Raw genomic sequence first — 60,948 nt, 5'->3', positions numbered from 1 at the left:
GCTGGGGAGCTGTCTGACCTCAGGGATGATGGAGCCCCCCTGGCCTGCCAGGCGCTCAGATTGATGTCCTTGAGCTCAGCAGGTAGGCCTCGCACACCTACCGCACCATCAAGGCGGAGCTCTGACCTTGCAAGTCATTCTGGCTCCGCGACTTAACCTTGGGTCGATTTGCAGGTTGTCAGCTAGTTTCCTGCCATGCGTCAGGACAAAGGATATTGGCTGCACTGGAATTTTAGAGCTAAAGCCCCAAAGCTCTTACCTGGCTTCTCTGTTTATGGAAACAGCTGCCCTGATTGGGTGATATTTGAAACTCCCACTCCCTGCCTAACTAGATCTTATTTCTTCACCTGCAGGGTTTTCAACCCAGGCGTGCCACGCCACGTTAAATACTTGGGGGACACTTTCAAGCTTTTGAAACTCTAATTCTGAGATTCAGTTTAATAACATCTTTTTTTTTTCCACATCCAAGAAAACCAGTACCATATATTGAGCCAGGTTTACTCACTTTTACTTAAGCTCAATTAGTTGTAAAACCCATACGCACATATGAAATTTTTAATAATCAGTTTAATTATTGTCCCCATTGTTTTGCATGGCTCCTTGCATCCCCTTAATGTCTGCCATATTGGCATTTTATATCCCTACTCCCCTTCCCCAAACTGGAATGTTTCACCTTTTTTTTTTCTTTGTAGGACCGCAGAATTCTTGCTGGCTATCCCTGAGCCTGGTACACGGTAGGTAGAAAAATGATTGAATTGCTCAATTCATTCAATAAATTTTTTTTCCTTTTTTTTTTTGTAGGGCCACATCACCTGCAGCATATGGCTGTCCCTGCTAGGGGTGCAATCAGAACTTTAGCTGCTGGCCTACGCCACAACTTATTGCAAAGCGTGATACTTAACCCACTGAGCTAGGATAGGGATTGAACCCTTGTCCTCATGGATACTAATCGGGTTCTTAACCTGATGAACTACAAGGGAATTCCTCCTGTTTTCCTTCGAATTCAGTCTTTTACATACACTTATCCATATACACGCGTGATTATTTTCTTTTTCTGTTAGAGTTTTATATTATTTAGAAAATGGTGATATATGCACTTCTCTTCATGTTGCTTTTCTCTTAACAAAACCTTCCGGGACTTCCCATTGTGGCTCAGCAGTAGCGAACCTCAGTTCAATCCCTGGCCTTGCTCAGTGGGTTAAGGATCCTGCGTTGCCCCAAGCTGAGGCATAGGTCACAGATTCAGCTTGGATCCCGAGTTGTTGTGTTTGTGGCATAGGCCAGCAATCGCAGCTCAGATTCCACCCCTAGCCCGGGAACTTCCATATGCCGCAGGTGTGCCCTTGAAAAAAAAAAAAAAATTATGGAAACCCTTTCAAGTCAAATCGTCTTTTTTTAATGTTCTTCATGTGAAGTAGAGAAATTTATTCATCCATTTCCTATCGATAAGAATTGAGTCTCTACCACTGGTGACCATGGTGCAATAAACAATCAAATTCTAAAGCTGAAATTGCTAGATTAGAGTGTATTTTAAATTTCAGTTGGTGCTGACACATCCTGAATAGCTCTTCATTCCAGCCACTGAGGTGTGATCTCATTAATTTCTGCCAGAGTCAAGGGTGTTAAAATCATTTAACGTTGTTATACTTGTGATCTGCATTATCGTGGCCACCAGTGCATCATTTCTTTAGGTTTATTGGCCATGTGAATAAGCTTTTCAGAGAAATTTCCACTTATACCTCTATTAATTTTTTCACTGGGCAGTTTTTTTTTTCCTTTGCCCAATTGTGTTTTTTCTGTAGAAGGAAATGAACCTTATGTTATCACCTCTGTTTCAGATAGTTTTCTACTCTTGGCTTTTTTTCTCTACGTTCCATTTATATGTGTTTCTTTTACATATGTTTATATAAAATTTATTATGTAATTTAGAATACTGTCAACTTAAAAAAAAAAACAAAAAACGCACAACCTAAAAGTTGAGAGTTCAGTTTTATTCGGAGCAAAATGAGGACTATAGCCTGGGGGCAGCATTTCAGACAAGCTCTGAAATGCTGCTCCACAGAATAGGGAAGACCAGTCAATATACATATGATTTTGGTGAAAGGAGGTACACGTAACCAAAGCACACATTTTTACAGGGGGTCGCTGCTAGTCTCCCGAAGGTAACTGCTAGTTACAAGGAGCAGATGTCACCATGAAGGATTTTAGTGCTTCTCTAGATATGAGGAGATGCAAGAATTGGTTCATAAAATCTGAAAATATCTCTCTGAAGACCTGTTCTGCCAGTTTTCCCAGGGCACAGAGTGCTCACTCCTGAGCTCCTTTCAGGGGGAATTGAGGGTTGGCACCTGCAGCAGTTCATGGTTCAATCCATGTAGAGGCAGATGGCAAGTGCCAATCTCAAGTTCACAATATTAAGCATTGTTTTGTTTTGGGGTTAAGCTTTTTTTTGGAGGTGGGGGCTGAACCCTGGCATATGGAAGTTCCCAGGCTAGGGGTCAAATTGGTGTTGCAGCTGCTGGCCTATACCACGGCCACAGCAACACTGGATCTGAGCCAATCTGCAACCTAAACCACAGCTCACGGCAATACCAAATCCTTAACTCACTGAGTGGGGCCAGGGATGGAACCTGCACCCTCATGGATACTGTTGGGGTTTGTAATCCACTGAGCCACAGCAGGAACTCCCACAATAGTAAACGCTTTAATCACAGGTGCATCTTTTACAGCTTCTAGATTTCCACTCTTGGTTAAGAAACTGAAACACATTCCTCTTTTTATTCACCTTCTAGATTCTCTTCTAAAAATTTGTGCTTCTTGAAAAATGCTTGGTCTCTAATCCATCTAAAATATATTTTACGTAGTTTATGATGGAACCTGGGTTTACATCCTTCCACGTGGATGGCCAGTTGCTTTAATACTGTTTGTTAAATATTCCATTCATTGCTCCCACTGACCTGAAATATATCATCTTTGTTATTTATTAAATTCTTATATAATGGGATCTATTTCTGTATTATTCTTTTCTACAGTTCTCTCCATATGAGACATGTACCTTTCTTAATTCTACTCCTAATTAATTTATGTCCTTGTTTCTATCATGAACAGAATACTTTCCTTATTTCCTTTTTTTTTCTTTTTTCTTTTTTGGCTGTCCCTTGGCACATGGAGTTCCTGGGCCAGGGATCAACTCTGAGCCGAGCAGCATTTGAGACCTACCTGCAGCAATGCCAGCTCCTCAACCCACTGTGCCAAGCTAGGGATTGAACCTGAGTCCCAGTGCTCCAGAGATGCCACTGATCTTGTGCCACAGCGTGAACTCCTCATACCCTTTTTAAAAGTCTTACTGCTAGGAAAATCTAAAATGTATTGTTATGTTATAACCAGCAAATTTACCAGTCTTTAATTAATTTTACACCCATTACTCCTTAAACTAAGAGCCATTTGAGCTTTTCCTCATCAGCAAAATAATGTTATCATGTTTTCCCCTTAATGTGAATACCAAACATTTCATTTTCTTTTTGTACTACATTTGCTAAGAATTTCCAAAGTAAAGGGTTTTTGTTTTTGTTTTGCTTGTGTTTTTGGCTGCTCCTGTGGCATGTGGAAATTCCCAGGCCAGGTGTTGAACCTGTGCCGTAGTAGCGACCTGAGCTGCTGCAGTGACAACACCAGATCCTTAAGTTGCTGTGCCACAAGGGAACTCTCAACGTTAAATGCTTTTAGCAAGCATCCCTTTTTAGTTCTAAGTTTTAATTAACATGGTATTAAGTGTTATCCTTTATCATGATATGTTATTAACTTTTGGTATCTCCATTATATTTAAATTGTTACCTTCAATTCCTATTTTACTTACAAAAATTAAAAGGCTGCTAAACTTTCTTCATGTGTTGATATAATCATTTGTTTTTTCTCTTTTAATTTGTTCAGTGCTTTCTTAGATGTTAAGCTTCAAACTTAATGTGGCTGAAGGAATGAAATAGAAGAATGAGATGAGTTTCCCTAAGATGGCCATCTGTAAGAGAAGCAGGTGTGCTGTGATGGAATTGGGGGAGGGTGAATCAGAAATTCTGTTGCGAAATTTCCAGAGTCCAAGAGATTACCAAGTAGACCAGGGAGTAGTTGACAGGGTTCAAATGTTGCTGATAGACTGAAGTGATTAGAAGCCTGAGAGACAGAGTTCCCTTCATGGCTCAGCAGTTAACCAACCCGACTAGGATCCATGACACTCAGTGGGTTAAGGATCCAGTGGGTTAAGGATCCAGTGTGAGCTGTGGTGTAGGTTGCAGACACGGCTCTGATCCCGTGTTGCTGTGGCTGTAGCATAGGCCGGCAGCTGTAGTTCCAATTCAGCCCCTAGCCTGGAAACTTCCATATGCCATGAGTGTGGCCCTAAAAAAAGGAAACGAAAAACCTGAGAGTAGTTCCTTTGGTGATCAGTATGGAGGTCACTGGCAGCTCTGACAAGAGTAGTTTTACAGAGAATGGAATTAAGATGGTGCCATACATTTGGGAGTCATTGGTATGTGGATGGCATTATTTAAAGTCGTGAGACTTGACAAGGTCACCAAGGACGTGACTGAGGTGGACAGGAATACAAAGAAAAAGAAAAGGTTAGAGGAGACCTGGCCCTGACCATTTATCATTGATAAATCTGAATCATTATTCTACTGCTTTGTCTTTCCATTTGCTTATTTAAAAGCAAACATTGGATTAGAACAGTGTTTTTCATGGCCTCTTAGAACATATTAGAGTGTCTACATTGTAGAGGTAAATACGGCTGCCTGGAATCTGGGCTTCAGGCACTTACCTTGTTAGGCTCTGCTTTCTTCTATGGCAGTGGTTCTCAACCAGGAAACATTTGGCAATGTCTAGAGACATTTTTGGTTATCACAGTTGGGGTGGGGTGGGGGGTTGCCACTGGCATCTAGTAGGTAGAGGCCAAGGATGTTGCTAAACCTCCTATAATGCACAGGACATTTGCTACGACAAAGCTCCAAATGTCAATAGTGCTGAGGCTGAGAACCATACTTTAGAAATAACCATTTTAACTAGTTTTTTTAATTACTCTATTATTTCCTTTTGCAAATATTTTTAAATCTTTATATTTCAATGTATCTCCTCCCTTAAAATGTAGCTTGCTCAACCATTCTTCTAGTTTAAAACAAAACAAAACAGGAAGTTGCCTCTGCCTCCCTCTCACTCCAACGACAGCTGTTCCCACTTGTGTCTTGCTGCTGTTGGTGGTTTGGTCCTCATTTACTCAAATTCTGGAATTCAGAGGGATACTTGTCACATAGCTTTGCTGAAGGTGTCCTTAGGTTTCTCCTTTGCTCTCCTAATTGTTCTGTTTTTGAGATGCTACAACTGACTCTTCCCTTGTCTCCCCTGCCTCTGTGCCTCTCGAATCTCCACATTTCTTCTTGGACCTTCCTACTCTATGTCACAGGAATTTCTCCAGACAAGGCTATCAATGGTCTCCACATTGCAAAATACAGGGTCAGTTCACAGGCCTCATCTTCCTCATCCTTTCTGCAGGATTTGACACAATTGATCGCTGCTTCTTCCTTGAACCAGTTTTCTCACCTGGTTTCCACTTGAACTGTTTTCTCTCCCTTCACATTTGTTCCTCCTCAGACTCCTTTGCTCCTTAGGTACCTTCTCTGCTCTGTGACCTCTAAACTTTGGAGTAATTTACTTCAGGGCTTGGTCCTTGATTTTTTTTTTTTTTTTGCCTTTTCTAGGGCTGCTCCCGAGGCATATGGAGGTTCCCAGGCTAGGGGTCTAATCAGAGCTGTAGCCACTGGCCTACGCCAGAGCCACAGCAACGCGGGATCTGAGCCATGTCTGCAACCTACATCACAGCTCACGGCAACGCTGGATCTCTAACCCTCTAAGCAAGGCCAGGGATCGAACCTGCAACCTCATGGTTCCCAGTTGGATTCGCTAACCACTGCATCATGATGGGAACTCCTGATCTTCTTCTCTTACCAACTCACTGCAGTGCTCAGCTCATCCAGTTCCACAGCTTTAAATACCACGTGATGATTCCCAAATGTGTATCTCTGGTCTGGGCCTTTCCCCGGGGCTCATAGCTATGTTCAAATGACAAATTGACATCAAACTTGGATGTCTAGGAGGCATCCCAAACCTGGCATATCCAATACCAAATGCTTGATCCTCCTCCAAACTGCTCTATGCACAGGCTTTCCCATTTCATCAAATGGTCTGACTGCCAGGGGCTTCCAAGCTGTTTTTCTTTTCATTTATTTATTTATTTATTTTCTTTTTATGGCCGGAATTGTGGCATATGAAAGTTTCTGGGCTAGGGGTCAAATTGGAACTGCACAGCCACATTTCAATTTCCGCTGCAGCTCACGGCAATGCAGGATCCTTAACCCACTGAGTGAGGTCAGGGATTGAACCTGCATCCTCATGGACACTATGTCAGGTTTTTAACCCACTGAACCATAAAAGGAACTCCTGCTTTTCTTTTCTTTTTTTTTTTTTCTTTTTTTCTTTTTAGGGCTGCAAGGCAGCATATGGAAGTTCCCAGGCTAGTGGCCTACATGGAGTTTCAGCTGAAGGCCTACACCACAGGTACAGCAATGCCAGATCTGAGCCACATCTCTGATCTACAATGCAGCTTGGGACAACACTGGATCCTTAGCCCACCGAGTGAGGCAAGGGATTGAACCGCATCCTTATGGATACTAATCAGGTTCTTAACCTGCTGTTTTTATTTTTTTTAACCAACTCAGAGTAAGAAGTATTTATCACAGCAAAGCACACACAAAGTTAAATACCTCATGAGACAATGCTATTTTTATGTGCTATTTTCTATGTTCTAATCTATTATAAAGAAAAAAGTTGGTAGTAGCCCATTAAATTGATTTTATGAATACCTAACAGCTATTGTTTCCTTTAGCCCTCTCCACACCTTCATAAACAGTCCCTTCAACTTCTTCTTTTCGGTTCAATATTTTGGTTTAACTTTTTCCTGTTGGACTCCTACCTTGGCTCTCTCCCATTTTATAGGAATCAAAGAATAAAAGGGTAAATGGGATTCAGTGTGGAAAGTCTTCATCCTGCTACCATTGCTTCTATTGTCTCCATGAAAGTGGGTGTGAGCAGCCAATAATGGGTGCGGGTGGGGACTAGGAGAGGCTCAAAGCTTTGAGAGGCCAATGTCTGAAACAACTACCACACAGAGTGCAAGTTTCCTGAAGGCAAAATCTCTGCTTGTTCCCTGCTGAAGCCTCAATGCCCACATAACCCAAAAGAAGTATTTGTTGAGCATGCGGAGATGCAATGAATCTGAGCAACTCAGTTGGACTGGGGAACAGCATAGAAGTCCCAGGGGAGGTCCATGGGCCATGGATTTATACCCGCCAAAATATTCAGCGTTAGGTGTTGTTCACCAGCCATACTCAACCATGTGGGTATAGGTGCAGAAAAAGCAAGTTTATTCATGGTTCAGAAAAACCATGAGGCAAAGGAGCTGAAGATGCTGAAACAGGGTTGTTGAAGGGAGGGGCAGTGGGAGCTTGTTGTAAGGAAGAGAAAGTGAAGACGGGAGGGGGCAGAAGTAAGTGTTTTTACCCGTCCTGCTGATGTCCCCTGGCATATTCCCACATCACAGCAAATTTACCTTTCAGCCATCACTAAATGTTTTCCTCCTTTGACCATTTTTTCCATACCCACGCTAAACTTTTATTAGGTCTCATAGATGATGATACAAGTAAGCAAGAGTGAAGAATAGAATCCATGTCCATCACTTTGACCTACAAATGTCGGGAGGTCACCCAGACACAGGCAAAGGTTACTTTAATGAACCTTTAATGAACCTGTATCTTGGTGTATATTGACTCCAATCCAGGCCTTGACAACAGCATAAAATAGAATTGTCTAGAACTTCCAAAGTGAAGGAGGAAATTGAGGGGTTAACAGTCTGGAAGCTGGAATCCCCGCTGCCTCACTAGAGATGGCTCCCGGCTTTGAAGCTGACAGTGAGTGTTGGTCTCATTGGGACTCCAGGGCTCTTTCCTCCACGCCTGACAGTCTGGGAACTGCAATCCAGAGAAGCGGAAGGAGATGCATCCATCCCTCCTGAAATGTTCGTAATTTTTAAAAAAATACTGTTTGTCATTAATTAACCTTTGTGGCCTTGCCTCATGATGTCCACAGCTGAGCACAAAGCCTGCTTGGCATAGAGGGCCCTTCCTCCAGGCTCCTCTACATTCAGTATTTCATTTAGAATTACTGCTAAACTTGCAATTTAAAAAGGCGGAACCTGGCTTGGGGGAAAGAACTTATCACTGCTTACAGGAGTTCATCTTTACATGGTACAGGATAGATGAAAACATCTCTGCATGTATTTGGTACAAGCTACTTCTTTGTGTCTCTAGCCTGACTTTGCAGTGAGTTTCCTCCTCTGGCGGCCCCTTTCACCCGTCCGTGATTTTCTCTTACACTATCTCCACCAATGAGCCACAGGCCTACCCAATGCATCCAGCACACCTAGAACCTACTCCCTGATGGACAGAGAGAAGGTTTTCAAAAAAATAAAACCAGACTGAGATTTAAAGCTCAAGGGAGGCTTCCCAGAGACAAGCTGATACTTCTAGACTTCAAGTGAAACAATGGTGATAGTAAAATGTCAGGATCAGAGTTCCCATCATGGCTCAGTGGAAAGGAATCTGATCAGTATCCATGAGGACACAGGTTTGGTCCCTGGCCTCGCTCAGTGGGTTAAAGATCCAGCAGCAGTGAGCTGCGTGGGTCTCGGACGCAGCTCAGATCCCACATTGCTGTGACTGTGGTGTAAGCTAGAGGCTACTGCTCCGATTTGACCCCTAGCCTGGGAAACTCCATATGCCATGGGTGAGGCCCTAAAAAGACAAATAAATAAATACATAAAGTCAGGATGCAGGGCTTCAAGAGGGTGAAGCATGGGAACCCAAAGGGAAGCATTCACCTAGAACAAGAAGGGAAGGGATTTTGGAGGATTTTTCAGTGTGTTCCTAGAGTTGCCCAGCAGAGGGAGGCTTCTGGCTGATAGCAGGCTGACCACAGACAGAGAAGGCAGAAGCTGGAGGCCTTTAATATTAATCATGGTCCCTACTCATCAGCACTCAGAAAAAAGGTTACCCATTCAAAAGAATCCTTTAAAAATTCAAAAAAAGTGAGGAACTAGATTTACTATTCTACATCAAATTCTAATCTTCATGCATTTGTGAGTGTATCTTCCATAATTTGTCATAATATTCTGTTTTTCCTTTTTTCACTTAACCAAACATTTTCACTAGATTAATACATGTTCAAAATAATCACTTACTATGCTGCATAATTCCTCAAACTTGAGTAATTTACAGTTATCTATTTTGTTGGAAGGAATTCTAGAATATTTGGGCTGCCCTAATTAATTTTATAATTAAATAGATATCCGATATGGGGTACTGGCTCCTTCAGAATGGGTTTCTTAAAATATCTTCCAAGGTCATGGGCCTATGAAGTTTTCATTAGATTACTAAATTTCCTAATATGGAGTTCCCCCCATGGTTCAGCAGTAACAAACCCGACTAGTATCCATGAGGACGTGGGTTCCATCCCTGGCCTCACTCAGTGAGTTAAGGATCTGGAGTTGCCGTGAGCTGTGGTGTAGGTTGCAGATGTGGGTAAGATCCAGTGTTGCTGTGGCTGAGGTGTAGGCCAGCAGCTGCAGCTCTGACTCAACCACTATCCTGGGAACTTCCATATACCACAGGTAAGGCCCTAAAAAGACCTAAAAAAAAAAAAAATTAGACAATACACAAAAAAGGAATTTTCTAATTTATAAAGCCACAAGTTATACAGGATTTAGGAGACTGGTCCATAACTTTAAAGTAGTTATGAGTATAAATAAAATGCTTCCTTTAAGCTTGTTTAAATTTTTATTATATATGAGTGCAAAAAACAAAATAGCTGAGACAACCTCCCTTCCTTTTTTTCCCAAAATGCATATTTCTACTTTGATAGAACCAATATCTATCTAATCAGCAGGCTTCTGTGACAACGAGACTTGTTAGGCTAAATATTAAAAAGTCCCAAGCAAATGCATTTTTCTCTTATTCTTTATTGTTATCCAAAGAAAATATATGGGGCTCCTATGTTATAAGAGTGTCTTTGCTGGCAGCAGCTGCATGCAGTTCCCATTTGTCCCCTAGCCTGGGAACTTCCATATGCTGTGGGTGCAGCAATAAAAATAAAAAAAATTTAAAAAAAAATTTTAAAAGGACAACAAAAATGCATTTTTGTTATTGTTATCAAATATGACACATTTCAGTTTAAAATGATTTGAAGCTTTGTAACACATTGTTTGGATTATGGCATAAATCACAAAGGCAATGGCTAGTCTGAAATCCTGACAGCTCACACATAATCAGCTGAACAGAAAACTTAATAGTTTCCTTTGGTTCTCTGTCTCCTAAAACAAAATCCTCCCAGTTGTTGAGACCAAATTTTCACACTCATGTCTCCCATATTTTGGCAGGACATAACAATAAATAAATTTGATTGCATGTTGACGGAGTTCCTAACCATGGCTTTGGCTTTCTCTATAAATAAGACAATAGTCCTGGGTAAAAGCAACATCTGATATGGTGGCGAAACAGAAACAAGGAGGGAGAGGAGGTCTGTGGGGAGTGGGCAGGGGATTGACCACAGCAGGAATTCCAGGAGAGACCACCTCAAAAAGCATCACTCCCTGAGTTCCCACTGTGGCTCAGTGGGTTACGAACACAACTAGTATCCAAGAGAACGTGGGTTTGATCCCTGACCTCCTTGGGTTAAGGATCTGGTGTTGCTGCAGATTTTGTTTGGATCCAGCAGAGGCTGTGGCTGTGATGTAGGTCAGCAGCTGTAGCTCCCTAGCCTGGGAACTTCCATATGCCACAGGCAGGGCCATAAAAACGAAAACAAAACAAAACAGAAAAGCCACTCCCCAGAGGAGGCCTGAATGGGACACACAGCAAAAGATTCGGGCAGGGTGAGTTTCCCTCCCACACCACATGGACCCACAGGCACTGTGGATGTGTGCATGATAAGCAGGTGACCCTCAGCACCTGGGGGTCCCAGAGAAGGGGACACCAAGCAGACTGTGGAGAGGATCATGACCAGGTGACACTTTGGACAGTGACCAGAAAGGAATGGGATGGAGATATAAAGCTTTATCTGATTATCTGGTTTCAGGATTTCTGGAGAAACAGGTCCCAGTGGTACCAGATGTTTCCGGGAGAACTTTGTCAGTTACATGAGGCAACGTTCACTGTGCACTCTAGCACTCTTCTCTTCCCTTAGATTTTATTTATACTTTTATATATGATTATTTTCTCCATTATAGTTGATTTACAGTGTTCTTCCAATTTCTACTGTACAGCAGTGACCTAGTCATACATACATACACATATATTATTCTCACACTATCCTCCATCATGTCCCATCACAAGTGACTAGATGTAGTTCCCTGTGCTACACAGCAGGATCTCATTGCTTACCCACTCCAAATGCAACAGTGCGCATCTATTAACCCCAGGCTCCCAGTCCATCTCAGCCCCTCCCTCTCCCCCTTGGCAACCACAAGTCTGTTCTCCAAGTCCATGAGTTTTTTTTTCTGTGGAAACATTCATTTGTGTTGTATATTAGATTCCAGATGTGAGTGATATCATATGGTATTTGTCTTTCTCTTTCTGACTTACTTCACTTGGTATGAGAGTCTCTAGTTCCATCCATGTTGCTGCAAATGGCATTACTTTGTTCTTTTTCACCGCTGAGTATTCCCTGAGATTTTAATAGTAATCAAACACTCAGAGAGCCTTGGATATATGCCTTCTAACCCCTCCTTCAGCAGATAGGAAAACAATACAATAAGGCAGCTCATGCAAGATGCCCAGGTAGTTAATAGCAGCTGGTAAAAACAGTAACTATAAAACATGACATGTTTTTAAGGGTTACATTAAGTATAATCTATAAGCACTGCTCATAGCATGTGTCTAATAACTACAAGGTACAAAAATATTTATATATGTTTAAATATGTGTAGCTTGTATAAGTTACACCTGGCACAACTCTGTTCTTTGCTTAGGTTTCCTAGTTCATCATATTATGCATAATGGATTTATGCTTAAAACATTAAAAACACTCCAGAAAATATAGAAGATATATGTGGATAGATATGGGAGGGAGAGGGTGGGAAGGCAAGGGCAGGAAGAAGAAGGGAGAGGGCAAACCAGTAGGGTTAACAATAAGTTCTAGGAAGTATAGGAAGAGATTCTACACAACTGAAGCCCACAGCAGGAGTTTCTGCTGTGGCTCAGCAGGTTAAAAATGCGACTAGTACCCATGAGGATGGAGGTTTGATCCCTGGCCTCGCTCAGTGGTTTAAAGATCTGGCATTGCCATAAGCTTCAGTGTAGGTCACAGATGTGGCTTGCACCCAATGTTGCTCTGGCAGTGGCGTAGGCCAGAAACTGCAGCCTGATTCACCCCTAGCCCAGGAACCTCTTTAAAAATAAAGAGGTGTGGCCCTTAAAAATAAATTTAAAAAGCCCACAAGAGCTGGATGACATAAGCATGTAAACTGGTTGAGTCCTAAGGCAACTGGGAGTGGTAGGGCCTAGGGCACACTAACATTCTGTATCAGCCAAAAGGTGTTTGTCTTTGGTACCAGCACCCTACCCCTTCGTACACTACCAGACAGGCAAGTTCTCAATCCCTGGTAAAAGGCTTCAGCATTAAAGATCTTAGACTGAAGAATCATTCATTCATTCAACAAATATTTATTGTGCATCTACTGTGAACTAAGTACTCAACTAGGTACAAAAACAAACATTCTACTTGCTATAGAACTTAATTTCTTCATCAATAAAATGGAGATTTTAATCCCTGACTTAACCCACCATTTGAGCCCAATCCTTTGTGACTGCCGTGGGTAGAGCTTTTTATCGGTTTCTCTCAGTGGCTCTGCTGGTCTCTGGAGGACGCTGGCAGCCATCCTGACAGCACTGCCCACCTCTGAGCCACCACTCTGCCATTCTGCAAGGGCCTGCCTTACCCTGTGGAGGCTTACTGCTTTAGCTGCTCTGCTGGTCCTGATCCGCTTTGCCTCAATATATGTAAAGGCCTTTTCCTTATTATCCATCACCAAGATATTGTGGGGGTCTAGAATTGCCCCCCAACCATGCCAAGTACCAGGAGAATAAAAGAAGTGGATTACAACTGGGTCTTAAAAGTGGGTATTAGATAGAGTTCCCTGTGCTATACAGCAGGATCTCATTGCTTATGATGGAGCATGATATTGTGAGAAAAAAGAATGTATACATGTATGTGCGACTGGGTCACCTTGCTGTATGGTACAAAATTGACAGAACACTGTAAACCAGCTATAATGGAAAAAAATAAAAATCATTAAATAAATAAATAAATAAAAGTGGGTATTAGAGAAGACTTTTCTTTAAATCCATTGAGGGTAATTATTCTCCAGTGGTGACTCAGATGCAGCTCCTTCCACCCTGTGGCTTGTCCATCTTCAGGTCAGGGCTCCTGAGGATACCCTATGGATGGTCTTTAACCCAGAGACTCTGAAGAGAAAAAAGACAAGGAGCACTGTGAGTGGCAGATGCTTGACTGTGGGCCAAGTCTGGAGGGTACAGGTAACTTTTGCCCAATTTCCACAACCAGAACTCAGTCACTCAGCTATATACACTAACAAGAAGGGCTTAGCAGGAATCTAACTTCAAGTCCAGGAAGAAGAAAGGGACTAGAGTGAACCAAAGTTTAAAAGTTTAAGAGCTGACAATCACTATGTCTGGCCCTGTCCTTTCTCCCCTTCCTGCTATGTCCCTGTGGCCATCATCTATCCCTGGATGGGGTTGGTGTTGAGATATTAAGAAAATAATGGGAGTTCCTGTTGTGGCCCAGTGGAAACAAACCCGGCTAGTATCCATGAGGATGCAGGTTCGATCCCTGGCCTCACTCAGTGGGCTAAGGATCTACACTGCCGTGAGCTGTAGTGTAGGTCGAAGCTATAGCTGCTGTGGCTGTGCGTTGGCCGGCAGCTATAGCTCCCACGTGACCCTTAGCCTGGAGACTTCCATATGTCATGGTTGAGGTGCTAAAAAAGCCAAAAAAAAAAAAAAGGAGAAAAGAATGAACCAATGCAGCTCTAAAATGATGCACAAGTCAAATGATTCTGATGATTATGAATCATGTCAGTAAAAGGAATGCCATAACAGGTAATTTTTATTTTTGACTTTTAGTTCAACTTCACTGAAGTCCCTTTTACACAGGAAACACACTGCTTGACGTGTTTGGACAAATGTATTTTCATGTTACTATTACACTAACCAAGACACAGAATATTTCTCACCCCAGAAAGTTCCCTTGTGCTCCTTCGAAGTCAATTCAGTAAGACCTAAAAAATGGAGAAAGAGTCTATATTCATGGATTGGAAGGCTTAAAATTGTCAAGAGGTCAAATCTCTCCAAGTTGTTATATAGTTTTAATATGATCCTAATTAAAAATATATCTGGCACTTTTTTAAAAAAGAAATTCGCAATCTGATTGCAAATTTACATTAAAATGCCAGTGGCCAAGGATAGCCAAGCAAATTTTACAAAAAGAAAAAATCCAAGGACTTACACCATCCAATTTCAAGAAGTCATTAAAAAGTTCTAATAATGGAGTTCCTGTCGTGGCTCAGCAGTAACAAACCCAAGTAGTATCCATGAGGATGCAGGTTTGATCCCTGGCCTCACTCAGTGGGTTAAGGATCTGGCATTGCCATGAGCCGTGATGTAGGCTACAGACGAGGCTTAGATCCCACGTTACGGTGGCTGTGGTGTAGGCTGGCAGTTGCAGCTCGATTCAACCCCTAGCATGGAACTTCCATATGCCGAAGATGTGGCCCTAAAAAGACAAAAAAAAAAAAAAAAAAGTTGTAGTAATCAAGACAGTATGTCCATACATATTGGCCTAATGATGGACAGAAAAATCAATGGAAAGAATAGAATACTTAGAAACAGACCCACTCATCTATAGTCAATTGATTTTGACCAAAGTTCCAAGGCTATTCAATAAAGAATAGTCTTTTCAACGAATGGTTCAACTACATATTCTTATAGGGGAAAAAAAAAAGGACTTTAATCCTTACATACAAATTAACTCTTCATGGTTCATAGAACTTAAAACACAGAAGAAGAGCTTCAATACCTTAAGACAGGTAAAGATTTCTTAAAAAGACACAAAACCCCAAACCATAAATAATAAAATGACAAACTGTACTTCATCAAAAGAAGAATTTCTGTCCTTCAAAAAAAGTTAAGACAATAGAGAGAGAAACCACAGACTGACAGAAAACATTTATAATGTATGTATCTAACAAAGGACTCTACCCAGAAAATACAATGAACCTTACAACTCAATAAGACAAACAAGCAAAAAAAAAAAAAAAAAAGAATAAAGTTTTCAACAGACATTTCACAAAATATATACAAATGGCCAGTAAGTACACGAAAAGATGCTAAACATTATTAATTATTAGGGAAATGAAAACCGAAACCACAAGGAAATACCATTTCACACACCACAGAATATCTAAAATTAAAAACAGGGATCCAGTGTTAGCAAGAGTGTAGAGGAACCAGTCCTGTCACACATTTTGGATGGAGGTAGACAGTGACAACTACTTAGGCAAAAGCTCGCTGTTTCTTATAAAAAATTAAACAAATACTTACACATCCCAGCAATTCCACCCAAGAGAAATGAAAACATGTCCACACCACTGATTTGTATGTACGTGTGGATACCAGCATTTTTCACCATGCCATTAAATAGAAACAATCCAAATATTCATCAACAGGGGGATAGATAAATGCATTATAATGTGGCCATATAATGAAATACAGCAATAAAAGAGAATAAGCTATTGACACATACAAAGACATGCAGAAATTTCAAAAACACTTTGAGGAAAATACACCAGATGCAAGACTCCATATGATATAAATTTCACTCATGAAATTCTAGGATGGGAAAACTATAAGCTGTAATAACAGAAAGCAGGTTGGTCATTGCCTGGAGCCAAGGGTATGAATTTATTTATTTATGAATTATGATTTCATAATTATTTATGAATGTATTTCCCTTGTGCCTACCAAGAGGCACAAGGGAAATAAATGGATAGAAATGTTCTGTATCTTGATTACAGTGGTAACTACATTGGTATATAAAATTCATTGAATTGTATAATTAATACAGGTACATTTTATTATGTATAAGTTATTCCTCAATATAATTGATTTTTTAATTATATTATTGGCTGGAATAGGGGTAACAATTATTTTCAGGATAATTAAGCACAGTATAAAATTAAGAATCTTATAATCGACTCTATTTATACATGAAAATCAAGGAGAGAAATAATGGCATGATTAATTAAAATTAAAAGCAAACTTTAAATTTTATTTTAGCCTAACTAAGGCTACCCTTCAATTTTCCATCTTCCATTATTCTGGTTGTTTTATATTATCCTAGTTTATCAACTTATCTATCAAGGAAAAGCTATCGGATAAATTCATTCATATGGGGATATAAACATATGCTAAGCCTTAGTGAACACCTTAATTTCTAAAAAAGATACTGCTTAAACAAACAAAACTAAAAAAATCAACTTTCAAAAGGAATTTTTATTAAAGTATAGTTGACTTACAATGTTCCTTCAGTTTCTGCTGTACAACAAAGTAACCCAATCATACATATATATACATTCTTTTTTTTTTCATACTACCTTCCATCATGTTCTAACCCAAGAGATTGGACATAGTTCCCTGTACTGTACAGTAGGACCCCATTGCTTATCCATTCTAAATGTAAGAGTTTGCATCTACCAACCCCAAATTCCCCATCCATCCCACTCCCTCCCCCAGCAAACACAAGTCTGCTCTCCATGTCTGTGATCTGTTTCTGTTTTGTAGATAGGGTCAAAAACTCAGTACTTAATGGTAAGATTCTACATACTGAAACAAGTAAATGAGAAGATCTGGAGAACAAGCCCTTTCTAGACCCTTCCTTCTCTCCCTCTCCACATGAACACATACCCTGGGCCCTCATCCAAATGGGACTACCAACACCAGCCACCTGGTCTAATTAGGGTTCCTATTAAGTAGCTCAACAACTGGGGTTAAGGACTATGCTCCCAGAATGGGTTATGTCATATTGGTATGTCCTATCTCTCACTATGCCACATCAGAGTACCTGGCAGCACTTTGTAACTGTTGGAATTTGAGAGTCTTTCACTGGGAGGGTGAAAAGGTAAAATGAATGAGAGGGGGAGAAGAGGGAAAGATGCACACCTCAGAGGAGCACTTTGCAGTCATCAGGATTCAGATAACTAAAACAATAGGAAAAGGTTAAAAACACTTTGAAAGCTCTTAAGAAAAATCTTAGAAACAGCATGAGATCACAGTAGCAGAGCCTGCCTGCTCTCCACATTATGGAGTATACAACCTAAATGTTCTTCAACAGAGAAACAGGAACACTTTATGATTTATTCTTTCAAGAGGATGGACTCAACCACATGTATATACATCAACAAAATCAATACCACATGGGAAAAAAAGCAAGCGACCAAAGTGTAGATACAAAAAAAAGGTCAGTGCAGCAGGACAGCACTTGATATTGCTTTGCCTGTCCTTGAAAATTCATTGAAATGATGTCACATGCATCTAATCTTTGGGAAATTACTTTAAAAAATTTTTTAATTAAAAACAGGTACTGGGAGAGTACAACCCCTCTTCAGAAGCATGGCTACCCCTAAAGGGGATAGATGGTAAGGTCTTCAGCTTGTTACTTTTTTATTTCTCTACACACAATCTGAAGCAGTAAGTCAAATGTTGACTTTTAAAAATCTGGTGGTTGGACCTGCACGTTTCCATTACATTATTTTTTGTGCTTTTCCATTCTTGCAGGAAAGCCCAGTAACTACAGAGCTCGGCTTAGAAGGAACTGGTGGTTCAACGGTTCTGCAACAGTCTCACCCCCGCCCTCCTGCCCCCACCCCCCGCCCCCGGGATCTCTTTACTCAATTCACCTCTTTTTTTCTGGCAGACCTGGGATCTCCATTTTCATCACCTGACGATTCCACCAGGATCAGTCCTTTCTCCAAAGCTCTCGCCCTTAGAGAAATGAGAGAGGGATTCAGAGACTAATCAGAATATCCCCAGGCATTTCAGCCTCAGACCCTAGCTTAGGGGAGGGACGCGGAGATAGATACCTATCAGGTGAAAGGACCCTGGGGCTGCGCGAAAGAAACTGGCCAATCAGAAACGCCAAAAACAAGCGCCGCGTGGGGCGTGCGCCAGGCATTTAAAAGCACGCGTTGCTCGCAGCGGCCGGGGGCGGAGCCAACTCTGTGGGCGGGGCTCCTTCGCGGTTGACTGTCGCCACTAAACGCGGCGCCGCAACCAGGGCTCAGAATCGCATTGGTCCTGTTTCTGGCGCCGGAATTCGGCCTCATGAAGTCTCCTCCGCTTCGGAGTCTACCCTGCGGCCGCTGTATGGCCAGTCCCGGTCCTCTTCGCAAACCCTGCTGCCTTGCTGCTCTCCGCGAGCGTCTCCTGAGCAACCGAATCTCGGGTTAAGAATCACAGATGAGGAGAGCTATGGAAACTGAGGAGGTAAGTGAGGGGAAGGGAAGTAGGGAGATAAAGTAGTACTTTAAATTGTGTTCAAATGCTGTGACTTGGAACTTTTCTTTCAAAAATCAGCTCTAAGGAAAACAGGAGAAGTGAAAACCTAGTTATATACAATGATGTTCATTTAACCGCTATTATCGCAAGAAACCACTTGAATGCATGTGTGATTATGAAATTGCTGCAGTCATTTAAAAAACCACAAATTAACATTTTTTAGTGCCGTGGAGGAAAGCTCACATAGGAAGAAAAAAAAGCGAGGTCAAATATATATATGAGGAAAGTGATCTACCACCACTGTAGGAGTGTTCATTCCTTAGAACTGGGAGTATTTCATAGTATTCCACAATAAATGTGAATTTTAAAAATTTCATTATTATTATTTTGGCCTGCACTCTCAGCTTATGGAAGTTCCTGGGCCAGGGACTGAACCCGCGCCTCAGCAGCAACCTGAACCACTGTGGAGACAGTGCCACAGTGGGAACTCTGCAAATATCTGTTAACTGAAGCAGTAGATATCTATAGCTATTTCCATATTTATATACAGGAAGCCGGGGAGAGGCAGAGGTAGCAGTGAATGCTGTCTGAGAAGTTGAGCTCAGACCTGGATGTGGTAAAGTTGGTAACTAGGACGTGACCCCAGAATATGGGGTTCTGGAACAGAAAGACTATGAAAAAGGTATGAAAGACTATGAAAAAGACTATGGAAAAGGTAATGACAGGTGCATTCCTGACCTGGTTCCCAGTGAGCACATGCTGCCATTTTGACGCATATCCTCTGAGGCACTGTGTAGACGGGGTCTCAGAATTATTCCCATGAAATTCATTTGATCCATCCACGCCATCCCTCTTTGGTTGAAGTTCCCCTCCTGGGATGTTAATTCCCCCCACACTTCCTGTCTGCCCAGCTGGTGATCAGAAAGAATGAGCTCACCTAGCTTCAAAAAAAAGCAGATAAGCAAAAGACTACCCTGAAGCTAGAGTAGAACACATTATAGTCAAAGGCTTTGGGGCCAAAATGACCTTGGCATTGTCTAGAGCCAAAGAGAAGGCAAAGTATCTGGAAGTGAAAAGTACGAAGAACAGATTATTAATCCAGAAAGGCAAAGTCTGGGGCCCAGTTTGTCTTCTAGGCCATGGTGAGACGTTTGGACTTGACCTAAGAGCAGACTCTTTCTGTGTGGGTTGGTCTGTATTCCTCTGCCTCCCTCAAGTGCTATCCTATCTGTCCCTCCTGCTGTGGCCTAACTGTGTCTCTGGTTCTCTGCCACAGCATCACATATACTCCACTATACCTAATCCTTCATGTAGTTACCAGGGGAGGAGGTGTCAAAAAAGTATGAGGAAGGGGCATCTATATATAAATATATAAATACATAAATATATATATTGGCTTCTGCCCTTGGTTCCTAGCACAGAGCTTCTAAATCCCTTGGAACTTCCTTGATTATAGGAATGTCTCTTGTTCTGATGAGACACCTCTTGGTGGGCTCCTGGATTCAGGATGGGGGCTGATCACCAGAAGGACCAAGTCATGGTTAGTAGCTTGGAGCTTTCAGTCTCACTTCCCATCCTTCGGGAGTGAAAGTGGGGCTGGAGGTTAAATTAAGGTTAATTATGCCCAGGGGATGAAAGCTGTTATAAAAATCCTCAAAGTACAGGCTTTGAAGAATTTTAGAGCTGGTGAACACCTCCATGTACTGGCAGGGTGGTGTACCCCAGCTCCATGGGGACAGAAGCTCCTGTGCTAGGGACCTTTCTGAACCTTATTCTATCTTTTCATGTGTTATTTGTATCCTTTATTGTATCTTTTATAACATAATGGACCAGTAAACAAAGTGTTTCTCAGAGTTCTGTGAGCTATTCTAACAAATAATCAAACCCAAAGAGGAATCATAGAAACCTCCACTTTATAGCCAGTCAGTCAGGAGCGTAGGTGACAGCTTGGACTTGCAACTGGCTTCTGAATGGGGTGAGGGGGCATGGAGACAGTCTTGTGGGGCTCAGTCCTTAACCAATAGGTCTGCTCTAACTCCAGTTAACGTCAGAATTGAATTGAATTGTGCGACACCCAGCTTGGTGTGGGGAAAAAAAAAACATATCTGTTGTCAGACGTAAAGTGAAATATTGTGAGTATGGGAATCGTGGGAGAGTAAAGGAGAAGCAGGAGGTTTTTCCTAGACACATGTATACTCGGATGAATAACCCAAAGATGTAGTTAGAAGCTGGTATGATATTGCTTCTTAACAAAAGAGCAGTAGATTTTTAGACAAGTGACAAAACAAAGGAAAATAACTTTCTAGGTGGCACATTGAGAGGAGACAAATACATGGGAGAAAGTAACCCTAAAAAAGGACTAATTTTAGAAAGATTTGTTTTGTAGCTGCTTCTAGTACCTCTCTGGGTTGATAAGGATCTGAGTTGTGCCCACAATTAACTTCTGTCTTTCCTGGCAGAAAGGGGGTGGGGGACACTTTTACAAGTCTCTGTCCTGCTTTTAGGCCAATAGGAGGACAGAGAACTTTTCTTAGATCTGTTTTGTTTTGTTTTGTTTTTGTTTTTCTCAATTGCTTTCAGCTCAAAATAATTCTTATGCTGAAGTGATATATTTTGAGGGTGGTACATTCTGCTACCCTTCACTTTTTAGTTACAAACCAGCCTCTGTCAGGAGCATGACTAGGAGAATGCTGACAGGGAGTGTGGGTGATGGTCTGACTTTTTCTGTCTTCCTCATGATGGAGGCCTAACCATGCCTCTGACACCCCAAAACACCTCTTTTGCTTCATTCCCCCTACTCCTAGAGAATCGGTGTCACAGGACCTCAATATCAAAAAACATCATTTCTTGTATCAACTATTAATCATTATAGCATTTCGCAGTTGTGTGACATTTTTTGGTCATCCTTAATGTTTGTGTTTTGGCCAACTTCACCATGGTCCTGTCATTAGTCACCTCAGGTTTGATAAATTAGGTTTGATATATATATATATATATATATATATATATATATATATATTTTTTTTTTAGGGCTGCACCCATGGTATATGGAGGTTCCCAGGCTATGGGTCTAATCGGAGCTGTAGCTGCTGGCCTACGCCACAACCATAGCAACGTGGAATCCGAGCCTGTGACCTACACCACAGCTCACAGCAATGCTGGATCCTTAACCCACTGAGTGAGGCCAAGGATTGAACCTGCTTCCTCATGGATGCTAGTCAGATTCATTTTCGCTGAGCCATGACGGGAACTCTGGAATATATTTTTCTAAGTAAACCTGGGTGTAGTTAAGGTTCACTTGGTCATATGTGCAATACAATAAAGACTGCCAACAATCATGCCAGCCATAACTATTGACTGAGATTTTAAAATATTTCAAGAGAGCTGGATCTAGCACAGTCTGGAAAATATCACCTTCTTTTCCAGAACTGAATCCCCCATGAAAATTCATTTTTACTCTTAATCTCCTTCCCATTTGAAACATCTTGTTGTAAGCCAGGTTTAACTCTTCTCTTATGCTTTACTTGGTTACTGCTCAGGCAGAATTCACGCTGAGCCATCTAGACTTACCAGCCTATGTTCAAACCCAAGCATTGTTTCTTGCTAGCTGTTGTGAGTTTAGAGCATAATCCAAGGCTACGGCTCAGATTTTTATTCTAGATGTCAGTGGCTAGAAGAGTCCCTGTCATCTTGATTTTCCTCTTCTTTTCTACAGTTGACAGGGACAGTTACAGCTTCCCCCGGTCCCCCATCCATGGGTGGAAATGGCATCAAACAAACTGGGAGATATCACCATCCTGGTCACCCAAAGACTCTTGGAAATCAAAGATCTGAGCCCACTGGAGAGGGAAGGAGAGGACCAAGCATGGCCTTTGCTCTGAGGTTGCTTTCCCCTAGCTCAGGCTGACCATATGTGGTATTTTTACAGTCATTATAGCCATTTATTCAATTCTGATTTATTAAGCATCCACTAAAAGTTCAGCACTCTTATCGGTACAGGGAAATAACAGTGAAGAAAACAGACCAAGTTTCTACCCCCATAGAATTTAGATTATCTTCTCTATCAGTTAAGCCCAAAAGGAGACTTTGCTCCTTTCCTTACTCATCTGGAGGAGGCAGGAACAAAGGAGAATATTGATAGACCCGGAAATAGGGCCGGAGAGTATCTGAGAAGGAGGCCTTCGGGAAGGTGAAGATATGGGAGCCAGTAGTCATGTTGTAAAAGGATACAACTCCAGCCTCACAGTCCAGAAAAATCCCTACGACCAGGGGCTGCTCCCTCAGTTGAAGGGAAGTTAGAGGAGAGGTAAGCGCTACATAGCCTTTCTTTTTGCACAGTCTGATGGCCCAGAATCCAGACTGAGGCGTCTGCACCAGGCTAGTGTCCCTCTGCACATTTTCCATACAGACTCCTAAATCCCACCCAGTTCCCTCTCCCACATCCACTTCAAAGTAATGTTTTCCTGAAGTGAAGCCTTCACAGCCCAGGATACAGGGTAAGGCACTAAATCTCCTAGAAGAACTATCAAGATTCTCCTGGGGGGATCCTCGAGTCACTTGTCTCCGATCCTCAGATAGAACTAGTTCATAATGAGCTGTATCTGGATCCAGTGTCACACTGACTGGAAAAAAAAAAAAAAAAAAAAAAGACATGATATTTGTTACTAAGAGTACAATTTATTTGAAATAAAACCAGCCTATGTTCAAACCCAAGCATTATTTCTTGCTAGCTGTTCTGAGCTTGGACAAGTCATTTACTGAGCCTCAGTTTTATTAAATACAAAGTAGAGATCATCGTATCTGTTACCAAGACGGTGGGGAGGATTGAATGAGCTAGTGTATGTTTAGTGTTTGGTAGAATTCCTAGCATATGGTAAGTGCCCAGTGAGTGGAAGTAATAATAATGACATTATTATCATCACCATCGTCTTCAACATCATCACCCAGAGAAGCCAAGTAGCAGAACTAACCAGAGTTAATACGGTTACTCTTTTCTCCATAGCCCTTCCTCTCCCTTGTAGGACTTCTAGGAATCAAGGAATGTTTTTTGTTTTTTGTTTTTTTTTTAAGTGGAACTTTATTTATTTATTTATTTTTTGGTCTTTTTGCTATTTCTTGGGCCGCTCCTGAGGCATATGGAGGTTCCCAGGCTAGGGGTCTAATCGGAGCTGTGGCTGCCAGCCTACGCCAGAGCCACAGCAACGCAGGATCCGAGCCGCGTCTGCAACCTACACCACAGCTCACGGCAACGCCGGATCGTTAACCCACTGAGCAAGGGCAGGGACCGAACCCGCAATCTCATGGTTCCTAGTCGGATTCGTTAACCACTGCGCCACGACGGGAACTCCCAAGGAATGTTGAAATAGAAATGATCCCTTCCCCATCTTGACTTAATAACCTCCAACACTGAATGACACAGCTAATGTCATAGCCTGTTACTAGAAATCCCAGAATTTTACCAAGACCTCAGAAAACACACCTAGTCCCATACTTTTAAATGTAAGCCCTTCTTTCTTGCTTCAGATAATATTCCATAGGGATTAGAATAAGATATTACACTGATGATAAATATATATGAAAAATATCTGACTAGAGTTGAGTAAGACAGGAAAAGAAAATGATGAAGTTTGATATTGGCCAGCAATGCAGTTTTTAAAAATGAAAAGTAGGAGTTCCCATCGTGGCTCAGCGGAAACGAATCTGACTAGCATCCATGAGGACGCAGGTTGGATACCTAGCCTTGCTCAATGGGTTAAGGATCTGGCGTTGCCGTGAGCTGTGGTATAGGTCGCAGACTGGGCTCGGATCCCAAGTTGTTGTGGCTGTGGTGTAGGCCGGCAGCTATAGCTCTCATTCAACCCCTAGCCTGGGAACCTCTGTGTGCAGCCCTAAAAAAAAAAGACAAAAAATAAAATTAAAAAAAAATAGAAATGAAAAGTGGCAATGAGGTGTTCCAAGCGAGAATTAATAAACTATTGGGTTAAACACCAATAAGGTGGACTGTGGAAATAAGGGAAATCAAGTCTTAGGAAACACTTCCTGTGCTAGATGTTCTCCATCCATCCGTCCAAATCACTCCCTGTCTTTCTCCAGCCTGCTCTGTGTCCAGGAAGGCTAATCCCTGTGGACACATCAACCAGGCTCCCTGCCCTCTGCCTGCTATGGGTTAAGCCAGTGGGAAGCACTCGAGGAGACCATAGGTGGGAAACAAAAAAAAAAAAAAAAAAAAATTAGGAGGAGTTCCCATTGTGGTGCATCGGAAACAAATCCGACTAGCAACCATCAGGTTGTGGGTTCCATCTCTGGCCTTGCTTAGTGGGTTAAGGATCTGGCATTGCCATGACCTGCATAGGTTGCAGATGCAGCTCAGATTCCATGTTGCTGTGGCTGTGGCATAGGCTGGCAGCTGTGATTATATGTCATTCAGTAAGCCTCCATCTTCCTGGCAGATTTGTTCTGGGGACTCGCCTGAGCTCACTTTGAAGAAGTAATTGGCCATGTTGGGAGGCCCATGTGTAAGCAGCTAAGGGGTGACTTCTCAGATTTGAAGGCAGACTCCAGCCAACAGCCAGCAAGGAGCCAGGTCCCTAAGTCCCATAATCATAAAGAAATAAATTCACCCGACAACCTGAGTGAGCTTGGAAGAAGATTCATCCCCAGTCTAGCTTCCAGATAACACAGCCAGGCCAACACATTCATTGCACCCTTGTGAGACCCTAAGCAAAGGACCCAACTAAGCAGTGTCCAGATTTCTGACTCACAAAACCTGTGAGATAATATATGTGTGTTGTTCTCAGCTACTAAATGTGTTTGCAGCAATAGATAATACAGACACCAAATAATTTCAGGTCTAGGGCCAATTTTGCAGCCAAAAAAGTTATGAAAAAAACCGAGTTTTCAGAACTCTTTGAATTTTCTAGTTGTGGATAAGAGATTGTAGAAATATAGCAAGCACTGATTAAGAGAATTAAGGGAGCAGGAAGCTCAGGCTTTGGAATTGATAAAACTTGGTTTTCATCATGGTTTTAACATTTACCATCTGTACTATCTGGGTCAAGGCTCTAAAACATGAACCACAGTCCATTATACTCACCTACTTTTCCTGCATTGCTCTGAGAAGTGAACAAAATAGTAACACTATGTAAACACTATGTCCCAGCCTCTGTGCTAAATACTTTACACATATTTTAATTTTCATGATAACCCAATACAGCGAAATATTCTCATTTTCCAGCCAGGGAAACTGAGGTGGGTATTTGCGTGGAGTGACACAGCTGATAAATGAAAGAGCAGGAATTTGGCAGATCTGCACAGATAACCAGTGTGCTATGTCCCTGTCTATGCACTGAGGCAAACTGACAAGGGAGTGTGACCGCTCCATTGAAAATCCCTGAATGGTTCTCTGGTTGTGGACTTGCCAAGGGACAGGTGGTGAACGTGGTTCCCCTTCTACCCATAGCATTTAGGGCTTCTTCACATACCTTGATGGCTCCTTAGTATCTTCTTCACATCAAAGTAACGCTCAGAAACATTGCACACAGTATGAAGGTCCAAAGAGAGTGGCTCTGGTTTGTCTAACTTCACAGCCCAACTCCTAAGAATAAGCAGAGGCCAAGACTTCTTTAGTGGTAAATCTATTGGGCTCCATATACCCACACCCCTTCCTTCCTGCAATCCATACAGGACTCACCTGCTCAAAGTGTCTTTCACATCCTATGGAGAAACAACGACAAGAGGTAAGTGTGGGGACATTGGTATATCATGGTGCATGGCATGTGGGGCTGTTCTCTATAAACACTCCTTCCAAAGAAGCGAGTGACCCTAGCCTTAGATACTGATGGATACCCAGATAGAATGATCTCCATATGGGCCTCTGGATAGTTAACAGTTTAGGATGTTTATCTGATATCTTCCTTGCAGAGATCTGTCAGGGCTGCAGTGTCTGTAGTCACATGTACCTGTGTGGGCTGCTTAGGGAGGAAGACCAGGGGCTTTGCCTCTGCTCCCTCTAGAAAGACTTGCTTTCAGTGACCTAATTGCATACAGAGTAAACCCATATTAGAGATCACTCATCACAAAGGTCCATAGTGGTGAATCCACAGATAGCCCCTGAGACTGGGCAGCAATGACTCCATGGTGGTAGAGTCACTCTACATCCTTGATCTTACAGTTCTATTAGTGGGAGCTAGAATAAACAGCTCCAGTCAGAGTTTATGTTAATGGGCTGTATCTGTTGTGCAGCTGAAAGAAGGCCCCCGATGAGCTCTGGAGGGCTCTACAAGCAAATCAGGGAGAAGGTTATCCCTCATTGTGGTTCCCTACTTTATCATCCCCTCATGTGGAGGAGTATTTCAGGAGACAGTTTGATGGTCAAGGTTTTGTGAACATGGGACAGATGCAGATGGTAGCAAAAGTGATCCCATGGTTCCATGTGGCCAAGAAACCCACCATATCCATAGTTTTCTGATTCACATTAAGGCACTCTAGACTGTGGAGGCTACCTTGCAAATATTGATGTATATCTAAAAGAAACGTTACTTTAAATTCCCTACACTGGAGTTCCCACTGTGGCACAATGGAATGGGCGGCATCTTGGGAATGCTGGGACCTAGGTTCAGTCCCAGCCCAGCACAGTGGGTTAGGGACCTGGCATTGCCACAGCTGTGGCTTAGGTGGAGACTGTGGCTTGGATCTAATCCCTGGCCTGGGAACTCCATATGCTACAGGGCAGCCAAAAAAAAAAAAAAGTCCCTACACTAATGTGCCCCTTTTGAGTAAAACAAGCAGGACTTGCTAAGCTTCCCATGCTCTCCCACCATCCTCCTAAAAGCTCAGAAGCAGATGCCTTCTGTCCTTTCTTCAAGTGCACGGCCTTACCTGAAGCAGTTTCTGGGCTGAGCCCTGACATTTATTCTCTAGTTCCAGGATGTGGCTCTGGAGTTCATGGCTCTGCTGTTCCAGATGGACCTTATTGTCCCTCAGTCTCCTCAGAGTCTGCTCTTTTTCTTTTTCTAGTTTCCATAGATAACACTTCTCTTCCTCATGGAGGAATCTCTGGAGATTCTTAAAGTCAGACTGGATTTTTTGTTTCTGAATCTCTATCTTCTCCTAGAGTCAAGAAAGTATTCTCAAAAGGGGGAAGCAAACCAAATGTCCATTGCTGGATGAAGTGATAAACAAAATGTGGTATATAGATACAGTGGAATACTATTTGGTCTTAGAAAAGGAATGAAATTCTGATACATGCTACAACAGGGATGAATCTTGACAACTTTATGCTAAGTGAGATAAGTCAGAAAAAATATTTTATAATGATTCCACTTACATGAGGTACCTAGACGAGTCAAATTCATAGAGACAGAAAGTAGAATAGTAGTCACCAGGAATTGGGAGAAGGAAGGAATGGAGAGTTATTGTTCAATGGAGTTTCACTTTGGGGTAAGGAAAAAGTTCTGGAGATGGATAGTGGTTATGGCTGCATAACAATGTGGAAGTACTTAATGCCCTAGACTTTGTTACATGTATCTTAACATACGCATACACAAAACGGCTACCTTAACATTATTTTCCCCTGAGGCATGAATTTCTCCAAATTCCCTGCTGCAGATTCATCCCCAGGAGGCAGGTACTCAGGTGTGGAGGGGATGTCACAATTCTTTATAGTCACCTGATTAATTTCCTTCTTCAGCCAAGATACAAAAGAGAGGGTAACTTATTCATGGAACTAGAGCCAACGTCAAACACTTTGTCAGTTACAAAGATTAAAAATGAGTTTTTATTTGGGATATAAGAAGGTAGCTCTGAGTCTGAGGGAATTTCCTAAAGCAAAAGCTTATAATGAGCATCACTACGGCTGGACTTTAAGGCAACCAGGCAAGTAGGAGAGTCATGATTCTCAGCAGCAGGAGGGCTGAGTAGCAGGCTTTTATCATAGTTAACTGCAAAATATTCATCCCCCAACCCAGGGTCCATTTACTCATCTTTACGTGTAAGACTGATAGAAACCAAATGATATATTTTGTGTGACTCGGCTTTCATTTGGGGAGCTAAGAATTGCAATTTCCGTTACTGCTTTCTTTACTCATGCAGTGTTTCAATGATTGTGATGTTGCAGTAGAAGGGTCATTATCAGGATTTCCGTATATATTACAATATGTATGGATCCTCTCCACTGCCCAAGATCCCAGAAATGAGAGAATTGGAAGTTAGAGTCCTCTGAGAGTTCAAATTTAACAGCCATTTGCAAAGGATTAGGGCAGAGAGGTTGGAAAGTTGGAAGAGACTTCTGAAAGAGGCAAAATGGATCACCAGCCTGTGGGATTTGACTGCAAGCTGATGGATTACGTAAATATTTCCAGAAAGGAATGCTCTCTGATCATGAAGAGGCTGGCCAGCCACAGAAATGGTCTTAGAGACCTAAAGTCTGTAGTGGCAAGTTGTAGGTTCTTGGAGCACTTTGATCCTCCTTATAAATCAAATAGATTTCCTCCATCAGCCTCATAAGTTTGAGTAACAGAAATCTCAACCTGGAGTGATTCTGTTTTCTTAGTGCTCACAAAAGTTGTTTTCTGAACCTGTGGCTGAGAACCATACCCTGTATTGTGGTACATGTGCCAAGACAATAAAGTTAATGAGGTCTTTAAACCAGGAAGGCATTTTGAGATATTTAAAAATTGAAACTTAGTCAAAAATGGCTCTAGGTAAATAGGCATGTCAATTCTGATTCTTTTGACGGAGGTATCAGAATCTTGGCCGTTAATACTGAAAGGCTAAAAGGGTTGGAGATAAATTCTCATCAATATAGACAACAAGCAACATAAAAACAAAAAGTGGCTGCTGCTTTGGGTTTTATCTATTTGGTCTGGTTTAGTGAGAACAAGCCATCACTAGGTTTCATCCGATCATCCCCTATGTCCAAACCCTAGGATGGAAAATTGCTTGAGATCAGTAAACCCAAACTCTTACATTCCATTCAGTTATTTGCTTTGCCGTGAACATCTTCAGCTTCATACATTCCTCTTCCAGTTGCTTCAGTTGTGTCACCGCTTTCTGGAGCTCTTCCTGAAGGAAAATAGTGGGTCAAATAAAGTCTATTCAACTTGACAACTCTTCATTAGGCACCTATGGGACATCCAAGACTATTGGAATAACATTGAATATGGATTGAGTCCTTACACCTTGCTAGGAAGCCTGCTGCAGGCTGTGTTGCAGTAACGTATTGGATCCCCTTGGCAGGTCTGAGCAGTTAGTAGGCTTTTTAACATCATTTCTGTGCAGGAGAACCTGAGGTTTAGGAAGGGGATGAATAACTTGCCCAAGACACTATAACTGGTAGGTGGTTGAGCTGTTATTCCAGCTCTTCTCCTGACCTAGAACCTGAGCTACATCTACCACTAACAGTCTTGCCAGGAAAATGCTGCACATAAAACAAGATAAAAATCACCTAAAAAGATTTTATGAAATAATATGCTGACCCAAACAGAACTGATGTCAGAGTGTTTGGCACACATGGAACTTTGTATGTATTATGGTGAGTCGGGCAGGAAAGACCAGGATGCCAGCTGAAGTTATTAGAAACAGTTAATGGAGGAGGGACTCTCTGGTATCTTTTGAAGAATGATAAATGATTTAGTATCCATATTAAATTTTTAGGTTATTTTTCAAGATAGTTTCTCATGTTTTCATGGGAAGCAAGTTTAAGCTTAACCAAATTGCTAGTTGTGGTCAGTACTCACAGACAATTGTCTCCTGTCCTAAACCCAATAAGCATACTCATTAATTCTCCAGTGTTCTCAAGAAAGGGCTCTGTGGAGCTTGTTAGCAAAAGACTCTATCATCCTTGCTATGTGTGAAGTGCTGTTCTAAGCTTTACATGTATTAATGTCCAGAAAGCTTATAACAGCCTTATATGTATGTATGTTGGGGAGGGAAGGAACTGTTGTTATCTCCATTGACTGTTGGGGAAACTACAACATGGAGACATTGAAAAACTTGCTCAAAGTTACCCATCTAGTAAGCAGTAGAACTGAGATTTCAAACTAGGCAGTCTGACTCCTGAGGCTTAGAATCATCACTCCATGCTTCTCCTTTTCTTTTTACTTGGTGGGGAAATAATTCCAGTGGGAATATCCCCATTACTGAATTAGCTGTTCCATGGAGTTTTAGGAAGAGTTGCCATGTGCTGAGTGGGGTCAGTACTGATGTGCCCTGATGGAGGACCCAGAGCCTAAGTGGAAGATCACCTCCACCTCACAGGGAAGGGAACAAGGAGCTCACACTGGGGTCAGTTTTCTCAAATCTAGGCCAGGCGGAAAAGGAATAAAAGGCAGTAGGGCTATGCCCACTCCTTCATTTCACACTGATAAAGGGGAGCCTTCCTTTGCATGCTTTTGAGTGAGAAACTTAGGAGTTGCCCAAAACCTCTTTCTCAGCTTCATCCTCCATGACCATTTCCAAATCCTCTACTCCCCTTCTTGAGTCTGACCTAAAACTCTTCCCTTCGTCCTTCTTACAGGAATAGTCTAAATTCTGCTCCTCGATATACCTTTCATTTTATCAGCACTTGAATGCTCTTTTTAATGTCAGTCTCATCTTCCACTTTTTTTTTTTTTTTGTCTTTTTGCCATTTCTTGGGCTGTTCCCGCGGCATATGGAGGTTCCCAGGCTAGGGGTCTAATTGGAGCTGTAGCTGCCGGCCTACGCCAGAGCCACAGCAACTCGGGATCTGAGCCTCGTCTGCAACCCACACCACAGCTCATAGCAACGCTGGATCCTTAACCCACTGAGCAGGGCCAGGGATCGAACCCGTAACCTCATGGTTCCTAATCGGATTCGTTAACCACTGAGCCACGACGGGAACTCCTCATCTTTCACTTTGAATGAAAACCCCGCTGTGGTCAGGACTACTCTCGGCTAGGATTTAGACTCTGCCCTGATTCCAAGGTTCTGGGCCCTGATTTCCATTCCCATGAGATCACCTGCCTTTCCTGTACACACCCTCTGGTCTGGTCACAGCAAGTCAGGTAAACTCCCAGGGCTGGGCCTTTGCACATGCGGGCCCCTCTGTCTGGAATCCCCTCTCTCTTCTCCACACTTCTATATGTGGTTAATTTTTATGTGTTCTTCTGGAGTCACTTTTGGGGAAATTGCCCCATTCCAAATCAGCCAAACCAGGGGACTCCAGGCAGCCTTTGTGTTGGTTTGTCTTCCCTACTAAACTATAGGTTACCTCCAAGATGATGTGTCTTTGTCCCCTGTGTTTTCAGACTCTATCCCATGGTCTTGTACATTGTGGTTTCCCAGATTACATACAGAGTGTTAGGCAATAGGACATGCACGTGGGTGTTGGAGCACATGGCATTCGAGGGCAGGGAGAAGTTCATCAAAGTGAGACTGGATAGGGACAAGAGTCTGACCATTCCGGTCAGGATAGACCATTAGGACCAGATTCAGTGAGGACCCCTCATAAGAATGACATGATGAAAACTTAACTCCAGGATCCTGATCTTGGGTTTCAGGCTAAATAATCTCAGGTCTCAGAGTCGGGGTGAGGGGCAACATGAGGCCAGGTACTTGCCAAACCCCTCTGGCCCACCACTTACCTTGTAGCCTTGGCACGCGTCTTCCACCAGAGTTGTGGCGTGCCCTCTATGCTGTGGTCCCCGATCACAGCGCCAGCAGATGAGCTTGCCTTCATTCTCACAGAACAGATGGAGCTTCTCTCCATGTTCCTCACATGACATTTCCTGGTCCATCTCCTTGATGACTTCAATGAGGCCTCCCAGCTGCACGTTGGGTCGGAGACTTGACATTTTAAATGGCACCCGACACTGGGGACAGGAGAATGTCTCCAGCGATGGCTGCATTCGGCAGAGATTCTCAAAGAAGTTCACAATGCACGAGTGGCAGTAGCTGTGTCCACAGCTGATGCTCACCGGCTTAGACATGAGGTGCAGGCAGATGGAGCAAGTGGCTTCCTCCCTCATCTTCCTGGTGGTTGTGGTTGAGGCCATGGCTTTTCCTGAAAAGCTCCAATATTGGATTTAGAGGCAGAGAAGAAGCAGCCAGAATTTTCCCACCATGTTCAGAAATTACCTCACCTGAGCCTCTGTGATGCACTGGCTACCACTGGCCTCCACAGGTCATGAGGTCTAGAGAAAAGGAATAGATTGGAATTTAGAAAATGTGTACAATGTAGCTTTGTTGTAGAGTATGGTAGCCATTATTACCTGTGGCTATTTAAATTAATTACAATTAAATAGAATTAAAAATTCCTTTCTCACACCCACTAGCCACATTTCAGTTGTTTAATAGCTGCAGGTGATGGATAGCTAAGATAGCCCAGATATGGAACACTCCATCATTGTGAAAAGTTTTCTTGGACTAAGTGCTAAGAGAGAGAAACCAGGTAGGCCTCCTCAGCAAAGTTGCAGCAAGAGAGAGAACTCAGTGAGGGACTGTCAGACTCTTTCCCACTCTAATAAAGGTTGAGAATAACTAGTACCAGAATTATTTCCTTGTAACTGGTAATGACACTTAGGTAACTGGGTGGTCTATGAAGGATTCCATTGAAACAATCCAGTTTGACTCTAATTAAACTCCCACTCTTACCCCACAAAGAACCATAGACACCAGCTTAATAAAATCCCCAGTGGAGACACAATCAGGGTGATAGTGAAAGTAAAAAAGACATCCAGAAGAACCAGGGAACTCTATTAGCCCTCCCTGACCTGACAGAAAGAGAATTAGAAAAAGCTGGGGGAGTTCCGTTTATGTCTCAGCAGGTTAAGAACCCAACTAGTATCCATGAGGGTGTGGGTCCGATCCGAACTCAGTGGGTTAAGGATTTGGCGTTGCCACGAGCTGTGGTATAGTTTGCAGATGCAGCTCAGATTCTGCATTGCTGTGGCTGTGGCCTAGGCAGGCAGCTGCAGCTCCAATTCAACCCCTAGCCTGGGAACTTCCATATGCCGGGGGTGCGGCCCTAAAAAGAAAAAAAAGGGGAAGAGAAGGGGTTGGTTATGGGTAGCAGAGTTCCTGGAGAGCTAGGGAGGTTAACTGTTGCTTCTCCAGAGCAGGACCTGACTCTCAGGAGAACTGCAGGGTGACTGGAGCACAGGGAGTTTGCAGAAGCCAGGATGTGGGGACATAGGAAGCAGATGGGGAAGGTAGGGCTTCTGTGGGACCCTGGGTGCTGGACCCCTGGTGTCCTTCAGTGAGGACCCGACAACCCAGAGACTTTGAAGGAGGGACCAGGAGTGAAGAAGTCAGCCCTTTACCCACTGCTGCAGCTGCTTCGGAACCCCAGCCCTGCTCCCTGCTTGCCTACTCCTGGCAGTTGGTCAGGGAGGGCAGTGGAGGCTGGAGGAAGTTTAGACAGTGACCTTTCTTTTGAAGTGACAGTATCAGAATTAAGAGCAGGTATTCAGCCAAAGTTACTGGAGAGGCCATTTCCCTCTAATAAGTAGAACTGGGCTCATGGAGCCACAGAGAATTTCTTCCAGAGACATCTGTTCTTTGGCAGGTTATCTTGCCCAGAAGGTCCACTAGGCTCCTCTCTGCCAGGGATACTGTGCTCCTGGGGAGAAGGACCTACCTCCCCTCCTCTGAGGCCCGAGGGTGCCTGTCCTGGGCCTTCACTCACCTCACACCCTGGATCTTCTGAGAGTGGATGTGGAGGGTGGGAAAGGAGAAAGCGGACAGGGTGTGAGAGCTCTGAAGCCAAGGCCTGGCCATTTTCAGAGTTCCAGCAGGCTCTGTTCTCAGAAAACAACCCCTACCCGCCCCACGGCCGCCCACCACCACACACTCACATGCACATGTCTCCTAGCCCTCCGCCAAGAAAACCTGGGCCTGGACCTTTTCCACTCCCGTCACCACAGATAGTCACACACTCTCTGCTAGATCCCTCCGTAGCAGCCAGGAAGTTCATGCAGGCTACAGAAACTCAGAAGTGAAACTACTGTGGGAGGCGGAGCTCTGCCCAGCTAAGGAGGAAACCAGTGAAAATGCCTATCTCTTTTGCACTCTGCTTATGCTGAAAGGGAGGGGAGATGCTAAAGAAAATATTCTTTTTTTTTTTTTTTTTTTTTTACAGCAGTAAAAGGGATGGATTGGTAATTCAGGAAGTTCTTTTGTGACTCTAGCACAGAGGATCTAAACCCAGGAAGTCTGCAGAGTTCACAGACTCTGACTTGAGATCTTTCTGCTTTTGCCACCAAACCCCTTGGGATTCATAACCTCCCTGGCTGATGTTACGTTTTGCTATTTTTAGGCTGCTTGTTGTTTTATAACTGCTCTGAAGGATGTGGTGAAAAAAAAGGGGTGGTACCATAATGGGGCTCATTGATGGCAGAAAATTTCTCCAGGCAGTCTCCCATTCTTTGCCCTGATGTCCTGTCTCATCTGCCTCCTCAGTGTCCCTGTGAAAGATTCTCATCCTTATCAACAGTCAGAGTTGGGCACCAAGGACAGCAAACGGAGCCACTAATGGCCCAGCAGTGAGTGGCCTCAGCTGAGAGCCATGTGAGCTGGGAGCATTGCTCAGTGCTCTCTGGGGGTCTAGGGTTGAGTACTTAGTGCCTCAGCTCCAGCCTCTCCAGTTCAAAATAGAAGCAAAAATACTGGGCCCACCCAATTTAGAGTTATTATTTAATGTGAAAAAACTAGCTCAAAATAAGACCTTGCCACATACATAACCTTAGGTGTAAGAGGTATTTGTGATAAGTGCACAGTAAGTGTTTGCTTAGGAAATAAATACATGCAGTGGCCCAGGGGAGCCAGTAAGGACGGCTAAGGACACAGGCAGGAGAAGTTAAGTTTGGATTCTGAGAGCTGCCTGGGATAAACTCTGGGCTCCTGGGCCCCTGGCTGGGTGGGTCAGTTGCTGACCCTGGAAGTTCATGGTCTGTGCTCAGGGCATTGGACCTGCAGCTGGAGACTGGGGGGAACTTGATGCAGCCACAGTCCTGCTGGTTCAGCAGCTCAGGCTGGAGGCAAAATTGTGAAACAGCTTCCTCTCTTCCCACCCAAACAGGAGTCTCTCTTCAGCACTGCATCCTCCTGGCTGTTCACAGAGCCTTTGGCCGTTTTGCCACCAGATGACTCACAGTGCCCTGGCATGTCCTGTGGTAGCTGGCCCCACACATGGTACAGGACACATCTACTCCCAAGGCAGCCCGCATGCAGACGGAAGAGAAAGAATGAGACCCCGCATCCCTGACCCGATGCAGACTCTGTGCAGATTCCCACGACTTTCATTGTTGTGGATGCGACTCTGGACCCAGCTCATCCCAAATGTGTCCTGTCAAAGGATTAAGAAAAGGAAGCTAGTGAATGCCACCAAGTAAACAAACTACTGCTACCAACAGGCAACAACAACAAGACCAAAGCATCAACCTCATGCCAGCATCTGTCCTGTGACAAGCTGCCCCATCTTGCACCCGTTTCCGTTGCATGAAGGAGGGACTGGTTCACACAGAGAGCTGTGGGTCTTGAAGGCGAGAAGGATGTAGGTGAGCCTTTGTGCAGAGACTTGTTCCTCAAAGCTGGGCCCAGACAGACACTAATTGGAGCTGCTCCCCCTGGGGAGACATCACCTCCAGTAAGTGAGGCTGGGCTTGACCCTGTGAGTCTGGGCTGTAGGAAGCTAAAGCCCCAGAATGGGGAGTGGGTCACTGGGGTCTCCTTAAAAAGGCCTGGGCTCTGGGTGTTCCTTCTGGGTGTCCCTAAGGTGCCTTCCTGCAACTCCTTCTGGTGTCTTCTCAGCCAGGCTTACTCTGACCACCTAGTTGCACCCCTCACCCACTCCCATGCCTTCTATGGTTCCCATGGCACTTATTACTGAATATTTTATTTAAGTCCATCTTGCTTTTTTTTTTTTTTTTGGCCACACTCGCAGAATACAGAAGTTCTGGGATCGATCCCATGCCATATCAGTGACAGTGTTGGGTCCTTGACCAGCTGCGCCACTGGGGAACTCTGCTGTTTATTGCTTATTGTCTGCCTTCTATATAAGAATGCAGATTCCATTAGGGTAGAGAGTTTTGTCAATTCTTTTCATTGATGAATCTCAAGTATCTAGAATAGTTCCAGATATAGTGGTATATGTTAAACAAGAGAGGCTTTCTAAGCTGCACTAAAGCACATCATAGAAGGTACGCACATGTGTGTGTAATGTACGTAGTGTGGTGTGGGTGATATGTGAGGTGTGTGATGGTGTATGGTATGTGTAGTGTGTAATGTATGTGTGTGTGAGTGATATTATGATGTAGCATCTGGTAGCATGTATATGTATGTGTGTGTGGTGTGTTGTGGGATGTACAGTGGTGTGTGCCAGGTGTGGAGTGTGGTACAAGGTTTGTATTTGTGTGATATGTGTGATGGAGTATGGTGTGTGAGCAGTGCATGTATGTCTGTGTCTGTATATGTTGCAGGTGGTAGGCAAGTTAACAGGGCAAATAGTACCAGAAAGTACCAGAATCCATGATGGCTACTGGTTTCCCAGAGAACTGTCTCTCTCCCTCCTGTAGAATATATTAATGATTGGGACTGGGCGAGAATGAAAATGAAAGAGAAGAGCTAGGCCTCTGGGAAAGAGAGCGTAGCAGAGATTTGATAACAGCACACTGCAAAAGTGATCTTGAGGACAAATTTTCCAGTTGAGCAAAGGGGAGAGAGGAAGCAACACCCAGAGGTAGGAAGAGGGGACAAAGGATTATAGGTTAAAGCAAATAAAATTTTAAAAGCCTGGAAGGAGACTTCTCTGAGCTATTCAGAGTGATAAGCATAACAAAGGACTTCTCCAGAGAAGTTTTAGCATCCTTCATGAATAGTTTGTACCTAGAGCTCTCATGACACAGATGACAGTTTCACTGACACCTGATTCGAGGTGAGCTGGAACTTAAAGAGGACCGTTTTCCTTGATTGGCCCAAGGAACAGCTGGTAATTACACACCTAACAAGAAAAGGATGTGTGCTCTTACCATTTCTATTCAACGTTGTGCTGAAGGCTCTAGCTGGGGAAAATAGGAGAAAAAAAGAGAAAATGAAAGGTATTCATATTTGAAAGAAAGAAGAAAAATACTGTCTTTGCCAATAACAATTTTGTATCTAAAAATTTTTAAGGAATCCATATTCAAAAAATATAGATCTAATAAATGAGTTCAGCAAGGTTGCAGGATATAAGATCAATATATGAAATTTCATTGTTTATATATTAGCAATGAACAATCTGGCAATAAAATTAAGGAAACATTTATAGTAGCATCAAAAATAACAAAATGCTTAGGAATAAAGTTGACAAAAGCAAAACAAAATTATATGCTGAAATTTGTAGAACATCATTGAAATATTGTAATTTTTTTTCTTTATATGGCCCAAAGCAATTAAACACCTAATCAGCAGATTAGAACTATGAGAAATATTAAAGGAAGTTCTATAGACAGAATGATACCAAATGGAAATACCAATCTAGACGAAGGAATAAAGAGCCCCAGAAATTATGACTTCATGGAAAAATAGGTAACATTTTTAAAAATGTTATTTAAATCTCTGCAAAAGGTGGTTGGCTGTTTTAGCAAAAATAGTAGCAATGTAATTTGGGATTTATAACATGTAAAAGTAAAATTCAAGGTAACAGCACAAAAGTGAGTAAGAAGTGGAAGTATATTGCTTTAAGATGGATTGTGATAAATTAATGGTATTCACTATAAACTCTAAGCAAAGAATTATAGCTAATAAGCCACAAAAATAAATAAAACAGAATCATGAAAAAATTCAAGCTGTTCAATAGAAGGGAATAAAGAGGGAAAAGGGAACAAAGAGTAGACAGAACACATAAAAAAGTAATAATAAGATGATAGGATTAAATCTATACGTAACAATAATCACATTTAATGTAAATGGTCTAAATACCCCAGGTCAAAGACAGGGGTTGTCACGTTGAATACACACATGCACATGCACACCCACATGCGCACACACACATCAAGCCCCCTCTATATGTTGTCTACAATAAGCTCACTTTAAATAGACGCAAATTGTGCACCATCACTTTTCACAAGTTTATTGAAACCTCCTAACTAGTCGCCCTTCATCTATTCTTTTTTTTTTTTTTTGGTCTTTTGTCTTTTGTCTTTTTAGGGCTGCACCCACAGCACAAGGAGGTTCCCAGGCTAGGGGTCGAATTGGAGCTTTAGCTGCCAGCCTGCGCCTGCCCCCCAACCACAGCAATGTGGAATCATCTGCAGCCTACACCGCAGCTCATGGCAGCACCAGATCCTTAACTCACTGAGCAGGGCCAGGAATCAAGAATCGAACCTGCATCCTCATGGATACTAGTTGGGTTCATTAACCACTGAGCCATGACGGGAACTCCAGCCTTCATCTATTCTTGCTTCTTGCCCTCCAATCCATTCTGTGTGTTTCAGTGTTTGTTATTTTTTTCTTCATTGTTCTGGTAAGATGATCTGTGGTTTGAAGGACTGGGATGAAAGTGCTTTCCTCCAGAGGTGATTTGTGTTTGCTTTTGCCTGACGGCTGTAAACTCAATTCATGGCTGGAGGGTTTGGTTTTGTTTTTTGCTTTTTTTTTTTTGATAGCCCAAGTGAGGTGAAATTTTATCCCAACTATGTAATAAAATTGGCTTATGGTTATAATTTATCTATTTCTTTCTCTCTTTTTCTTTTCTTTGTGCCCCATTCTCCTTAGCACCAGTGTTCTCAGACTTGCAGTTACCAGGAAATGAGATGGGTTAACTTCTAGTCCACTTTCCTTTGGGATCTCATTTTTATTGGTAGTAGTGGGGTGGGGGTGTCTTCTTTCGCATATACCACCTTTGTAGGACTGGGGCTTTGATTTTGGACTGTCTTTGTTTTCTAATGTAAACACTTTAAGCTATAAATTTCCCTCTAGGCACTGTTTTAATTGCCTCTCACTAAGTTTGCTATGCCTTATTTTCATTATTCTATAGTTCAAAATATTTTGTATTTTTTATGATTTTAAAGGTGATAGATTATTTAGAAGTATGTTTTTTAATTTCTAAATATTGGGGGTTTTCTCCTAGATATCTTACTTTCTTTGATTTCTAACTTATCTCTCCTGAGATCAGAAAACATCATCTATATGATTTAAATCCCTCTAAATTTGACTTGTATAGTGGCCCAGAATATGGTCTATCATCATGAATATAACTACTTATACTTGAAAAGAATATGGGTGCAGACATTCAGTGTAATGTTCTATAAATATCAATTTGTACAAGGTGATGAATAGGCTTTTTCAGATCTTCTGTGACTTTTCAGATATTGTATCTCATTATTCTATCATCACCAAAAGAAAGGTACTAAAATATCCAACCAGGATTGTAGAATTGTTTTTCCTTTAATTCTTTAAATTTTTATATCATGTATTTTGAAGCTTTGTTGTTAAGCTTATATGTACTTATGACTGTTTTTCTGATGAACTGACTCTTTCATCAATACGAAATGTCACTATCTAGAAATGCTGTCTTAAACTCTAGTCTGTTATTAATGGACACTTCAGTCTTTTTATGCTTATTGTTTGCATGGTACAAGTTTTCCTAAACATTTATTTATTTATTTTATTACTCAATGAATTTATTACATTTATAGTTGTACAATGATCATCACAATCCAGTTTTATAGGGTTTCCATCCCACAACTCCAGCACATCCCCCCACCCCCCAAACTGTCTCTTTTGGAAACCATAAGTTTTTCAAAGTCTGTGAGTCAGTATCTGTTCTGCAAAGAAGTTCATTGTGTCCTTTTTTCAGATTCCACATGTCAGTGAAAGCATTTGATGTTGGTGTCTCATTGTTTGACTGACTTCACTCAGCATGATAATTTCTAGGTCCATCCATGTTGCTAAAAATGCTGGTATTTCTTTCCTTTTAATGTCTGAGTAATATTCCATTGTGCATATGTACCACATCTTCTTGATCCACTCCTCTGAAGATGGGCATTTAGGTTGTTTCCATGTCTTGGCTATTGCAAATAGTGCTGCAATGAACATTGGAGTACATGTGTCTTTTCCAGTCATGGTTTTCTCTGGATAGATGCCCAAGAGTGGGATTGCTGGATCAAATGGTAGTTCTATTTTGAATTTTCTGAGGACTCTCCATACTGTTTTCCACAGTGGTTGCACCAATTTACAATCCCACCAACAGTGTACTAGGTTTCCTTTTTCTCCACACCCTCTCCAGCACTTATTGTTTGTAGACTTTTTGATGATGGCCATTCTGCTGGTGTGAGGTGGTACCTCAGAGTGGTTTTGATTTGCATTTCTCTAATAATGGGTGATGTTAAACATCTTTTAAAATGTGTTTTTTGGCCATCCATATGTCTTCTTTGGAGAATTGTCTGTTTAGATCTTCTGCCCATTTTTTGGTGGGGTTGTTTGGTTTTTTTTTGGTATTGAGCGGTAGGAGTTGTTTATAAATTTTGGAGATGAATCCCTTGTCAGTCGATTCATTTGCAAAGATTTTCTCCCATTCTGTGGGTTTTCTTTTGGCATTTTTTTTTTAGGGCCACACCCATGGCACATGGAGGTTCCCAGGCTATGGGTCCAATCGGAGCTGTTGCTGCCGGCCTACGCCAGAGCCACAGCCACGCCAGATCCCAGCCGAGTCTGCAACCTACACCATAGCTCACAGCAATCCCAGATCTTTAACCCACTGAGCAAAGCCAGGGATCGAACCCATAACCTCTTGGTTCCCAGTCAGATTCGTTTTCAATGCACCACGTCAGGAACTCCCATTCTGTGGGTTGTCTTTTTGTTTAGGGTTTCCTTTGCTGTGAAGAAACTTTTAAGTTTAATTAAGTCTCATTTGCCTAAACATTTATTTTAAATTCATCTGTGTTTTTATATTTCAGGGGTTTTTCTTCTAGCTAAAATATGTTCAGTTCTTGCATTTTTATCCATCCTAATAATCTGTGCCTTTTAATTGGAGTACTTATAAAATTAACATTTAACATTAACCTTTATTTTTCTTCCCATAAAACATTGAAATATAAATTGAAATAGCTGGCATCCTAATTCTATTCCTAATCTAAGGGGGAAGGACAAAGTTGGAAAAATTTCAATAATTTATCATTTTGTGTAATGTTTCGTATTATACTGTTTTCTTTTGTATATAAAAATATCATTACATTTTGCATGAATTACTAGGACAAAATATTTTCCAGGAAGATATCACATATCTGTCAATTTTGCTTCCATCTTTCTTTCATACAAGCTACATAAGGGACACATTATTTAAAGTAAACATATTTTACCTGACTTCTTAGTGCTTTATCTGTTTATATGTTTACCAATAGATGGCACTCTTGCATTTTTGGTGGCTTATGTCCCTATAGCTTTACCTTTATGAAAGCATAACTACTTCTTTGACCGATATTAAAGAAATATAATTTAACCTGGCTCTTATGAATGATTTTAAATGGTTCATACCAACAATGGAAATTAAGTCCAAACATTTAGTCATTTTAAAATGTATTCATGTATTCACACAATGAGCATTTATTGAACAGCTTTTTTATTGTAGACACTAGGCTGGACCCTAGGGATAAATCAACTAAAAAAAATAATTTATTTCCTTTAAAAGTTTCCATAAATTTAAAATATTTTAAAAAAGTTAATTATATTTCTAAATGTTACAGCAAGGTAAGAAAAAGTATCGAGGCTGAGAAACAAAGAAGCTCCTGGAAGAACCTGGACACTTCTGCAACAGTGATAACCTCTGAGCCATGTTCTAAAGAAGAAGTAAAAGTTCATCAGGAGAAGAAGGGAGTCCAGGAATTATAGAAAGACTCTTGTGGAAAGGTCAAGTGTCATTAAAAAAAATTCCTTATTATGTAAATACAGTGAAGTTCCAGGACTGAGAGCATGGACTACATGAGGAGGATTGGTTTTAAATAAATATGGAAATGAAGATAGTAAGGCATCCAGCAGAACTCACTTATCCCTCCTCCCCTCTCTTTTGTGTGTTCTTTTTAAGGAGGGATTACATGGCTGGGGAAATTCATAAACACCGCTGAGCCAGAATGCTGAGGGAAGGTGGAGAATGAACCTGTTTGTTTGCTCATTCCAAGCTAAGCTCTTCCTCCTTCTCACCCAATCCTCTCACCTTTGAAGGGGCCCATACGGCCTAAGTCCAGACCCCAAGGACCCCTTACCCTCGGACAGAACCAGATTCCAACCAGAGATGAACTAAAAGTCTTCCCTGACTCTTAGCTACAGCCAAACTCACTCTCAGCCTCTCTTCCCAGAAGTCTCCCACCCTTTGGAAGACTCCCCAACATTCTAACGCCCTTGGGGGCCATGAAGGTGCTGCTGACAAGTCCCTAGATCTACACCTGATAAAGTAGTGCTGGGATGATAAGGTCTTCAGCCTTTGCATCAGACCCTTTTCTGTGGCTTTTTATGTATCTTCCACCTGTTTCAAACTCTGTTGCCAAGACAACTTTGGTCTTCAATGGTACTTTTGTTGTGAGTTTAAAAAAAAATCTATCTATAAAATGCCTAGCTTGTACCCTTTAAAAACTCATTATCATGAAACTGCGTTATCATGAAAGATAATGCAACAGAGGAGAGATCTTCCAGACCAGGCTTTTGACCGTAATAGTTACAATGGCTCTATTCAGAGAGAGGCCTGGGTCAACCCAGGGTCAGGGACCTGGGGATCATTAAGTGGAGAGCCTTTATCCAGTTCAAAATAATGCATTCTCTCCAAGATATAATTTGTAGTAAAAACAATACTTAAATACAAAATGTTATATGTACTAAAAGTTAAATCATAGTTTTCTGTAATGTTGTGTGTAGAAAGTCATGAATGTATGCGCACACCCATGCTCTGCTTTGCTGACTGGCATAGTGTTCAGTTTGGTAATACTTCACTGGGAATTAGTGGGAGAATAGGAGAAGGTACAGTCTAGAGCCTAGGCTTCCATCTCCTTCCACCAGCATTTTCTACAGTATCTGTCCTGGGTCTGCTTTGGATTCAGGGTATCCAGGGCTGCTTTCTACATCTAGAAGAGGGCAAAGGCTTTCTTTGGGAAATGAGACTGTGGCCTCTCTTTTTTTTTCTGGAGATTAAGTCACAGTCCAGCTCAGCTGTCCCAAATAAAGTTTCCATGTGAAAGTTTTCAACAATTTTAATCATGTTCAGCCAGGCTGAACATTAGAATCACCTGGGGAGCTTGCAAAATTCTCATCGCCCACGACACACTTAAGAACAATTATCAGGATCTCTGGGGTCTGGCTCAGGCAATAGTGCTCTTTAAAGCTACTCAGGCAGCTTGAATGTTTACCCAAGGTTGAAAACCACTAGGTTAAAGGCCAAGCTTTATAATAAAAATTTCAAAGGAAGTCTCATTTGTCTAGAGATGCAGCAGTGATTTTTTTTTTTAAGTGGAGTTTTGCAGCCATCCACATACCTAAGCTTTGCTTCTGAGGAACTGGGCATGTGTGTTCCTAAAACTCCCCAGGTGATTCTGAAGCTCCCCCCTCCATAACAGCCACTGACCCTGGAACATCTCCACTGTCGATCTCCCCTGTGAATCTTGGGAAGTGGTAAGTTGATTGTTGGAAGATATTGGGCCTTTAAATCCTGAGATATACCTTCTAAGTCCTTCAGACTAACATTTGCCACAGTCCGGCAAGCTGGAGACCAAGTCCTTGAACGAGTTTTTGCACTAGAAGAGGCTCTGGTGGTTATAAGTTAAAACTACAAAGTCAGCTGAAGCCTTGAGGGGCAATGAGCTCGGCAGGATGTGGTCTAAAGCTTCAGTCAAGAATTCAGACACATCCAGTTATCAAACTTTAGGCTTAGCTGCCTATCCTGAGACCCAAGTCATGCATGGAAATTAGGTGGAAAATGACTTTGGAGAGAATTGATATCATGATCGATGGAAGTTTTTCTAAGAGGAAACTTCTGGCTCTGTTTTGGAGGAGACAGAGTTGGTTCTCCCAGCAGCATCAACACAGGGTTAGTGAAGACTTGAGATGTTGCATAAAGTAAAGAAATAAAAAGAACTGGAAATGAGGATTGCATAAATTACAAGCACATGGACCTTGTTGGAGACTTGCCTGTTGTAGATGTGAAGTGATGATCCTGCTGCAAGGCAATCTGATAGTAAGGTTTGCAACCAAGCCAGTTACTTTACTTCCAGGATATTATCTGACGAAAATAATCAGACCAGTAATCAAAAGTATGTGGTTTATAATGGTATAGGTTTAGGTAGGCATATAGTTAAATTATGATTCATCAAGACAAAATTATATAGCTATTAAAGAGGAAGGCACTCTTATCCATGTACAAAAGTTCAATATTATATAAAGGTCTTAACAAAATATTAAGTGAAGAGTAGGTAACAAGATAATATGGATACTTTAATCCTATTTTTCCTTTAAATGACATGTTTTTATGAGTATGTGTATTTGTCTATGCACCAGAGCAAACTAAAAGTAATAAACACCAAGACTATGATTCTCTCTTGAAGACCGTGTTGGGTGATCTTTACTTTCCTCTTGATAGTTCCTGTATTGCATTTATTATTTTTAGAACTCATAGTTTACTACTTTGGGTGTAGAAAACTTTTTGCCATATAGATTCCTTTATCCTTCATTTATATGGTAGTTGTCTTTTGTGTTACACCTACATACATTGATAATTTCATCAATTGTTCTAAACTTTGCTTCCAATGTCAAACATATTTTAAGGAACTAAAGAGGAGAAGACTGGTCTACTATACTTACCTAGGTATTTACTTTTTCTGTTGCTCTTTCTTCATTCCTGGCATCCAAGTTTCCTTCTGGTATGAGTTCCCTCCATCTGAAGAGCATTAGCAATACTTTTAGAGCAGGTTTGCTGTGAATTCTCTTAGTTTTCCTTCATCTGAGAAAGTTTTCTTTCACCTTTATTCCTGAGGGTTGTTTTTTACTGGATATAGGATTATACATAGATCATTGTTTTCTTTCAGCACTTGAAAAAGATTATACTACTTCTTTCTGGCTACTATGGTTTCTGATAAATAATAACATAGTCTTTCAAATCATTGTTACTTTCTGAATTTTCCTCCAACTGACTTCAAGTGTATTTCTTGGTCTTTATCTTATAGCACCTTGATTATGGGCATGGTTTTCTTTGGTTTTAGCCTATTTGGAGTTTTCTGATATTCTTTAACACGTACATTTGTCTTTCAGTGTACTGGAGACTTCTCAGTCAATATTTCTTCTATTGTTTTTTGTCTTTACTGTGATATTTTGTGTCTCCTTCTGAGACTCTAATGACACAAATATTGAAAACTTTTCAAAATTGTCCCACAGGCCCCCAAGTCTCTATTTAAAAATCTTTTCTCCTCCCTTCTCTTCAGTTCATGTTGAATTTGTTTTTTTTTTATTTTTTATTTTTTTTAATTTTTTTTTCCACTGTACATCATGGGGACCAAGTTACACATATGTGAATTTGAAGATAGATCTCTACAAATTATTCACAGACTTCTCTTTCATCTGCATTCTGTCATTGAGCCATTCAGTGAGGTTTTATTTTTTGGGGGAGGTGCTGTATTTTTCAAAGTTCTGTTTGGTTCTTCTTTATATTTTCTGTTTCTTTGCTAGGCATTCTATCTTTCTGGTCATTTCAAAAGAATTTACAATTGTTTGCTGGAACATTATTTAAATAGCTGCTTTAAGTCTTGCCAGAAAATTCTAACGTCTGTGTTATTTAACTTACCGGCATCTGTTCATTGCCTTTTTCCTCGTGAAATGTTGCCATTTTTCTGATTTTTTTAAATTTTTATTTTTAATTGAAATATAGTTAATTAATGTTTCAGATGTACAGCAAAACAATTCAGTTATACATATATATGTATTATTTTTTAGATTATCTTCTAATATGGGTTATTATATTTAATATTGTTCTCTCTACTATACAGTAGGTCTTTGTTGTATATCTGTTTTATATATGGTGTTGTGTATCTGTTAACCCCAAATTTCAAATTTATCCTGATTATTCTTATTCTTCATATACCTAGTACTTTGGGTTCATATCCTGGTCATTTTGAATATTATTAAACCCTGGGTGTTGTTTAAATCCTATTGAGAATATTTATCTTTTTGCCTTAGTAAACAGTCAACCTGGTTGATTGTTAAGCTGTATGTTCCCATCAGCTTTCTTTGGATCAGGTCAATTTTCAAAGTCTCTGAAGTGCTATTCACATTTGCCTCACATGTGTGCCACGCAGTGGTCAATGTCCATGGAGGTAATATAGCCATAGTTCATTCCTCCATTCTATGCTATGTTGCTTAAAGTCTGACTCATGCACACACTGCCTGGAGGTAAGCCCAGGAATTCATAAACAATCTCATGGTATTGCTTTCCCAGGCATACTTTCAATGTCTTGGGGCTTCCCTTTGAGAAGAACTTTGGCTGGAAAGCTGGGACTTTATTTACTCCACTCTGTGGTATTCCTTCTGTGACTGCACCTTTGTCCAGGGCCAAATGGCAGATATCCAGAAAAAATAAATGGGAACTCACCATATCATTTTGAGACCACAGTGCTCCTGACATGAGATGAATTTCACCTCACTTAGAGTTTTGGCTATGGGATTGCTTGAAGGCTAGAGTGGAAGAAAATGGAGAAATTAAAAAAAAATATATGGTTTTACTCCTACTCTTTTGAGTGTTAGAAGACCCCTTTCTCAGTCCTTGAGCCAGAACTGGAGGACTTCCTCTAGATTTGTCTTTGTGCCCCTGGGCCCACTTCTGGGTTGTGAGCTGCCTGGAGTCCAAGTCAGGGAATACTGAAGAAAAATTAATGACAATTCACTCCCAGCTCAGTAGTACTTCAGATTCTCTTCTTCCCCTCTTTGCCTAGCTTCTGTTTCCATTTTAGAGTCCTCTATAGCTGCTTTATGAATTATTTCCAGGTTTTATAGCTGAAGTCCATGGAGGTACAGCATGGAGTATGCTTATCCATCTTACCCAGTACTAAAACTCCTAGGGTCCTTTTAAGGCAGATGTTAGTAAGTCAAGCATCTATTTCTTTTTGAACAGAAAAAAAAAATTAATGAAAATAGTTTTTTTTTTTAAAGACTGGTTAAGATGACTATAAAATTTATTCTCCCCTCTTTTTCTTTTCTTTTTATGGCCTCACCTATGGGATATGGAAGTTCCCAGGCTAGGGGTTGAATCCGAGCTGCATCTGTGACCTACACCGCAGCTTGTGGCCACACCAGAAACTTAACTCACAGAGCAAGGCCAGGGATTGAACCTGCATCCTCACAGCGCACTATGTTGGGTTCTTAACACACTGAGCTACAGCAAGAACTCCTTCCCTATATTTTTTCATTATATTTTACCAATTTAAACAGGTAAAATATAAATAGAGGGAAATAACAAAACTTCAAACCAGTATAGTTTTTAACAGTATAGTTTTATAGCATTTCTAACAGTGAGTTAGAAAGTAAGGAGAAAGTTTTGTGCAAGGCTGGGGCCATGGGCCTACCAAGCTCCAGGACCAGGAGGTGGTATAGTGTCTGGGAATTTGACCTTGCAGAGTAAAAAAGACAGAGAAAGAGTGTTCTCTGTAAGGACATGGGACCAGAGACAGGCTGTATGAAGTCTGTAGCTGATGTTAGACTCTACTGCTCAGGGGTATTAGTTTTCTATTGCTGCAAAATGAAACTACTAGCAACCTAGTGGCTTGAAACAATGCACATTTGTTTTTATCCAGTGTCTGTAGGTCAGAAGTTCAGGCATGGCTTAACTGGGCTCTCTGCTTCAGGGCCTCACCTGGTTGCAATCCAGGTGTTAGATGAAACTGAAGACTCATCAGAGGCATGATGGGGGAAATAACCACTTCTGAGCTTCCTCAGATTGTTGGCAAAATCCAGCTCCTTGAAGATGTAGGACTGAAGGTTTAAATTTCTTGATGGAGGTTGCCTCAGCTACTAGATGCACCTGCTGTTTCTTCCTGTGTGAGAGGTTCCCTAATGCGACCACGTGCTTCCTCCAAGTTATCAAACGAGAAAGAGAGAGAGCAAAGCTATTTGCTTGATGGAGGCTAGTAAAATATAATCATAGAAATGACATCTCACCACCTTTGCCATTCTGTTGGTCAGAAGCAAATCACAGGTCACACCCACACTCAAGGGCATGAACACAGCGATGGATGTGAGGAAAGAGGGACCACAGAGGTTATCTTAGAGTCTATCACATGATGATAGAAGCAACCAATCGATCTGTGGCTGATAACATCCAGGGCTATGGGCCTTTAGCAGATATAGTCCTGAGGAGGCAGGGAGGCAAACACTGCGGCAGGCAACTGGTACCTCAGTTAAGCTGCTTACAGGATCAGAGACCAGATCTGAGATGGCCAGAGTATTATCACAGGGCAGGAATCTTGAATACTAGGGTAGGACTTGGAATGGTTCTAAAATGTGAACCATAAAATGAAGATGAAGGTAACACAAAGAATTCTAGAGACCATAAGGTATGCTTTGAGGCTGAGGAAAGAGAAGAGAGAGACAAAGACAGATGAGTAAAAAACAAATTTTGGTTTGCCTACCAAAATTTCAAAATTTATTAATATAGACCTAAAAGACAGCAATCAAATGCAACAAATGGAACATGAATTTACTTTAAAAGACAATAATATTCAAGTCAGACCAAGATAACTATGTTTAGACTGCTCAAGGAAATAAATGATTAATTTTACTTAAAATCACCAGGAAATTATGAAACTGAATGAAGTAGAAATTAAACAAAAGCAGCCTATTTTTAAAGTTTGGAAATCCTAGGAAAAATATGGGCATTGAAAGAAGAAACTTTATTGCAAAATAACTTTTTGACTAAACATTATTCCTGGAAACAATTTTTGACTAAATACAATGGAAGAGAGCATAACAGCATTTCTTTCTACCCAAAGTAGCAATGGGCCAGCATTGTCAGAATTGGCACCATCTGGAAGCTTGATTCAAATGCTAAATCTCAGGGCAAGCCCAGACCCACTGAGATATTTATGACTTTAATAAATCACCACATAATTCACATGCACATTAAATTTAAGAAGTGCCATTTTAGGGCAGCAGAAGAAAATTTTGAGAGATTTGTTTAGAACACAAAGCAGAAAGACAAAAACATACACACATATGTGTGTACATGTATATACATACCTAAACAAATGGTCACATATGTATATTCACATACACAAGGACACACACAGGTAATTCTACATGCATAGGCTATAACTTGCTTTTTTTTTAGTCACTTTTTTGTTTGGTTTTATAGATTTCTTTTAGCATCTCACTTGTTACTCAAACAAGATAACCAAAATTAACAGCCAGGTCTGGCTCATAGGATCTCATAAAAAATACACAGAGAGGCTTTTCTTGGGTAAATAAATTAGAAACTAGTGAAATAAATAATTTAGAAAAAAATGATTTCTTTCTATGCATACTGTGTCTGCTTCACAAATTTAAAACTATATGACATTGTAAAAAATGCATCCAAGACAAATGGCATAGATGCAACTCATTCTTGCTTAATTTTCTATGACTCAGGCTCTATCACAATGTATTCACTTAGTCTCATTGATGAGCATTTAGGTTATTTCTAGTTGTCCTTCCATTTTTTTCTTCTTCTAGTTGGATTTTTACTGAATCTGTCTATTAATTCAGAAAGGGTCAATATTTTCATGATATTAAGTTCTCCCATCTAATAATACAGCATACAGTTCCATTTATCCAGATCTTGTTTTATGTCCTTTACTGGTTTTTTGTTTCTTTGTTTATGGCCACACCTGTGGTATATGTAAGTTCCCAGGCCAGGGGATGAATCGGAGCTGTAGCTGAGGCCACAGCAACACTTAATCTGAGCCACATCTGCAACCTACCCCAGCAGCTTGAGGCAAAACTGGATTGATCCTTAATCCACTGAGTGAGGCCAGGGAGTGAACCCACATCCTCATGGATACTAGTCGGGTTCTTAACCCATGGAGCCACTGCAGGAACTCCTTGTTTTATGTCCTTTAGTAAAATTGTATTATTTTCTTCAAGTCATACTTCTCTTGTTCAATAATTCTTAAAGATTCTAGAGTGTTTGTTGCTAGAGAACATGAAAATCCTCTTTCAATTTCCGTTCTTGGCTAGTTATTTCTACTATTGAGAAAAGCAATTGATTTTTTTTTAATGTTTATCATTTTTCCAGTCAGTTGACCAAATTTCCTTCATGCCTTTGTACTTTAATCCCCAGTGATGTTGAACAATTCTTATTCCCCACACCATGCCTCTATGACCTTGCTCTTTCTGGAAAGTCCTTCCCCTATATTACTGACCTTTTCACACCATCTATGAAGACTTGACCACAGACCACCTCCTCCAGGAGGCCTTCCTCTGACAGTCCAGTGTTGACAGGGGACCTTATTTGTTCTTTCTGTAGTCTGTGCCCATTTGTATTGTTAGTTCTGATTACTTTTCATCCTAGCTGTCTGTCTTTTTGTATAGTCTCACTCGGTGGACTTTGAACTCTGTGAAGTTATGGGTTAGGTCTTAAACTGATATTCTCAGAAGCTAGCATCATGTCTGGAACACAGTAAATTCTCAAGTGGAATTGTACTGCTCTGATTGGAAACAGCTGTCAATGCCAGATCAGAGAGAATTTTTTTTAAGACTCTGATCTTTTCTGTTACATTCCTCTTGATACTTGTAAATAAGTTATAGATATTCTTGAAGTGTGGAAGCTCACTGAGTTGATTTAACACTTTGTTATGTGAAAATCATGATGGGGACTAAGGGATTTGGATCAGCTACATAAATCTTGATTTTTAATGGCAAGCATATCTCAAGAATACATCCATTGAGTAAACTAATGTTTATTAAACACACATGATAGGCCAGATACTGTGCCAAGTGCTGTGGATACAGCACTTCTCAAAATACACAAAATTCCTTCACGGAGCTTGCAAAATCCAACTATAGGATTACACTATTTAAACAAAATATGAAACTTGAAGAATATAGTTTGAATCTTATGGCACTGGACACTGTCGATCACTCTTTCCTTATTACAGTTAGTCCTATTGTGGAGATCCAGTCTTGGCCATTTCTTTTACCAGGGCTGCTGCCAGGTCATGCTGTACTTTTGCACAAATTAGAAAATGTTGCACTTTCATTGGCACAGTATAGGCAAACCAACAAACAAAAACTCTCATTTGTCCTCTTTTTTAACTATTTTCATTGACTGACCAAGTATGGAATGACTTTACAATAAGTCATAACCAGAATTTTCAGTTATAGGAAGGAAGGCACTGTTGTTTCAGTTCTCCATTTTATTTCCTCACTTTTCACAAGTGGACTGTGGTAGGCTAAAGAATGCCATTTAAAGAGTTCCACATCCTAATCCCTGAAACCTGTGACTGTAACCTTGTATGGCAGAGGGGATTTTGCCTGTGTGATTGACTTCAGGATTTTTTTTTTTTTTTTTTATCTTTTTGCTATTTCTTGGGCCGCTCCCACGGCATATGGAGGTTCCCAGGCTAGGGGTCTAATTGGAGCTGTAGCTGCCGGCCTACGCCTGAGCCACAGCAACACAGGATCTGAGCCGCATCTGCGACCTACACCACAGCTCGCGGCAACGCCGGATCGTTAACCCACTGAGCAAGGGTAGGGATAGAACCCGCAACCTCATGGTTCCTAGTCGGATTCGTTAACCACTGAGCCATGACAGGAACTCCTGACTTCAGGATTTTGAGAGAAGAAAGCTATCCTAGATTTTCCAAATGATCCCAATATAATTATAGAAAGTTCTTAGGGAGGTAGGAGTGCCAGAGTTAGAAAGATTTGAAAATGTTATACTGCTGCCTCTAAAGATGGAGGAAGCAGCCATGAGCCAAGGAAGGCAGGTGACCTCAAGAAGTTAGAAAAGGTAGAGAAATAAACTCTCTCCTAAGCCTCCAAAGAGAGTGTAGCCCTGCCGACATCTTGATTTTGGACCCAGTGAAACCCATTTTGGACATCTGACCTCCAGAACTGTAAATACGTGTTGTTTTAAGTCACTAAGTTTGTGGTAATTGATTACAGCAGCAGAGCCCTAATACAGGGGAACCAAGTAGCAAAATTCCAGTAGGTTCCTTGTGGGAGTGTGGCGAGACTAACTCAGGCAAGGAAAATCAACTAAGGCAATTTGAAGCTAATAAAAGCAGAAAGAGCAAGACTTCATTTTATAAGGTTTGAGAATCAAGCTGGGAAGACCCAGTAGCAGCCACAGTCCAAAATTTAAGAATCACAAATTAAGAACAAGTCCAAATATCAAGATTTGAGCCGAGACTGGATTAGAAAGAGCACAGATATGAAACAGGAAGGAAGCCTGCAGGGTAGCTTCATGGGAAGATATCAGAGTGGTCAAAGTTCACATTTATTAAGCTGTGGGCCCCAAGTGCTTAAAGAAAACCTAGCTGATTTAACAATATTCTTTAATGGGAACATCTCATTTATTGAGGACCTACTACCAGTTAGCATATGTATTTCATTTAACTTGCCCAATATCCCCATGAGTTGAGCATTATAACCCTTGCTTTACTTATGGAGAAACCAACTCAAAAGAGCTTAAATGACTTGTCCAAGGAGACAGAAAACACTAGGAAGTGAAGATGGGGTTGACTTCTCTCCAGTTCCAGGAGCCCTGCTCTTCCATGCCTGCTCGCTCTTTCAGGAAAAAGGCTTGTTGACATTTTAAGCTGTATGCAGAGTTCAAGGCAGCAAAACATAGTGTCATCTTTTGAGATACTCATTCTATCAGTGAGAACTTAAAATGAAGTTAAAAATTAAGCAGCAAAACCAAACCCAGACTCTCTGCTCTGAGGATGTAGGGCTAAACCTGCCTGCCATGTGACGCATTATTTATCGTTGTGAAATTGTGGAATTATTTGAAAGTGAAGAAGGGATGAAAACTTTTTCTTTCTTCAAGGTAGCCTTATAGTCTAGGTCTTACAATACTGGTTTAATGGTGAAGGTAAGTGCATTTCTTCTTTTTGGGTTGGAGGATAATTACTAATCAATCAGAGCTCCATTAAGGGGAGAGAAGAATTTGAGGGGAAGTCAGAGGAAAAAAACATTATCAGCAGCCTAAGGGTCTCCATCTGCTAATGGTTTCATTGCTAAGTGAAGAGACTTTCTAAAAAAAAAAAAGTAATCAATTCAATCAGGACCCTAGAGCAAGGCTTGAAAGGCTACTGGTGACAGTGGACTCTGAACAATGGTCATGTCTCCAAGGATTCTGTGAGTATTAACTGTGACACCTCCATGAATTGGAGAGGCTTTGGCTGTGGAATAAAATACTGGATCAGAACTAACAAGGTTTGGGATTGGAGATTGTGACTCAGGAGCCTTTTCAGATTTCTGTGTGTAGTTGAAATTGTCTCTCAGAAAAAGGAAAATATGAGCAAAGTTGTGAATAACATTTAAGGCAAGAAAACTTGTGTACTTGTAGGGATGACCTGGTCTGTTGTCCTCCTTGTACAACTGAGGAAAGGTGCCCAAACAGATTATGATTAGTGCCTGTTAGTTCTATGGTGGGAAGCCCTGGGGTAGGCGAGGAAGATCCAGGGAAGGTGCCCTCTCTCATCCTGCCCAGAGAAAAATCCCAATTCCATAGCATAGATAGACTCACACAGGCCTGGAAGACACAGCCTGAGCTTGTTGCTTGGAGGAAAGGAGCCCAGACACCCCTGCTTATCTCCTGGGGAGAGGAGCTGTGAGTCTCCTGTGGGCAGGGCCCCAGGTGCACCTTAATTTTGACATAATCCTGCCTTGTGGGATCACCCACTCTTGGTGCTTAGTACATTTCTTTTTTTTTCATGATTAATTAATTCATATGAATTGATAGTATGATGTAAATGATCTCTGGAACAACTAGTTTTATTCCAGAATTACCAGTCTCTCAGATAAACATGATAAAATGGGCCTCGGTTTTACTAACCTGGAAGAAATGACTTCTTCCCATGTTGTCTGGTGTTTGTAGCGAGATGCATCCCTTCATTATCCATCTTCTGGATTCTAGTCCAGAAGAACCCACTTTTAAAAGAAAATGTTTAAAAACAACTTTGTAAAGCAAAAGCATTTTTGTGGAAAGATAGGTCATTTACTGTAATCCTGTGTTTATTAATCAGAGTGGACCCAAGTGCCAGTCTTGTGAATATTTATTATTCTGTCTGTTGTTAATATGAATGACATTTTACACTATAAAATTATTAATATTGAGAAGGCATAGCTCATACCTTTGTTTTCACTCCCAACTGTCCTGTGAAGTAATGTTATCTCCATCTTTCCTATGAAATAATGAAAGCTCTGGGATCTTATACAATCTGCTCTGCTTCACCCAGACTGTCAATGACGGAAAAGAACTTGGTCCTTGGATACCCTTTGAACTGTAGATTCATGCCCTTTCAACTATGTGTAACATTTACTCTGGGTAAACTAGAAGTCTTGGCCAGCTTAGATGATGCAAGACAGACTGTATTAAGGGAAATCTAAGATCATGATGACTAAATAGTGAGCCCTAGACTAAGAATCCATATGCTTATGAATAAAGCATATGGTTTATATGATTAATTTTATACCAAATATTGTTCTATTTTGTATCATAAGATTATTTTTTAAATATAGAGTTTGTACTTAATTTTAATTCAGTTTTTCTATGTCTACTTACAGCTTTGACACTAATACCCACTACCTTTTAGAAGTGTCACTCCTGACTAGGAAGGTCCTTGACAATGTTTATAATTGTGCTAAGACACATTCCACTGTCTCTAAGGGTAAAGCAATTACACCACTTCTCAGACTCCATGCTTTTATACGCTTCTGTCATTATTTTAGAAAAATAGTTTCCACAACTATGTCCCAGAATGCTTTTCCTTTAGGATGGTTTGGGTTGTCTGGCTGATTTCGGTATTTGTCTTAAGCACGGGAAAAGGAAATTAACAACTAAAATTAGCTAGTGAATCAATATTCAAAGTAGCATATGAAACCATAAAAAGCTAAGGTAGAGATGGCAGCAGATGGAAAGCAAAAGACAACTGAAGTGATAGGTTTGCGATATAATCCCACTAACAAAAAACCAAAAAGAACAGTCTTTTTAAATTTTTATTTAAATATTCAAAGCTCAACTTAAAAGTATGGTTTTGGTTTTTTTTGCTCCACCCATGCCATATGGAAGTTCCTGGGCCAGGGATCAAATCATCCAAGCCAACGCTGTGGTTTACGTCACAGCTGTGGCAACCACCAGATCCTTAATCCACTGTGCCAGGCTGAGGATCGAACCCACTCTGCTACACAGACAATGCCAGATCCTTAACTGGCTGTGTCTGGACTCCTTGAAAGTATTTTCATTATCAAATTTTCTTCTGAACTAAATGATTAAAACTTAATTTAAAATCATAGTTAAGCAACAGGGATATAGAGCACAGGGAATTATAGCTATTATCTTGTAATCACCCATAAGGGAGTATAATCTGCAAAAAATACTGAATCACTATGCTGTACACCTGAAAGTAATATAGTATTATAAATCAACTCTGCTTCAATTTTAAAAAACATAACTGAAAATCATATAAATTCCATCTAGAATACCTTAAAATGAAACTACCCTGTTGTGTTTTAAGCTTATGAACATAAAGGGGGAGTAGTATTAATATATAGAAAAAAGCAGCACTCTCGGCATTAAGAGACCCGGTGCTGGCTCAGTTAACTCTGACTTAAAGCAACTTTTCAAACTTTCTGCACATCAGTCTTTGCATTAAATACAAAAAAAAAAAAAAAAAGAGAGAGAGAGAGAGAGAATCTCCAAGTCTCTTTTAGCTCTAGAGCTCAGTGTCTGTAAGATTTGTCAGAGTTTTGTGGGAAAGCTGTAAGGGGAAGTATAAGTACTTGCAGCTCCATGTACAGTTAAAAAGTTGCCTTCAGGAATTCCTGTTGTGGCTCAGTCAGTTAAGGGTTCCTCGTCTCTGTGAGGATACAGGTTCTATCCCTGGCCTCACTCAGTAGGTTAAGGATCCAGTGTTGCTGAAAGCTGCAGCATAGGTCACAAATGTGGCTTGGATATGGTGTTGCTATGACTGTGGCCTAGGCCCAGCTGCAACTCTCATTGTACCCCTGGCTTGGGAACTTCCCATATGCCACAGGTACAGCTGTAAAAAGATTAAAAAAAAAAAAATTTGCCTACAGCCAAGTCTTGGGATCTTACGTAAGACGGGAGATCAAATGGAAAATGGTCCAAACTCCAGGTCAGCTGGGTGTCCTCTCCAGTTTCTTCAGCTAGGATCTCCGTGTAGAGCCCTGAACTGAACTCCTGATGTCAACAGGACTGGAAAACCTTCAAAGGCAGAGCAAAAGCCAACTTCATGTTTCCTGGTTCTGACTTTCGTCAGCAACTGGCCATCTATTTGGGTCTTTTTTTTTTTTTTTTTTTTAAGGGCTGCACCTGTGGCATATGGACGTTCCCAGGGTCGAATCAGAAATACAGCTGCTGGCCTTTATCACAACCACACCAAAGCAGGATCTGAGCCATGTCTGCGACGTACACTACAACTCACGGGCAATGCTGGATCCTTTACCCACTGAACAAGGCCAGGGATTAAACCCGTGTCCTCATGGATACTAGGGTTCCTTACTGCTGAGCCACAACTGGAACTCCAGTCCATTGTAATAAAAAAGGAAAATGTCATAACTTAGAGCGATCTTGTTGTCAGAATTCTAGAGACATTTGGCAAGCAGAAAACTATCTTGACTATGCTATATGAAGCCTAATTATTATTCTTTCAAAGACACTTAGCTTCTTCCAGTTATAAAATTAGTTAACTACTAATAGTTAAAAAAAAAATCTCTTGCTAAATATGGAAAGTCATAAAGCATAATGTGACCACTGGGTGTTCCGTAACCCAGAGGTAGCCATTTTTGGCACTTGTGTGAATCTGTTTCTTTCTCCTTGGATGTGCATGTGTCTACACAGGCATAGTGCCTGCTTAGTACGCTAGAGTATAGGCTTTTCCCTAATGTTATTCAATATCTTTGAAAGCATTATTTTTAATAAAGTCTTTTATAAGAATCTATCCAAAATGATTCACCAAACACTTACTAGTAGGTTAATTTTGTCTCCAATATTATGCTGTAATAATAATACCGCAAAGAATATTTTTTTGGACAAAAATCCTTCATCTGTCTCTTTCATTATGAGCTTCCATCCTAAGATCATAGATTATGATCATTCTTAAGAGTGCAGGTAAGTCTTGTTAAATTTATGTACAGAAACAATGCAAAGCTTTGAATGATGCAATATAAACATGGCACATCTGTTTGTGAAGTCATGGGTACTTCAGGTTAGGAATGGCTGCAAAACTGATACTATTATTAGGATGAGGAAATAAATGTATAAATCCCCCCAAAACTGGTATGCAGTTATCAAATTAAACATGTCCATTTTGAGGCCATGAATTCTCTTTATCTGTCAAATTGCTGGATTTATTCATAATTGTAGTAGAAAGCCCTTATTCAGTGTGATTTTAAAGTGATTTGAAGAACTTTTTATTCCAATAAAGTGTCCAAACACTATTAGCAAAGACAAGAATAAAATTTTTTTTTTGGTTGGGGGAGCATACCTGTGGCATATGAAAGTTCCTGGGTCAGGGATCAAATCCAATCCACATCTGTGACCTACACCATAGCTACAACCTACACCACAGCTGCAGCAATGCCAGATCCTTAATCCACTGTGCTGGGCCAGGGATCAAACATGGATTGAACACTGGATTCTTAACCCGCTGCACCACAGCAGGAACTGCAAGAATAAATATTTTTAAACCACTAACTATTACAGTAACACATGTAAGTATTATACAATTTTGTTCTTCATGTTCAAAGATACTATGGAACTTTGTTCTAGTTGTACAGAAAGAACAGAAACATGGTCAGGATGAAAGAAAGGGCTGCTCTGGAACTTGCCTCCTCAACTCTTGAGCTTAATTTAACTTTCCCATCTTCTGATCTGCCTCAAGCCATAACATTCCTTACCTTTGCATTGGTTCTCTGTGGTTTGCAATTTTCTCATTCAATTCTTCTAGTGCCACTCAGAAGAAGTCTCCTTTCTAGACTTATTTTTATTGAACAGATAAGGAAATTGATAAAGAATTTAAATGACTAATTCTAAATCACTTAGCTGATTTTCTCATAAAAATTTAGTTCTCCATAAACATAGCAATAAGAAATGTATTGTATGGAGTTCCCATCATGATGCAGCAGAAACAAATCTGACTAGTAACCATGAGGTTTCGGGTTCAATCCCTGGCCTCACTCCCTCACTCAGTGGGTTAAGGATCTGGTGTTGCCGTGAGCTGTGGTGTAGGTCGCAGCCGTGGCTCAGATCTGGTGTTGCTGTGGCTGTGGTATAGGCTGGCAGCTGTAGCTCTGATTCTACCCCCAGCCTGAGAACCTCCATATGCTGTGGGTTCAGCCCTAAAAAGAAGAAAAGGAGGAAAAAAAAGAAATGTACTGCAAAATTTAAATCATATAGCTGTGTTGTATCAAAACTTTCACTGATGCTCAGAGAAGGCAATATTGACACAAGCAAATTACTTGTGTATCTTGTTTTGGATTGTTGTTCTTCCCCATAGGTAAAAGCTCGTCGTGGTGAAAGAGATTCAGGGCAGAGGGAATCTCCACCACAGAGTGTGGTACAATTTCCCAGGGGAGCCAAATGGACAAGGAGCCTTCCACCAGAAAAGGTAAAGCCACATCTCTTATTTGAGGGCTCCTATGGAAGAATGGAAGCTTATTTCCAGTGCTCTTTCCACACTATTGCTCTCCTCTCCTTCTTTTTCTCCCCTCCTTCTCCTTCTTTTCTACACGGCTCCCTGTTGTAGAGATTCTCCCAGGGTAACATTGGACCAGCTCCTCATCCTGTTTCCTGAGCTTTCTCCTTAGGGAGCCCCACTGAGTTATCTATGAGAAATTAAATCAAATGATCAATAAATCCCGGGACACAAGGAACAGAATGAGTCCAGACAATGCCATTTTAAACAACCCTCCAATCTGTGTATGAGTTTCTGCTAGAATTTCCTTGCTATCTAGCTAGTTATTTCCATAAGCTTTGGAAACCTCTAGTAATAGAGAAATAATTCTTGGGCAGGCAACCAGTCCCACCCTTAGAGTCTATTTGGCCATTAAAAATGATTTCTTCTGTTATATTTTTATTTGTTTCTTCACAGGTTCTCTCATTGTTTCTCTTTAGTCCCAGGTCTCCACAAAAAGCAATTCATTATTCACATGGGGACACTTTCAGTATTAGCCCATTGGTCCATATTATGGAGACTTAAAATGTGTTTCTCTTGTAGCAAATCACCTACAAAGAGTAAAAATGGTTCCCCATATTAACTTTTTTTTTTTGTAAAGCTGAACATAGGTGAAGGCAGATCCTAGTGACATATGACAAAATTATTTCCAAGTGATCATTATACTAAGGAGGAAGTGGAAGTGCTCACTTATGCATTCTCTCAGGTATTTTAAAAGAGAACCCTTGGGTGTTTGACTAGCTTAATTCAAAGGCAGCTCTCTAAAGTATAAACTATCAAGCTTTATGGTAAATGAATATGCAAAACAGATGGGACCACAGACTTGCAGCTGGGAGGCTGAGTTACTGTGACTGGTTTTCTCCATCTTCTCCATTCACTTTATTTTGGAACAATGTGACATAAATGCCTCCATATTTGATTGTAAGATCCCAGATTTATCATCTCAAAGTCAACTGAAGATTATGACAAAGCAGGGTTTTTGTTGTGGTTATTTGGGTGAAAAATGATGGTGAGCCTGTGTGAGATCATCTGAAGTTTTTTCAGAGTTAGCAGTGGAAGAAATGGAAAGAAGGTGATCTCGGGATACTGATTGAAAACATCTGTATCCTTCTCTAGGCCCTGAATTCTGTTCCTTACGCTATGGACTAGCTCTCATCATGCACTTCTCAAACTTCACCATGATAACCCAGCGTGTGAGTCTGAGCATCGCAATCATTGCCATGGTGAATGGCACTCAGCAGCCTGGTTTATTCAATGCCTCCACAGAAAGACCTCTTGCATTCACCCTCAATCACTCCAACAGATCCATCAAGGAATTTAATACAGGAGTAAGTATAATGGAGAACAGGGCTCTTTGTTGAGAGGGAAAA

At 41.1% G+C, this 60,948-nt stretch overlaps 2 protein-coding genes and 2 long non-coding RNA genes across 6 annotated transcripts in view; 2 read left to right on the top strand and 2 right to left on the bottom strand.

The window, feature by feature from the left end:
* Positions 1–13,423: 13,423 nt before the first annotated feature.
* Positions 13,424–18,521, bottom strand: LOC125135520 (uncharacterized). The gene is made up of 3 exons (XR_007136989.1): positions 18,125–18,521; positions 14,405–14,449; positions 13,424–13,616 (listed from the first exon to the last, which is right to left on the bottom strand). It is a non-coding gene; the product is annotated as an uncharacterized LOC125135520 (long non-coding RNA).
* A 128-nt stretch (positions 18,522–18,649) lies between these two features.
* LOC125135519 (uncharacterized) lies at positions 18,650–42,672 on the top strand. The gene is made up of 3 exons (XR_007136988.1): positions 18,650–18,710; positions 35,758–36,324; positions 42,401–42,672. It is a non-coding gene; the product is annotated as an uncharacterized LOC125135519 (long non-coding RNA).
* On the bottom strand, positions 22,659–34,689 carry TRIM38 (tripartite motif containing 38). 2 transcript variants are annotated; one of them, XM_047795746.1, is made up of 8 exons: positions 34,535–34,689; positions 32,822–32,872; positions 32,324–32,742; positions 29,688–29,783; positions 27,600–27,830; positions 26,413–26,435; positions 26,204–26,316; positions 22,659–23,344 (listed from the first exon to the last, which is right to left on the bottom strand). In XM_047795746.1, the coding sequence occupies exons 3-8, from the start codon at positions 32,732–32,734 to the stop codon at positions 22,821–22,823; spliced, it is 1,398 nt and encodes a 465-aa protein (XP_047651702.1). In that variant the 5' UTR covers positions 32,735–32,742; positions 32,822–32,872; positions 34,535–34,689; the 3' UTR covers positions 22,659–22,820. The 2 variants fall into 2 exon arrangements, with proteins under 2 accessions (XP_047651702.1, XP_047651700.1); XM_047795744.1 differs by having other exon boundaries at positions 32,324–32,872.
* Positions 42,673–59,405: 16,733 nt separating the features above from the next.
* SLC17A2 (solute carrier family 17 member 2) overlaps positions 59,406–60,948 on the top strand; it is an 11,353-nt gene continuing 9,810 nt past the window's right edge. For both annotated transcript variants that reach the window (XM_047795713.1, XM_047795712.1), the window contains exons 1-2: positions 59,406–59,512; positions 60,695–60,906. In XM_047795713.1, the coding sequence (XP_047651669.1) occupies positions 59,485–59,512; positions 60,695–60,906 (240 nt within the window). In that variant the 5' untranslated portion in view covers positions 59,406–59,484. The remainder of the gene's footprint in view (positions 59,513–60,694; positions 60,907–60,948) is intronic.

The sequence above is a fragment of the Phacochoerus africanus genome, chromosome 9 (assembly GCF_016906955.1).
Source record: "Phacochoerus africanus isolate WHEZ1 chromosome 9, ROS_Pafr_v1, whole genome shotgun sequence".
In the NCBI taxonomy this organism is placed as follows: Eukaryota; Metazoa; Chordata; class Mammalia; order Artiodactyla; family Suidae; genus Phacochoerus; species Phacochoerus africanus.
This window is presented reverse-complemented; position numbering and strand designations above follow the sequence as displayed.

Bases quoted from the DNA above. Each gene is read 5' to 3' on its own strand.
- TRIM38 (XM_047795744.1), bottom strand. From the start codon at position 32,734: ATGGCCTCAACCACAACCACCAGGAAGATGAGGGAGGAAGCCACTTGC. The intron at 27,831-29,687 runs GTAAGAGTTTGG...TCTTGACTCTAG, and splicing joins AGCAAATAACTGAATGGAAT to GAGAAGATAGAGATTCAGAA. The intron at 26,436-27,599 runs GTAAGGCCGTGC...GTTTCTCCATAG, and splicing joins CAGCCCAGAAACTGCTTCAG to GATGTGAAAGACACTTTGAG.